The 72,089-nt window shown below is 31.1% G+C and overlaps 3 protein-coding genes across 3 annotated transcripts; 1 reads left to right on the top strand and 2 right to left on the bottom strand.

Moving 5' to 3' along the window:
- Positions 1 to 12,529: 12,529 nt before the first annotated feature.
- Positions 12,530 to 21,383, bottom strand: mgr (prefoldin subunit mgr). The gene is made up of 5 exons (XM_075370963.1): positions 21,233 to 21,383; positions 19,259 to 19,383; positions 17,827 to 17,992; positions 15,939 to 16,051; positions 12,530 to 13,575 (listed from the first exon to the last, which is right to left on the bottom strand). The coding sequence occupies exons 1-5, from the start codon at positions 21,308 to 21,310 to the stop codon at positions 13,488 to 13,490; spliced, it is 570 nt and encodes a 189-aa protein (XP_075227078.1). The 5' UTR covers positions 21,311 to 21,383; the 3' UTR covers positions 12,530 to 13,487.
- Positions 21,384 to 21,716: 333 nt separating this feature from the next.
- Positions 21,717 to 41,717, top strand: CCT8 (chaperonin containing TCP1 subunit 8). Its single transcript, XM_075370459.1, has 10 exons — positions 21,717 to 21,876; positions 23,359 to 23,529; positions 26,166 to 26,297; positions 30,261 to 30,459; positions 32,211 to 32,272; positions 32,743 to 32,880; positions 33,895 to 34,140; positions 35,352 to 35,555; positions 38,170 to 38,406; positions 40,950 to 41,717. Exons 1-10 carry the CDS (start codon positions 21,817 to 21,819, stop codon positions 41,139 to 41,141), a joined length of 1,641 nt encoding a protein of 546 aa, XP_075226574.1. The 5' UTR covers positions 21,717 to 21,816; the 3' UTR covers positions 41,142 to 41,717.
- A 19,079-nt stretch (positions 41,718 to 60,796) lies between these two features.
- Positions 60,797 to 71,289, bottom strand: LOC142328036 (tyrosine--tRNA ligase, cytoplasmic-like). Its single transcript, XM_075371484.1, has 4 exons — positions 71,150 to 71,289; positions 69,305 to 69,545; positions 67,365 to 67,504; positions 60,797 to 61,879 (listed from the first exon to the last, which is right to left on the bottom strand). The coding sequence occupies exons 1-4, from the start codon at positions 71,231 to 71,233 to the stop codon at positions 61,490 to 61,492; spliced, it is 855 nt and encodes a 284-aa protein (XP_075227599.1). The 5' UTR covers positions 71,234 to 71,289; the 3' UTR covers positions 60,797 to 61,489.
- Positions 71,290 to 72,089: the final 800 nt, after the last annotated feature.

The following is a 72,089-nucleotide window of genomic DNA, read 5'->3' as shown; positions in this document are numbered from 1 at the left end:
GGAGTTCCTACAGATGGAATAGAAACGTTTCATGACCCTCTCTGACCGAAAAAAAAAACAACTTTAGAATTAAGAAATTCCAAAGGATATATCTGCGTACAGTAGCGTTGAAATTAATCCGAACACAGATGAATAACATGATGTTATTAAATAAAAAGTAATTTTGTTTAGAAAAAAAAATCATATCTGTACATTCGATTCAATAAGTATGCTATACGTTTTTGTGATTTCTAATGACGTCAATTTTTGACCTCATTAAAGTAATAATATCGATATGGCTTGTATTTTTTAATTTATCTCAGTGATTCTTTCACATGTAATTAGATGTCATTAAAAGGTAGGTTAAATAAAAGAAACTTATCAAAATCATTTATGAAATTAAGTATTTAATTTGAAATACTTTTACACTTAGTACGCCTTACTAATGATGTGTAGGCTTTTAATAATTTATTATGATGTCCTTTTATTTTACATTCATTATTTATTATCTTAAAATTAAAAAACAAGAAAAAGAAAAAACATTTATTATCTTATAATTTGAATATCATTTAACAGATTTGATAATAGAATGAAATAAAAAACCCATTCTCAAACGTCATTTGAATTAAAATTTATGAAGATTTATTAATTTATTTATAACTTAACCACGATGTTTAAAATTTCATACTCTAACACGAATAAAACGAAAACGGTACATAAGAGCTATCTATAAATTGTACTGTGAGCTAAACACACGTTTAACGAATGTAGTACACGCTATCTATTGCCATTATATATAACTAAAATCACAATTTAATTCCTTTTCCAGCTACTGACAAATTTTAACATTACTTTATTTTAAACTTAAAAAGAAATTGAAGATTTGTTTAAATTTGAACAAATTTTAAATAAATAAGAGATCTAAATTTACGTTTTACCTTATAAAGCATGTAATTGTACACATACTTTTTTCTAATTAAAATATCACAGTTTTAAGAGCTGTAACAACAGAATAAGATGTAAGGGCTTGCAGTTTATAAAACTACAAGCCCTTTTACAAACTGCAAAACAGTATTTATTTTAAAAAATAACACTAATAACACGCTGTTTTTCTGAAATTTTATAACAGTTTACTTAAATTACATTACTTAAAAATTTTGAATTTAATTTTGATTCATCTCTTCCACTACAATTTCAGTAAATAGAAAGTTAATTTTTCAAAGATTCTGTGTAATATGACTAATTTTGTAGTCAACCTAAAGGAATGCAAGGAACATAAAGAATGCAATCTGAGCTTTAACATACATTGTTGGTTTACAAGTCAGTCTTAATTTTGTAAAAAAGGATAAAAATTAAAATTGTAGGTAATCAGAAGAATGCAATAATCACAAGAAATTAACATTATAACTTCAAAAATTTTCATATTTCTAGTGAATTTTTAGTTTTCAGGTAATTCAATCTGTTTCTTTCTCTTTTATCTTTTTATCCCAATATAATTAGTTCATCCTTCACTCTTAATTACCTGTTTTACAAATTCTAGTCTTTTTTCCTCTACACATGACCTATGGTACACAATTAATTTAATATATGGGCAACTAACTTTTACTTTTTTAGAGGTAGTTTAAGTATTAATTTTTCAGCCACTTTTTTTTCTTTTTTTTTTTAACTATGAAGAACATTCTTGTGTAGCTCTACATGGTTGATTTTGTCAGTTGCTATACTGGTGACCTGCATCTTAGTTAAAATTTGGTATGTGATTAAACTTAATTTTGTATTTAATATAAAAAATTGTATTCTCTGACAAAACATATATCTTTATTGCTACTGAAGAAAATGTGGAGATAATAGAGATTACCCTTATAAATAGCTAAACATAAATGCTGTAGGTACATTTTAGTTTTTTTTTACATGCTTCAGAGGATGAGATGTGTGAAAATGCCATGCCTGACTGGGATTCAAACCCGAGACCTGGATGAAAGGCCAAGACGCTACCTGCAGCACCATGGAGGCTGGCACTGCAAGCACATTAATAAAACACAAAAACAGTCTCACTGGTACACCAAAGAAAAGATGCATGCTTTAAGTGGAATATATAATATTTTATACTAGCAAAATCCATAAATGCTAATGACCTACTGCTATCACAGGCTAGGATTGGATCACATATACACTGATGCCACCATCTTAGAATTACTGTGGCAGTAAGCAGATTAATTAAAATGTGATGAGTTTATTTTTTTAATTCAACTGCAGAATCCCTATTATGAAATTGTGCAAATTCAGATCTCTGTAAAGCAAGTAACAATTTCAATTTTTTTGTAATGATTTATTTTCTACTTGATAAAAGATTATATTTCTTCTAACAAAATTTCAAACAGACTGTAAAAAAAATTGTACTATTGAAGCTAAAAAAACAAAAAATCTTAAAAAAAAATTATTTTTATTTAAATTTCCCTTAATGCTGAACAACATTTAGATTGGTTAAAAAGGTCATTAAAATTCCTAAAGAAGGCTTTTTTAAATCACGTTTAGAATTCTTGTAACACTTTCTATGGCATCTGTTGATCTATATGTACTGCTCATCTTCATGGGTATCTCAACTTAGGAAATAGGAAAGAGTCCACAAGAGTTATATGACAAGTATTGAAAGTGGTCCAGCACTGTCATGTGATCATATGTACAGTACGAACTGGTAACCCAAATTAATTGGCTGTATGTTTTTCACAAGGCTTCTTCTCTCAACATGTTATAACCTCAACCACATATTGCATCTCTAGTTCCATTTTTATAGCCTTAGTCCTGAAACTTTGTAGATTATGTATTTTCAAAATTCAATTTTTTATAATTAAATTTTTTTTATGTGAATTTTCTGGAAAAATTATGATGATACATTTTGATAAATATTCAGGTTACATCAATTCTATTCTCAAGAGGTCAATGCTTCTGTGTAAAAGAAATTTTATACATATACAAGTATGAAATTTTATTTATGCTAAATGCCAGATTCCATAACCTTAATGAGTATAGGTTACATGACATTTGACAGACACTCAAAAAAATGGATAATATGTTTGTTAGTCATTTGATTGATATGCTGCTTTTCTCCATTCCCCTTGTTTTCCTATACAGTTTTTAACTTCTACTAATAAATTAACTAAACTTGTGTATGTTGGTTATATATGGCAGAATTAATTTTTATTTATTTCTAACTTCAGCAATATTGGTTAGAGTTGGAAAGTCAATGAATTATAAAAATAATTGGTCAAATTAATGATATGTAATAGCAGATATAAAATTTTAATTTTAGTATTTGATTTATTATTTATATACATTTCCTGATTGCTAAAGTTACATCTTTTTAAATTGATGAGATAATACAATATTTGTAGTATGTACAAAAACTATCAGGCAATTTATTTTTAAGCACATGTACTACATGACCCTAAATGACAAACATAAAGCAGTCAGATTTACTAAATGTGACATTCATGCCTAGCATCTATCCAAGAGCATTTCATACAGTAGTTTTATCCAAGCATAAAACTGGGCAAGATTCTCTGAATTTTCATATTGTACCCACTTTTCTTAAAAAATGTTATGCAAGTACATCGATTACTAGAAATAAAAACAATATCTAAAATCACATTGAATAAAGGCAAAATGAATCATTGTTTACTGCAATGTGGTATTTTAAAATTCAATAAATTACCAAATGAACGCAAAACATTTAAAAATAATCTCAAAAACAAATTAAAAAATAATGCAAAAAAACTAAGTATTGAATGCTGAATTTTCTTGTGGAACCTTCTACTTACAAATAACAAATTTAACTATCATTAAATGTTAATAGATTAAAAATCTTTGTTAGGTACTTAAGTCCAGCAAATAAGAACAGATATAAAAGTAACTCAACTCCTTTATATCATATATTATTTGTTTTTACCATCTGGGCTGCATAAAGATGTGACTCAAATCCACAGCAACAATTATAATTATAACAACAACAAAATGTTGTTGTACTTATAACAACATAATAATTGTTGTGATCATAATTTAAAATTACGAAGTATTGTGATCATGAAAAATTTTGGTTTTCAGATTTCAATAGAAATATCCATTTTGACTATCCCTGAATCCATTTTGACATCTGTACGTACATATGTATCTCACATAACTCAAAAACGATTTTGGACTTTTTCTTAACTGCATTAATAAGCCCTCATTGAGAGCTTTTCAACAATATATAATAAATGATACTTACTTTCGTTGGTTCCAGAGTTCCAAATAGAATTTTAATTAATGAAATATTTTGATCTTACAAGGGGAAGAATAAAATAGGAGGAGAAAAGATTATGGAGGTAGAAGAATTTTGTTATTTGGGAAGTAGAATTACTAAAGATGGACAAAGCAGGAGCGATATAAAATGGCGAATAGCACAAGCTAAACGAGCCTTCAGTAAGAAATATAATTTGTTTACATCAAAAATTAATTTAAATGTCAGGAAAAGATTTTTGAAAGTGTATGTTTGGAGTGTCGCTTTATATGGAAGTGAAACTTGGACAATCGGAGTATCTGAGAAGAAAAGATTAGAAGCTTTTGAAATGTGGTGCTATAGGAGAATGTTAAAAATCAGATGGGTGGATAAAGTGACAGATGAAGAGGTATTGCGGCAAATAGATGAAGAAAGAAGCATTTGGAAAAATATAGTTAAAAGAAGAGACAGACTTATAGGCCACATACTAAGGCATCCTGGAATAGTCGCTTTAATATTGGAAGGACAGGTAGAAGGAAAAGATTGTGTAGGCAGGCCACGTTTGGAATATGTAAAACAAATTGTTAGGGATGTAGGATGTAGAGTTATACTGAAATGAAACGACTAGCACTAGATGGGGAATCTTGGAGAGCTGCATCAAACCAGTCAAATGACTGAAGACAAAAAAAAAAAAACAAGGGGAAGGCACATCGGTTCAAATTTGACTTCATTTGTTTTTTTTTTTTACTTTTGTTTGTTTTAATTTAAGTACATTAATTTATTAATAATTATTAACCTGTGATTGTAAAAAAAAATTGCAATAAATAATAATTCAATAAAAAAAAAGATATGAAAAAATCAGAAGTTATTAGTGAAATAAAATTTTATATACTTTTAAAAATTTGTATATGTAATTTAATAGGCATACAAGGAAGTTATGTAGTGTCAACATCAGATTTTTAGTAATTGAACTCGATTAGGTTGAATATATAATCTGTTTTCATTTTTCAGTGATTCTCTTATATTTGGGATATAAATCTCTTTTTAAATGATGAAAATTATATCAATTTCTAAGAAGCATGCTACTATCAAACTCATCTCTTACAAATTTCTTTATTTTCCCCAAGTAAAGAAAAAACCAAATCTCTCTACCGTCCTTCTGTAGTTTGCTTAGATTGTTAGTTACTACTCTTTTATCTGCTCCATATGCTTGTAGACATAAGGAGACTGTTATTTTAAAGTTATATTTTAAAATTCATTAGAAGAAAGTTAAAAAAGAAAATTATAAATCGCTTCTTGATATTTACTTGTAATTAATTTTTCTGATTTTTTGCCAAATGATAGTTCCATTGATAAAAAAAAATTAAAAAACTAAGTCATTAATGTTATCAAAAAATGTAACAGTTATCTATAAATCTGATTCTCACAGAATATGTGTATATGAATAAGAAAAAGTAACCAACAATAAATAATATCAATCCATTCCAAAACCAACAAGAATATACTAGTCCTATACACTAACAATCCAATTATGTTCGACCATACTTAAATATTCCAACAAATGTTTTAGACATTTTTATCAGTGTTTAATGTTATTTAGTAAATGTAGAACATAAGGCAGCCCTTATAATAAAACAATGTATTAAATTAAAATGTAAATTCTTACTCAGAATGGTTACAACTGAATAATTACATTAGCAATCGTATCAAATTAGTGTCGCGTAATTATGAGGTTTGATTATTTTTTATAATTTGATTATTTATAGTAACATAAGTTCTATACATATCAGTATAATTGAATAAGCAGTGCTGAAAAACTGTTATTTATGTATACAGTGTATGGTTAAAAAATGAGCAATACACTCCCCAAGGTCCTGTGCTGTACTGTTGAGATCTAATGTAAGTACCATTCAGTAATGATACTGGGGAACTGTATAAGTGTTATGCTTTCAAAACAATAAACAAACTTAAAATTGCACTAAGTATAAAAAATAATAAAATAAGATATAGTAAATAATTGGAAAAACTACAAAATATGCAATAAATTCAACTCCTGAACATAAATGTGTCACTTCACAGGAGAGTTCAGGTCAAGAAACCCAGCACCACAGAACTACCTGTACCGGTCCCTGTATGGATGACCTGTTATCTGACATAATAATAACTAATAATATAGATAAAATCACATTAAACCATCTGTTGAAGAATAGAATAACAGATAATAGAATTATACATACTATTGTGTAATCTATCTTCTAACAATATTTTCTGATGAATTTAACAATATATTTGTTTGGTAGATTTAATATATTTACCAAGCCTTATTTTGTTCATGATTTTGAAAATGAGATCTTTTAAGACTTTTTTTATTCTTCAGAATTCAAGAATCAATGATTTTCAATTATCATATAGCACAGGACATTTACACAAATTCTTAAAAAGGTAGCGCATTATCATAAATAATTAACATTTTGTTTTTATTTCTCCTAATATATATTCAATTTTGAAAAATACTGTTTGCTAATTAAGCCGTTAGTTAATTGGTAAACATTATTAGTCTTCTCTTTTTTATCAAATTCAATAAAAAATATTCTTTGTTAGTTTATTTTTTATGAAATGGTAAATAAGTCCAAATAAAACAAGCTAAAACCAAAATACAAAATTCTTTCCATATTTAGTAAACATACACTAAAATTGGTAAAAAAATAAAAATTGATATAGGCGGTCTACCTGATTGCGAGTTTTGCAGGTCCATGTCAAAGAACCTCGCTCTTTGCCCCTCATTCATCCAACAACTCTGTTGACCCAATTATTCCAATATCTCTATAAACTCATTTAAAAAACCAAACATAGTAACATGCATACCTTTATACATTCATTGATTTCTCATTAATTTATAATTTCACTTTTTTTTACATATAATTACAATAATTATATAATATTTACAGCCTGCCTATTTCCTTCATTTTATTGCTGAAATAGTAGCTATCTCATAGAGTGGACATGAAACATCTGTTCATTATTTTATTCAATTCTATGAAAATATATTGTTAAATTACTGAATATATTTCTTAAATGTAATATTGGTATTGTTACTGTTGATAATGTATTATTATTATTATTACTGTTTGTTAGTGTACCACATGTATTAGTGTTTACAATTTTTTAAGTTTTCTGTCAAAGATAGATCTTGGGAATTTCTATACTACATAATTTATAAATGCTTGATTATAGTTTTTACTAAACAGTTATTGTTATTGTCCTGCTGTAATTGAAAGTAAATGTCTCAATTAGGCAAAAGTACATCACTTTTTAACTTGTGTACATGATTTATGACAAAGCTGCTACTATACAGATAGTTTTCAATCTTTCACCACTGAAAGTATGTTTTTACACTAGGAACTGGTTTTGAAAATAAGGAGAAAAAGACACCATAAGCAAAGCTTTAAAAACAATGGAATTTAAATGGAAAAAATAAACAAGTTTGTTCTAGTCAAAGAGTTCAGCACACAGATCAATGGATTTTATTTTCTTTGATAAACGGAAAAATTTTGGAAAGGCATCCAGTTCTCTATACCAATTAAACTTGCATTCACAAAAAGCCATAGAACAAACTGTAATAACATTCATTGAATAATTAATGAAATGTATAGCTGTAAAAGGACCATCACCTATTTTTTTTGCTATCATCCAGAATTTAACACAACAGAACTAATTTGGGCTGACCTAAGAACTGTAAAAAGTACCACAATGTGAATTTAATCTTTTTTTTTTTTTGCAAAAAATTGACCAGACCTGCTTTTTACGTTTAACTCAGTCCCCACCCTGCAAAAGGTCACCACCTCTGCAACAAACATGCAAGGGGACGAACAGGGATCAAACAACCTCTACTCACCCTCGTCCGCCACCCTACCATGAACAATGGCCTCTACCATAGCAGCTACGGCTTTCCACGCAGCCTCCGACTCGAGTATCTTGGTAACCACACTTTCAGCCACCAACTCCCTGAACTCCTAGACTACTGGGCGCTGTACATCATACCAGCGTCCACACCAGAACACCACGTGTTCTGGGAAATCAACGACTGCACGATACCTACATAGGGGGGAAGCTCTTTTTCCAATCCAATGCAGGTAAGCGCCAAAGCAACTGTGGCCACTCAGAAACTGAGCAAGTTGGTACGACAGGTTTCTGGACTTCTTCCCTATCCAGGTCTTGATGTCTGGGATGAGGGATCTCGTCCATCCACCTGTCTGTGACGCCTGCCACTGCCTGATAAGCTTATCGCAAGCGACACTTAGCAAAGCATCCCGTCGTCTCATCGCCCTCTCCACCACCATGAGACTCAGGGGCGGCACCCTGGCGATGACAAACACAGCCTTGCTGGAAACCATCTTATAAGCATGTGCGATCCGCAAAGCCAGCACCCACTGTAAGCCGTCCAGGAGCTCCCTGGCCCGCCTAGTACTAAGAGCTCTAGCCCAATCCGGTACCCTATACAGGCAGACCAACCATGCCACCAAAGCAAGAAGTCTCCTTCTTCCGGTGGATGGGCCACCCCAATTCCACATCAGCCGTTCTCCTAGCCTTGCTTACTGCTTCTCGGACATGCTCCTGTAATGACCTTCGGTGGTTAAGCCACACTCCAAGGTACTTTACCTTATGAAAGGTCAGGACTTCGGTCGCACAGTACGTAACATGATGGGGTCAAGTTTACGTTTCCCTGCCATGACCACCACCTCCATCTTTCACTCTGCGAGCTTCAGTTCCCTCGTAGCAAGCCAGTAGCTCACCATACGGATCACCGTAGTGCCCTTCTCTGTGACACCAACAACCAGTACCAGATCATCAGCAAAACAGACTGCAGTGACCCCTTCCAGGTACTTAATCCTCAGCACACCATCATAAGCAATATTCTAGAGCAAAGGACCAAGTACTGACCCCCGTGGGACACCACACACCATCCCATATGTAACTGACAGCCCCTCCGTGCTGGCGACCACAAACCTGTCGCTCAAGTACTGGCTCACCAACTGCCTGAGGTACATGTTCATGCCACGCACCTCAAGTTCATCCATAATAACACGCCAGGGCAAACTATTAAAGGCATTTTCAATGTCTAGGAGGATAACCGGTATCCTCCTAGTGCACTGACTGCCCGCGGCAGCCTCATCGACCAGCTGAATCACTCGGTCGATATCATCCACTGCAGACCTGCCTTTTCAGAACCTAAACTGGTTCGCATTTAATCCTATACCAGCTTCAACTCAGCTGTCAATCTACAAACAAGGAGGCGCTCGAAAAGCTTGTCCAGCATGCTTAACAAACACAGCGGGCGATATCCAGTAGCATTACCAAATTTGTCACAACCCTTCTCAATCAGAGCAAGCCGAGCAACTTTCCATGCTCCTGGCACAAATGATTTTAATCTGAAAGAGGTTATGTATTTGTTTGAGTGTAAAATATCCAAAATTGGAAAAGAGGTGTAGAAGAACAATACAGAATGATTCTGGAACCAAACGAAGACATCACTGCATCCTCTATCATTAATTCAATAAAGATTCAGAAAGTTCATCTGACTGAATAGAAAACAGCGTATAAACAGTTTGTAGAAATGGTAATCATTTTTCCGGAACTGAAGAAAAGGAAGATCAGAACAGCAAGTGATCAATAAAAAAATATAGTTACTTAAACCTTTTACACTTTTTTTAAATTAATGAGTTTTTTACATTTTTCATCTTACTGATGCTGTAGAAATGCGTAAAAAAACTTGTCATTTGATTTTTATATCAACCTATAATTTGTTATTTTTTTAGGTAATTAATTTACAAATTTCTTTGTAAGCATGATGGCTAATTTTAGTTTACATTATAGCAAAAAAGTATTCTTAAGAGTGTTATTACTTAGGCTACCATGTTTCAAATATAAATCATTATTCGGCTTAAAAATTACAACAGAGCTGTCACAGTAATTTTATTATCATTTGTTATAAATTATTTCTGATAATAAAACAGTTAAATAACTATAAAGTAAAAGTAAAATTAATTTCTAACAAACAGAACAAAATTTAACATTCTTTAAATCTGTAAAAAATTGGAAGCATAGCTTAGCTTTGTTACTTTTGCACTAATTTCCAGCGAGTGTTGCTCATGTCCTCTCTATCATAAACTGGTGATTAAATTTGGTTAGGAAGAGTTATTTACAACGTGTTCGATAAGTAAATTATGTAAGTAATTGTGTTGGATATCAAGGTGGTTGTTAATTTTGGTGGATTTATGACTTTTTTCCTATGAGATGGTAGGTAAATGTGATTCCATTTACTTATGAAGTGCATTTAAATGTTCACTGCTTCTTTGAATTTGTACTAATAAACTTGGTTTAGTTAACCATTATAAAGTAAATTATTGTTAAAAATTCAATTTTCTGTTGTCTAATACCTCATAACTTGATGTTTTAAAATTATATCTGATATCAGAGAAAATGAAAGGGTATTTAGATGTATTCAATAATTTTATGCCTGTATTTATGTATGAAATCTAGAATCATATTTTTTTAATTATATAACTTCTTACTTAATTGTTTACTTCATTAGAAGTACTGAATTTTTCAGTAGAGAAATTTTCATATATTTACATATGTAAGGAAATCTTTTTTTACAATCTGACCAAAAAATATTTATCAACTTTTTTAGGTGGACTGGGTCAATGAAAGATCCCACATCTACTGGAATACCCCACATCTACTGGTCTGCCCAAAACTTATATTTTTTGAAAACTGAAATACTGGAAGTTGCAGTAAATCGGGCAATTCTGCAACATCAGATAGAGTCTCAATCACTGATGAATGAGGAGTGAAAGTATCGCTATCTTATAGCTGCTGTTTTATCGTTTATTCATAGTGGAGTCTTGGAAAAGTATGCATCGTGCATTTGCTGTTAAATTATATTATAAAAACTATGACAGTGTCTGAATTACTTTAATATTCCTACTAACAATCAGCTGCCTTCTGCCCATGCAATAGGAAAATTACTTAAAAACTTTGAGGAAATGGGTAAAAATAAGTCTAGAAAAATTTAAAAGTGGGCATATGACAGAAAATTTTGTGAAAGTGGAGTTAGCAAAAGGCATGCAGTGTCACTAAGCATTTCTGATCACAGTGTAAGGAGGATTTTACACCAAGACCTCCAGTATCCTGGGCATAAGTTTACAGATCGTGGATGCAATAAATGATTTTGATCACGCAAACCAACTTGCTTTCTGTTGTGATAAATGTTAATCCAATCTTTTGATGTATGATAAGGCTCATTTCCCAATTTTCAGGCTCTTGTCAATAAGCAAAACGTCTGTTACTGTTTAAGTGTAAATCCTCAAAGATTACACAAAAAGTTGCTTCATGTCAATGTCACATTCTGGTTGTTTCTTCATCATTTAGAATTAAAGAGCAATGTTTTTTTTGAGGATGGCGATAGGTAAGTAGTAATGGTAAATTCATAATATTATGTTAATTTATAGTAGTATGTTAAACTTCCTTCTCTTGAATTAACTGGTCATTCTGTTAATCAAAACATTACATTACTTCAAGATCACCAAATCTGTAAGCAAGCTATTTTCTTTTGGGAGTACTTACATTTTCAAAACAAACATTACATTTTCAATCATACATTTTCCAAACATTACCACGACAGCCTTCAGGACTTTAAAAAACAGATTCAAGAAGAGGTGGCTTGAATTAATATGGATATAATCTGAAATGTGAATGGTAACCTACGCACAAAATTTCTGGAATTTATGAAACAAACCAGTAACAATCTTCAAGAATCTTTTTATCTTTAAGAAGTTATAAATAATGTATTTTCATTTCATACATAATAGTGATAAAGAAATATCCTTTTAGTTACTTACTGTATATTCTTCACCACCTAATTCACACTAGCACCCTTACTAATTGAATGAGAATACTTAGTTGAAATACAAAATGGTGTGGATTCAAATAAAAACATAATGTAATAAAAATTAATATATTTTATATTTTTTATGCAATAAATTAATTTTTTAATCAACTTTAAATTAACTTCTTTCAAATACAAGATGTACCAATCAATATTCAGTTATTGAAAACTTATGAATGATATGAAATTATAATTAAAGAGAAAAAGAAAAAAATCATTACTCAGGCATATAGAAATAGGTTTGTATAATATGTAACTTTTATTTTTATTTTTTAAAGGAACTTCTGAGAAAGGACAATGTATATGTGGTGTACATGGTTAATGCACATTAACTTAAACATGAACGTATGAACAGTGTATATGCAAGGTGCAGGCATGTATTTTTTCAATTTCATTTTACATAAAAAAAATTAACAAATGGATACAAAGTAAGGTTATGAACTAGAAAATGGAAAAGACATTTAAACATTAGAAATACATTATCTAAAATCTACATAGTAACAAACATGTTAAGAAAATATCCAACACAACTATTAACGATTAATCAAAATCATTACTAACAGGATCAATCCATCAATACCACTATCATTAAACAACTTAGGTTGCACAGCGATCATTTTTATTGTCACTGTACAGCATAAGCAAATGTAATTATGGTACAATTACCACAGTCATTGGTAAAAATTTGTCTGTCAGTAACGGACAAATTTTTTTTGACATTCAACAGATATATGTTTTCATGGTAATCAATGACAGAAAAGTAGTAACAGTTGTTAAAATTGTATTTGAAAAAAAAAGTAAATTAAAAGTGGACAATAATTTTATTAATATTAATTTTATAAATATATATAACTTATCTTTAAGAACAAGCATATTTTTCACAAGAAAAAATATATACCTGTGACGTACTAAAAATAGAAAAAATATGGTTATAAAAATTGCAAATAATTATAACAAAATGCAGTTTAGTAAGTGTTATTGTACAATCATAATACTTAATTAAAATATTACTATCTTAAACTGTGTAATTATTAATATTATAATTATATTATTATTGTTATGATTGATATCATTAATAAATTAAGCAAACAAAAAATTATTACAAAGCATTTTAACAGCAGACACATTACAATATTACAACACAATAAAAAAAAAAAATCAATTAATATTAAATAAATGGTATTCATCCTTTATTTCATTTGTATTTACTTCAATTTTAAGACAGTCTGCCAAGTATAAACAGTCCAATTAAAAGAAAAAAAAACAAACAAACAATGAAGAATCAATTTAACAATAAATTTAATAATTTCACGAAGCTTCTTTGGCAGCATGACGTCGTTTCACATCCCAATTGTAAACACGAGCCATATTAACCTCAGTAGTTGTAATCTGATCCCTAAAGAAAAAAATTCAATATGTTTAATAGTAACAAAATAAAACATACTTTTCTATCTAATAATAAAACTAGTTAAATCTTTTTTTTTTAAATTCAGATACAATGAACAGCTGATAAATAATAGTCACATAAACAGAAAAACAAAACATTATACAGCATCGTATGCTGCCATCTTGTAGTTACAATCATCCATTACAAACATGCTAATGTCACTGAATTCTTTGTTAATAGGTATGAAGTCTAGTGTGCCTCTTACATCAACACGTTTAAAAAAAAATTACAGACTGAATTTCAACAGCCAAAAACATCAATCCTACTGACAACCATAAAAAAAATTTATACACACAATTTGTTTTGTTATAATCTAAGAGATTCACAACACAGCCTTCTGTAAATCTGGTTTTTCATAATCAAAGAAATTCACAACAGCCTTCTGTAAAAAAAAAACTTTTCTCGACAGTATTCTGGGGCATTAAGGGTATTCTAAGTGTTGCTGACATAGGTATGCAACAGAATATCTGGAAGCTGGACAACCATAAATTGTGCATAAACATTTAGATGTTAAAAAATTTGAGAAAATATATGTATTGTATTGAAAAATCTCTGGACTAATAATCCGACAACATGATAATGCTCAGCCACATGCAAAAAGCACTACTATCCCTAAGGTTTTAAGGAGTAGAAATTCAAACCCATTCTACACTCTCCATACTTACCAGATTTGGCACCCGGAGATTTTTACTTCCTCTTGAATTTATAGGCAATCATTTCAACTGAAAGATGCAGTAAGGTCATGAAACAAGGATAGATCACTAGAATGTTTCACTGAATGGGAAGAGAAAACTGACTGTGCAAAATGTATAGCTTTAAATAGTGATTATATTGAAAAATCAAACTAAATCTTGTAACTGATAAAATGTAATTTCAAGTCATTTTTTTCACTTTAAACATTTCTTTCTGTTAGATAATTATCAATGAATAAGTGTTGCCTTTCAGCAGCCATTATAAGTACTATCATGGTAAAACTGGAAAACTGTTTTTCTGACAACTGCATGCAAAAAGAAAATTTGTTAATTTTAGTTTTTGTCAATTTGATCTTATTAGGAAAAAACCAGAGGAAATTAAGAAAAGGTTTTCAGACTATATTAAAAAATATAAGATTGTTAACAGAAACTTTCAAAAATTACACTTTATTAGTGTGACGAGCACAATTTTTATTTTTCAAATAATGAGAATTAGAAATGCTGGTTTCATCATTTATCAGTTCCTTTGATATAGATTGAATATCAAGCTGTTCAAAATTTAAGGTATGTTGGATTTTTTTTTTTAGTAAACTGTTTAATGTTTATGTGAAAAATTATAGACAATGGCCCATATTTCACTACTTATGTATGAGCACATATATTTATTGTTAGGGATTAGGAAACCCAAATTTACCCCAAAAAGGGCTTAAACCACACATGGACATTTTTTTTAATCAACTGTGTATGAAACAGAAATCATATGATTTTGATTCCTATCCTAAGACCTATCTGGATAGAGGACAAAACGATGGAAAGGACTGAATAGAAGGAAATTGATGGACAGCCCAGAGATAGTGAAACTATCTCAGCCTAATAACTGCTTCACAGCTCCCTTCAGGCAGTGTGTATCCATTCCGTTCACAATTCTTCGGATAATCAGAATATTTTTACAGATGAGAGCAAGATTACTTACAAATTTAAGATAAAAATTTAGAAAAGAAAGTTTAAGATATATTCTTAAATATATTCAAACAAATGCTTTACTCTGGATACTGCAGCTGTAACAGTCTCACGCCATAAGGAAATTTTAGCCTTATCCATCCCAAGAATTGTGTGCCATGTGTTGTATGAAACTAAACTATATGTTGTATAATATTTCCAAATGTTAATCTAATAATGAACAGAAATATATGTCACATTAAGTTAATGTTTATTATTACTTTATTATCTTGCATTTCTTTAGATAAAAAAAAAATTAATTAAAAAATACTTCTTTTTCCTGTTTAGCCTCCGGTAACTACCGTTTAGATATAACTTCAGAGGATGAATGAGGATGATATGTATGAGTGTGAATGAAGTGTAGTCTTGTACATTCTCAGTTCGACCATATCTGAGATGTGTGGTTAATTGAAACCCAACCACCAAAGAACACCGGTATCCACGATAGTATTCAAGTCCATGTAAAAATAGCTGGCTTTACTAGGACTTGAATGCTGGAACTCTCGGCTTCCAAATCAGCTGATTTGGGAAGACACATCACCACTAAACCAACCCAGTGGGTGAATTAAAAAATACTGACTTACACAATCTTTTCTGAAATAAGAATAACTAAAAACTTACCGAAGAAAATCTAAATCATTTTCAACACAACCTAAATTCTTTTTAGCAGTTTCAATGTTCTTTTGTAATAAATCCATTGCATCATCTAACGTATATTCGAGCATAACATTAGCCTGAAAACACAATTTTTAAATGTTTATTGATGTAATGGACATATCAAAATGCATTTAAAGTATTTAAGCCAAGAAAACACACAAAAGCTGTACTATAAAAAGTTGTATAAATACTTCTATATAAACAATATAAATAAAAAACTGATATAAATACACATATATATCTTGTTTTGCTATTTCAATGGAAAACATTGTCACATAAAATGTTAGTTAATGTATACGTACAACCACTCAACTGTTTAATCTTATTAGTGAAGTGATTAGGTTTGTTATAATTTCCTGTTACTTCTTATTCTACTTCACACACATTTCTGGAATGAATTTAGAAATCGCATGTTTGGATATTCTAAATGTTTACAACAAGGTTGTGCAATAGGAATTTATAGCCACTAAAGAATTTATCCTTACAGTTAATTTGAATGACAAGGAAATTGCTTCCCTAAATTTTACATTTCTACATAAGTTCTCCAATAATATTTAATATATCCTCAAAATCTGTCAGTCATGCATGTGACGTATATAAAAATTGTCATAAAACTTATAAGATCTGTTCATCTTCTAATCTTAGTCATTTAAAAAAAGTTACTGAATAAACATCTACATTTTAAAATTATTTACCTTTATCACAGATTTTTTCCTCGGTGAATATTCTTAGCAATAAAAATCTACTAAATCAAATGTTACATCTTTATTTGTATAACACTAACAACTAAATGCAGTGCAATTACAGTTATGTTTTAAGACAACAAATGAGTTGAGACACTCAACACAATATAACAGTGCTGTACATATATTAGTTTGATACAAGTATCTCAACTGTATACAAATGAATATAATGTACAGATACAATGTACTTCAATTAATAATAAAAAATTTAATAACCTTGGTTTTAATATTCTTCAGCAAAAAAATGCACTTATAATACTTGGATATTGAAATGTCAAAAAAAAAACAAACAAAAGGTTTATTATGAATAAAAAATTTAATTGTATGGTTTTATCAACTAATAAGTATACTGTCTGAAACACCTAACACTTTAAAGCTAAGTTGCTTGGAGAATATATGTTCTAAAAACACGGGGTATGCATTTTCTTCTCAAACTAATTAAAATTTTCTGGGATAAGTATAAAATAAGGCCTACCATAACAAGCATTATAAAAATTAATTTCATGTTTATTATCTTTTTTTCAATTTGCTAAAAGCGAACCACCCAGCCACTGATAGCCACTGATACAAGATGAATTTTTGTAGTACATGAAAAATTCTAAGCATAATTAGGATTCAAACCTTAACTCAATTCTCTAGTTAAAGTATTGAAGACATACTTAATACATTAGAAAAAATTTATATTTCAACATTTTAGGGTTCTGAGCACTATGTGCACTTTTGCAAAGCTAAAGACTAACTTTCTTTAATATCATTAACTTCAATCATTTTTTGGGTAATTAAGAAATGGACTAATTTAATTAATAAATGGGAATAAGAAATTGACTTTAGTAGCACATGAAAAAATGTTAAACTTGGTCAAGATTATAAAAAAGATCTTCTACATGAAATGCTAAAACTTTTGCTAAGGAGATGACAATAAAAAAACTTAAGAGAAAAACAAAATGGAGTATTAAAGATTTTTCAAAAGAAAATAAAATGCCAAGTAGACTTAAAATAGACGATTAAATGTTGTATCTCCAATAACACAACAGCTTAGGTTTCAAAATGTTTAACTAAATATAAAATATAATAAATAATTTATAAAATGCAGTTAAAATAATACTTACACCAAGCCACAGGCAAACTTTATCAGTAGGTGGTACGAATGCTTTCATAAATACTTGTTCAGATAAAAGAAATTGTGTTTCAAAACCAGTATCATTCTTCTTTTGTTTTTTTAATACTTTAATCATATCTATTGATCTTTCCAAATCTGGAATCTGAACTTTCAACCTAAAAAAATAAAAAATATGAATATAATTACAAAATTTTAACTGTTTTTTAACTTGTTCACAAGTACAGGATACAAGTTTGTATATACAACATTAATCGATGGTAAAATAATCACTAAGTCAATAATATTAAAAATAAAAAGTAGAGTTCACTAATAACAACTGAGTTTATCAGCAACTCAGATTTATAAGGCTGATTAGTAAATTCAAGATGGATATGACCTTAATGTAAGTAAATATATAACATAATAATAAAGAAGTTTATATAATGATTATTTACAATTAAAGAAAATGGTGAACAAGATGCAAAATATATATATTTATGTAAAAAATGTCCTCAACTGAATACAAAAATCTAAGGAATGGTCGAACTGAGACTGTCTTTATAAATGTCATCTTCATATTTCCAAGTTGATAAAGTTGAATTTCGTTTTATATTTACATATATAAAATTTCTCCAAACTGTCTAAACTTTTATTATTATTTACATTATATTTCTTGATTTCCAATATTTCCAAATTGGTTTGAATATCAAAAATAGAATGTATGTTGTTAATGAGGTGGTCAGCAACATTAGATAAACCCAATTTTCCATTTTTATAGTGTCTAACATTAAATGCGTCAACGTGTTATCAGTCTCTTAGCAGAATTAAGTGATGCATCAACAAGTCAATAGTGCTCAACATATTAAATCTTGCTGTCACAAGTAAAGTATATTTATACCATTACTAAAGAAATAGCTTAAAGCTCCCCAATCACACTTATTAATTAACAGTAAGATATTTTACGGTTTATTTTTTTTTAAGGTGAGAGGTGCCATAACTAAAGCAGTTGTAAACCACACAAATAATTCAGTGTAATACCAGTGCATGTCGGAGAGAGGGTGAAGTACAGCATTATTGCTGTTAACTTTATCAAGTCTAAATATTGCTGCAAATCAGCATGGCATTACGCTGTACAAGCGAGACTGTAGCTCTACATTTTATCACACGGAATGGCAGTATGGTGAATATACTCTTAAAAAAAATCAAAACTTACTGATGCTAATTATATTTTAGGTACTTTGTATGCATAACAATCTACAAAACACTTGAGCACCTCTTTCTATTGACAAACATAATAATTACTGTCTCAGTTCAGTAAAAGAACTTTAGAATATAATATATCTGAAAATAGTAACTAAAAAAACACAACTGAGAAAACGAGAAGGTAGAGTAGAATACACTTGTTAAATCTGATGCATAAACACAACTGATATTTCACTCACCTTCTTCGTTTAGAATTTAAATTGAATTCCATAAACTTATATTTGCTAAGTTGCTCATCTAATCGTTTAAGTACGACATCTACGACACTGTTTTCTGGCAGTAACATGAACTTATCGACATCATCCTAAAATGAAATCAATTTCACTTCTTAAATTGTCTCATTCACATTATTACATAACTTATTAATAACAAAGAACAAAATGCACAATTTTTGGCTTGAAAAGTATTAATCTTACGAAAGAATTATAATAATTATAGTATTATATGAAAAGGAACTATAGTATTTCATATGAGTCCATAGCAATAATTGTCAACAGACCAATTCTCTAAGCAGAAAAAATATCTATTACAGGAATAATTCAAGGAAGTCTTTAAATACTTCTACCCAGCTTAGTTCTGTAAATACATCAAATCAATTTATATCAAAATCTTTCAACAGCATAATTAATTCTCTGAAAAAAGAATCAATTTTATAGTGAACCGCTTCAGAAAGCAAATATAAAATAAAAACTCAATTAATTTTAAAAGGTTCGAAGTTGTTTTTCAACGGTTATCATATGAAGATTTATTAGCCTCATTTGAGAACAACAGTCTAAGAAAAAGGAACAAGACTTAAAAGTGTAGTATTAAAAGTCAGCATATGGCAAACTTTTAAAAAGGAGTAAAATGGCAAAAGAACAGACACAGTCCTATTTGACATTATTTTATAAAAACTTAACTTCAAGCTACTGATCTATATGCAATATTTAAAATTAATTACAAAACATATCTATTCAGCTATGGTCATAAGAACAAAACGTAAATTTCTTATTTTTTGAAATATATAAAATTAAAAGTAAATAGTAAAAGAAAGGGTGAAAAATGACACCTATGTTACACTTAACCCTAACAGAAGTCAGTTTTTTTGGCAATAAAAAAGCAAAATCAGCAATAATATAATACAATAAATTATAGTTTTTAATTTTTTTTTAACTGTAAGCCATAGTGGGAAAAATTTTTTTTTAAATATTTTAAGAAACCTGAAAAAATGTTCATTTTCTAAGCAGAAAAATAATTTCTGTAAGGACAATAATGTTTTCTAATATTAAGCATTTTCTACACATTTCACAACAAACTATTATTAAGTAATATAATTTCTTTACTTAAAAGAGCTGTTAGCTGGATATCTGACCATCATGTTGAGATACATTTCTATTTTATTTATTTACATTTACTATAAACCACAAATACAAAATGAAAACAGCATAAAAAATTGATTTTTTAAATTATTTCAGTGCGAGTTCAATGAAAGAAGTTCCTAATCTTGTGAAAAAATTTCTATAAAAACAATATTTTCTTCAGTAATTTTTACACACCTTTCAAGGCCGATTTTTAGAGAAATTTCAATTTAGACAGTCAACATTACTATTTTTCATTCTTCATAAAAATGAACTATTTAGTATATTTGTGGAAAAAACTAGACATACTTATTCTAACAATATCACTTAAAATTTATTCTAATGTAATCTCATTAGATTTAACATCAATATTTTCTACATCAAACTTAGTTTAATGTAACTCGGAACAAAGTCGGAAATTTTGATCGATTTGGTAATAGGTTTTCACAAGCCTTAACTTCAACAAAGAAAATGTAACAACGAAGAGTGTACTCAGGGTTGAAGGAACTATCAATAACCGAATTATGGGTTAAAAATAGGGTTAGCTTAGGTTAGTAACAGCGTTTTGTAGAAAATAAATTGTACAAGCCTAAATTTCTAAAATTACTTGATGGAATACATCACATCACGCGAGATAATGAGTAAAACCATGAAAACACTAACAAACTCTTCAAAAAAGTTATTAATACGTACAGTACAACACGAGACACCTGAGGAGTAAATGACTTAAAGAACATGGAAACGAAAAACTAGACACAATAATTTAAAAATATTTATATAAATTCATTTTAACATCATTTGAAATCAAATAAATACCACAAATGCTGCTTCAGGAATACCGGCGAAGGATTTCTTTTTCTCATTACCATTAATGATTTCCTTGTCGCCTTCCATTTTTAAACTGAATTACCATCTGTAGCGACGGTGAGAAAGAGAATAATAGAAATGTGCATAAGATTCATTTGATTTCATTCTGAAATCTTACTCTAAAAAAAAGATATAACATTGAAGTGGTAATAATATTTAAAACAAATTTGAAATAATAATAATAATAGAAATTAAATAATATTCAATTTGTTTTGGAATTTCCACAAATACTCTACTAATCTTCTGAAAACTTAAAATGTGAATATTAAAAATATATAATGCTACTATTAATTTTGATATTTTATTATTAATTCTGAATATAACAAATAACATTATTTACTGGGACATAAATCCATGAATAATAATTAATCATTCTAGAATAGCACAGTACTTAAAGCAATTACAGAGTGCGCTTTGAAAGTGATCTATTTATGTGTTACTTCTTGTAGTCGCCATAGTTGTATTAGTGGTCATTGATTGAAAAGTTGAATTCTTAAAGAGTAATTTAAATTTTCTATAATTAATTATAAAAAATGGCTCTACACGTTCCTAAAGCGCCAGGATTTGCTCAGATGCTTAAAGAAGGAGCACGGGTAAGAGAAAAATTTATTTTACTATTATACGGTTAGTGTGGGTGTGAAACTTCATTGTGCACACATGTTTTTTTTGTGGAATACTTTATCTTAAATACTTCTCATAATAATAATATTGATAACGTTATTTCAGCTGTATTCTGATTTCATTAATTTTTTTAATCATGTTAAAATATCTTTTAATTTTTTTAATCTTTTCAGATTACGAATTCACAGTTTGAGGTTAGTTGCACGTTTTTGTTAGATTATTGGATCATTTTAGTTGACTCCTTTTTGGATCAGTCCCTAGAAGGAGCGGAACCTTAGCCGGATAAGCGAATAGCCTCTTAACTGATTGTTATAACATAAAATTTAAGAAATTTTAAATTTATATATAATGTTAAAATACAGTTTTTCTTGTGTATTTTACAAAAAAAAACTTATATTTCTTGAATGTATAACTTAAGTTAGGCACTGATCTTTCTACTCTTGAACAGGAGTTTGTGTTTAAGAAAGCGGGAAATATTTGAGAATGATACAATGCCACCAGTACACACGGTAGTACGAGATGGATTGGTTTGGCAAACTTACAGTCCTGTCTTTGCTAGATGAAACACATTTACTAACATCAAATAAATGCTCTATTTATATAAGATCTTACATACTGTTGTTGCCAGCCTTTTTATATCACCATCACATCTACCAGCAGCAACTATACCTCCGTTCACTCACGAATTTCATTCATCATTTTGTAATAGATAAATTTCATCTTTGAAATTCTAATGTATGATTGCTAATATCACTGTTTTGCAAAGCTTTGTTGTTGTGTAAACACAGTGCTTTGCATACTCCCTTGGGCTAACAGTCATTTCCTTTTTTGTTTTGGAATGTACAGATTAGATCACAGATTGCACTGAAAATTATTTTTTTTAACTTTTATAAACTTGTTACTCAGTAAAAACATTTCTGGCATGCATATGTGCCTTGGAGCAAGACAGTGATTGTGTCAATTCCTTTCATATACCAAATCAAATAATTGAGAATTAAATAGAATTTTTTTCCAAGCATTGACTTTGTTTTTCAGACATGCCATGAAAACCAAAAGACTTAAGATTCTGAAGGAAAAACTTAGGTAAAACTAGTTAATTATTCTCCAAAAATATTTTGTTCATTGATCAGACAAAAACTAGAGAGTAAACATTTTGCAATCTTGTCTACAGCCACTGCATGTATTGTTATTTTGAAAAACTATTTTTAATATAGGTTTAAACTAAAATTAACAGTAAAAAATCACAGGCAATTTTTACACTTAAATTTTACCAATAATTATACAATAATGTTAATAATAATAATGATAATTTTTTACCAATAATGTTTTCCCTTGTATGTAAATAAATTTTGTTATGGGGGCTTAGTATACAGTTTAGTTTATTAGTTTTAATTATTTGAAATTTCTTTATATTTTTACTAAATGCTTTAATACTGAATTATTATACTTTTCAGCATTTCTCAGGTTTAGAGGAAGCTGTCTATCGTAACATTAGTGCATGTCGACAGTTTGCTGAAACAGTTCGAACTGCATATGGTCCAAATGGGATGAATAAAATTATTATTAACCATATTGAGAAGCTTTTTGTTACAAATGATGCTGCAACCATAATTAAAGAACTAGAGGTAAGTACTGTATTTATCACATCAGATTTTTTTTTTCTTATTTTGGAAGAATTCAACCAGACTAATTTTTAACATAAATTTAATCGATTTTGTGTTAAAGCACAGATTTTTCCTGCAGAATCATCTTGTCATTTGCATTTAATCAAATGCTATTGACATAATCCTTTGTTTCATGGTGTGAGTATCCCATAGAATCTGTTTTGTAATTCCTATATTAGTAAGACTGTTATTCTAAGATTAAAATGTGAATTTAAATGAATAAATTAATTTTCCTCAGTAAATTGGTTTTAACTTTGAAGTAGGAAAAAATTTCACCTGTGCAATGAATAACTAAAGGTTTTGTATAACACATGATAATATATTTTCTACATTCACTTTTGATGGTGATGTGTGGATGGAAATTTATACATGCATAGTTCATACATATGTATATCCTTAGACTTGCTAAGTCTTTATAAGTGCTAGAGCTAGAGCTAATTTGTACAAAATTAGTCACCACTATCAATTATAACATTATTAGGCTAGAGTTGGTTTAGGATTACCAGTTTCTCTGGTCCCCTTCACAAGTGTACTATGCTAAGTAGACCATCATGAAACATTTTACATTTGGTTTGTCAAGCAGGAGCGAATAAGATAGAGCATGCACAGAACATGTAATACCCTCACGTTCCAGGACTAGAGCTAGTGCCATCAAATTCATTTTACTAACAGCTCAGTTATGTTTTATACTTTCTCTGTTCATATTGCTCTTTGTTTAATATTTTTATTAATATTCTGTTTTGTCTTTGTGTTAATTTTTTTCTTTTTGTAGATGATTTATGCATCACATAATCATGAAACTTGTCATATGGACATTTTTTAATTTATAAAAAAAATTGACATGCCTGACCAGGATTTGAATCCAGGACTTTGCCTAATTAAAAGCTGATATGCTACACTCTCCCATGGGTTGCAATAATTAATTTATTTTCCATTACTTTTTAATTTTGTTATTATAATTATGCTATATTCTAATTAACCCAAATTTTTTTCTTTAGATGTTGATATTTAAATTTTTTTTTTTTTTCTTTATAGTAAAAATGATAGAAGTAACCACCACTTGTTTAAACATAGAAGGAGAAACCCTTGGAATGTGAAGGGGAATAATTTTTTATAATTCTGTGTTTGTAAAAAAATACCTCAATTCATATAAAACAGGATAAGAAAATGACTGAAAAGCTTGCAATGTTTCAACAGTTAACTGTTGTCCAATCAGAAATGAGCTGAAGTAGTTAAGAAAATTAACCACACCAGGCAAGAAAATAAAAATGACTGCTGTTTTAAAGGAATGTGAAGAATTTGTTAAAAACATAATTTTGAGATTTTGACTAAAGCTACATCATCTTTTCCCCAATAGTGAACCACCAACTTTGAATAAAGTTTTGGTGGTAATAAATAACTTAAATTAGCTTCTTTTTTTTTTTTTTTTTAAATTAATTTGTACAAGATTATTAAAACATAAGATTTTACATTTTATTTCAGTTAGAGAAATATGGTCATTGATGGCAACATCAGACCATATTAATTGATCAGAACAATTAAAATATTAAAAAAATGGAATGTAAACAACTGCAAAAGCCTGATGTGATATTTTATTATAACTATTATCATAAAAATCAGCCTAGTAAGCATTCTTAAATAGCATCTGCATGGATTAAAATGTAATTCTTGCAAAACCAGATTGCTCATTGTTCACATTGGCATTGATGATAAATATTCACTGAAAATTGTCTTTAGTTTTTGAGGCAAAGAAAACTACTGTTGACTATCATTAAGAGATTAATGTGAAGTTTTCCAAAACTGGTTTCATATAGTAATGTAGCTGTTATCAAAATAAAGTGTAGTAGTGGATAATGCAATATATCGCAGAGTGTAAATGGAGGGTATTCCAAATACTTAAAGCAATATTATTTCTTGGCTTCATACCAAATGTGTATACCATTTAATGCAACCATGTCAAAACTGATACAAGTTGAAAGATAGAAATGCAAACATAAAAGTGATTATTAAAATGGCAAGAGGATATGGATATTGTATTCTTCTTCACTTACTATGTACTCTTAAATTTATTAAGATGATCTGGAGTCAGGTTAAAGGGTAAATGGCCATTTAAACAGTAAAATGTTTTAAAATGAATAAAGTGCAGCGTGTACTTGAAGAAATCTACAAAATAATGGTTGAGAAGAGGAAAAATTATATCAGTCATATTACACAAGAAGAAAATGGAAAATATCACATAAATATTGGTAGACAAAATGGTGATAAGTACTTCAGTAACAACAAATGAGTTTATTAATTCAGTGGATGAATTGGGGGGAGAGTTGAACAGTTAGAGGACAGTAATTAAATCTTTAACTTAAAATGTAATGTTTTAAACTTTCCACAATAAAATTTATACACACTTGTTTATAAGTGTATTGTACAATGCAAAATTATTAGTGTAACTAAATGAAATTAAAGTTTTTAAAAATATTATTCAATTGTAATAGCTTAAAACTTTTGTTATAAGTTTTAGTATTTATGCTGTAATGACTTAACTATAATACTTAAAAAATTGATTTGAATAAGTAAATAGATTTAAACTATTTTTTTCCCAGGTTGAACACCCAGCAGCCAAACTAATGATAATGGCATCTGAAATGCAAGAACAAGAAGTTGGAGATGGTACTAACTCTGTTATTATTTTTGCCGGAGCACTGCTTGAGGCTGCTGAAGAACTTTTACGAATGGTATGTTTGAGAGGGTATAGCTTGTTTGAATGCGATTAAAGCATAGTGGGGCCTGTAATGCCGCACTTGAAGGCATTACAGGGACCCATTATTAATGCATTCTAATAATGCAAACAGTAGTAGCAATATTAGATTGCTATATCAGTTTGTTATAAAACAGATTGAAAATAATTTTTACGTGATTCGAGAGCCTTTTATCTTTTTCCCAATTTTCTAGAATTCTAGCTTTGTTCCAGTTTGCACCATTATTGGCTATGCCTATACAATTACATACATCGACATTACATCCCATTGAATTTTTTTTTTTTAAGATAATTTACTCTAATTATTATTCTTTTGAGGTTTATTATTTCAATATCTATTAGCTTACATGTCTTACCAATTGTTAATTTTTTTTTTATAACATAAGCAAGTTTAGCATGTTTTTATTTTTAATTTACAAAGTGATAAATAGTGATAGATGATTTATAGAAATATGTGGTTGATCGTGATTGATAAAAAATAGTAGGATGCATTTGTAGTTAATGCTAGGTAACATTATGATTGTATATGGCACCATGTGTGTCATTGGGGGTCGGTATCTATGTTGTGAGGATTGTATGTGTGGTGTGAAATTAGACCTAAGTGTGTTTTTAATTCTACTTGAAAGAATAACAGCCTACTCAGTTTGAACCCATAATTGAGAACGTCACACTAAAAATGGCGTATGGTGTTTCACGCTCTTTTTGATGCATTTTATATTCTGAATCTACAGATTTTTATTTTAATGTTTTAACAGATGTTAGCACAAACTTTGAAAGAACATATCATATGCTCTTTTTGTGATATCACTTTTTCATAACCTGTATGGAAAATGAAACCTGTTATAAGCTATAAGATTGTAAGCTTTATTTTGTTGCAATTTTTGTTAGGTGTTTAGCAATATCATCCGTCTTGCTAGAAAGGATTATTAAACAATGGAAAGTAACAGAGTAAGGTAGGAAAAAATCAGTGGATAAATCAAAATGGAAAACAAGAAAGGAAAGTAAATAGAAATAAAGCTGAATCTTGTATAACTGTTAAAGGAGACCATCATGCAAGTAAGACGTTTAAATCAGTTCAAAAGTGTTGTGCAAATGTTTGTTACAAAACTTTCTAATGATGATAACAAATGTCTGTTCAAAGATTTTGGGATATAAGCATCAAAGCCTAACAAAATTTATTTTTGGCAGGTTTTCTGATTAAACATAATGTAAAATCTTGTCTACAGAACCTTTAAAGGAAATAGTAAACATATGGAAATACTTAGTGCCTGCAAGCGACAGGAAAAAAAGTAATGTGTGTAGTAATTTTCTTTTAAGTATATTACATATATCAGTAAAAATTTGTGTACTGTTCAGAATCAACTATTAACGGTAGAATCATTTGATGACAAAAGGGGCAAACATTCAAATCGATCTCACACTATTGACTACAGAATCTGGCAGCTTACTAAAGAACATTTGAAAAGTATACCACATTCTGAGTCTTATTACTCTCGGGCAAAGTCAGAGTTGATATATCTTGATAGTCCAAATGTAACAGTTAAGTCCCTGTACATTCCATTTCAAGATTATTATAAAGCAAAGATTGGGACTAATGTTAAAATTGCATGCAAGAGATGTAAGTTTTTTATAGAGTGCTGCAACTACACTTTTCATAAGCCTTACACTGATGTTTGTGATTACTGTTGTAAATCTGAGTTTATACTTCAGGCTGATAAAAATTATCCTTGTAAAATTGAATACAATCTGTACTAGATGCGTGTTAAAGCTCGTCATAAACTTAAAGGAAAAAGATTAATCAAAGCAGAATAAGAGGATCAGATTTATTATGTATTGAATTCGACTACACACAAAATTTACCAATTCCAAAGCTTAACTGCACAGCTCAGTTTTACAAACGATTACTGTGGTTTTGTTTGTAATAAGCACATTCACAGTGAAAATTCAGAAAGATGTATGTACACTTTTCTTGAAACTGAAGATAAGAAAAATCCTGATAGCATCATTTCTTTTGTGCATAAAATACTGATTGAATTGATGAAATCTAAATCATTTAAAAATATTGTATTTTTCTCTGACTTAGCTGGGAGTCTGAACAAAAACTTCAAATTTCTCTTGTTTTGCTCTTGCTTTTCAAAGATTTATAATCTATCAATATTAAACAGATTTATTATATATCAATATTACATTATTTCCCATATGAGGCAGTAGTTATTCCCAGTGTAATTGCAATTTTGCCCTTTATTCAGTTGAATAAAGTTGAAGTTGAAGCTGAAGTGCATTCAAACAGCAATGGAGTACCTTGAAGTAATAGCTATGTGTTGTGTAAATCCTGAGCCCTTCAGAGTGTTATGAGACAGATCTATTTTAAAAGAATGTTCCCAGACTTTGCTCCCTTACTTTCTTTAGAAATCTGTTGCTAAAGGTTGTAATTTTTAAATACAAAAGTATAGACTCATATATTTGAACCTTCTGGTACTATCAGTGCTTAAAAATCATACTATTCCAGTTTTATTCTATTTACTTTTTGGAAGAAACGTCTGTTGTCTTGTGAAGTAAAAAATGTAGAATCTGTACAAATGAAAAGTTGCACTAAATTTAGCTGAAGTTAAAGATATACAAGATTTATATGATCTTATGAGTGAAGAAGTTAAGGACTGGTTTGAAACTGTTATTAATAGTGGTAAAATAGACTAGTGCGATTGTTAATAATCTAATTTCTAATGTAATCAGTTTTCTGTGTTACTAACATTACATTTTATATTTCTAAGATTTTTCTGAATAAATTCTTATTATTTCACCTTAAAAATGTAAAACATGCTGTTCACCTTAAAAAGGCATATGAAGGATATTGTTGTTATTATTTTGTTGATATTTTTCTGATACTTTTTATTGTTTTATTTACATAATTATATTGTTTATTTTGTATCGTACAACTGTATTAAATACATAATTTACTTGATCAAGATGAAATTTGTTATAAGCTTTTAAAAACTTAAAATTCGTTTTTCTTGAGAGGCCGTTTTAATTTATTTATACGCCCTTTTTAGTGTGACATCCTCAATTGTTGGCATGTCTCAATCTGCATTATAGCAGTAGGGTTTCTCACTTATCATTTGTACTTATCTTCCCTCTTTAAGTACCTCCAGTGTAATATGTTTTTAAGTAATTATATTACCATTATCTAATTACTTAAAAACAAAATCGATTGATTCATTCTTTATGAAAGTAATGGACATTTTTATTAATAATAGCTGTTAAATAAATAATTTAATAATTACTAATGACAGAATTATTTATTTAAGAACAGAAATTTTGTGGGTAGTATATTCTGCCTGTCAGAACAATGATAATTAGAACAGTAGAAACAGCAAATTATGCAAAAACAATTGAGTAAGTAAAATAATTTGACCAAAATTTTGACTGCTTATGTTTACTTAAAAATCATTTTTAATCATTTTAAATATGTTGAATATTGTGCGTTGCAGATTTGCATTATTTTCTATAACTGCTTGAGGCAGACCATAAACTGTGTTTACTCTCTTTGTTTTCTACTTTTGACATTAATTAATCTCTTTTTATGTAAAAATATAACTTGAATTAGCAAAAATCAGAACTTAAAAAACTAAATCTGCTTCTTGATCAACTTTTATGTTGTTAAGCCCACAGACATTGAGGCCAACTCTTATGATTTGCATACTTGTTTATGTAAAAATTCTTTAAGATGAGTAGATATTTACATAAATAGATGCAATGTGAAAAAGGTCATTCAATGAACAAGCTCGTTTAGTTCATTCACTAATTGGATTATTAAACCATGTGAAATCATATATAATGTGTGATTAAATTTTCCTATAAATTATAATTAATGTTCTTTGATTTCATTTACAGATAATTTTATGTGTGTTTGTATCCTTTTTCATATTTGTTACTTTTTCAGGGTTTAACTCCTTCAGAGATTGTTGAAGGATATGAATTAGCTCTTGATAAAGCTTTAGAAATTCTTCCAACTTTGACATGTAATGAAATTAAAGATTTTAGAAATACTGAAGAAATTGAAAAAGCTATAAGGTCATCAATAATGAGTAAACAGTACGGCAATGAAGACTTTCTTACGAATCTTATTTCAAAGGCTTGTGGTTAGTGAAAATTTATTTGTTCTTAATGTAAATGATTTTCATGTTTTAGTAATTCTATCAGTTCTTATCTTCTGTTGTTTTTATGAGATACCATAATATTTGTTTAAAAAATAAAAATAGTAAATTTACTGTTTTCAGTTCTCATTTTTTTACATTTTAGTAATGTTAAAGTATATGTATAAAAAAAGTTGCCAGTTGCAGGACTGTATTATTCTATAAGTGAATTTGCCTGTTTAATTTTTACTTTGAATACAACCTTTATTATTGAGATTCAGTTATGCTGATCAAAATGTTGAAATGTGGTAAAAATTGAGTGTTTTTTGAGTGGAAATAAGAGTGAATATATAGTTATAAATGTCTTTCTTTACTTTTATTCTTACTATTTAAAAAATATGATAACTATTGTTAATATTTTTGGCATTTCCCAGATCAAAAAATTTATGTAAATAATACTGCTGGGGGCTGTCTGTTTTTATCTTAGACTTTCTCTTTTAAACTTAAGAATTATTTTCATTTAGATTACATAGTACAAGAGGGACAGTCTCTCAGTGCTTCATTGGTTTATAGATGTCAAACCAGAATGAAATAAAACTTTCAAATACAAGATTATTTTCTTAAACAGTTAACGTTGAATCTTTATTAAGCTGTTGTAGTAACAATTTTCCTGAAATTTATGTGGAAATTTAAAGTAAAAAAGTATTTAAACAATTTTTTTTTCATTATGATGTTAATCTTTACTTCGCCAAAAAGTTCACATAATATCCATAAAAGTAAAGAAATCTTTACAGGCTGTGTTTTTATAAGTATTTTTAAGTTATTTTATTTTTAAACAACGCCGTTTTAACAATTCCTTTGTAAAGGATTGTTTGTAAACAGGTTTTTTTTAAATTACATATTTTTATATATAAACTTTATTGAAGTTGTGTTTGCTTTATTCATAGTAAAATTATTAAGTTGTTCATTGTATGTATAATTACCATAAATTTTGCCAAAAGTAAAGAACCAAAATTATTTAAAAACATAACAGGATCAACTTAAATGATGAACTTAAATTAAAATTTGGTTTTTCTCAAAGTTAGTTTATTATATTATAAATCCAATACAATATAAATTAGTGTTTTATTTTAAAATAATGGAAGGGAAAAAATGAGAAATTTAAATTTAATTTATTTACGTTTGTAAAGATTTCTCTTGAGGATTACTTCTTGTAACATTAATAATATTACCAGTTTTTAATAATTTTTATTTTCTAATTCGGTCCAACAAGTTTTATCTACCATATAGTCTATTTTAGATGAGTCATATTTTCAATATTTCATCAAATATCTGCAATCTTTTTTTCTATTATTAATTCTTTAATTCAGTCATCCTACATTTTATTACGTACATTTTTTTTCAAAATGTGGAAACTATTTAAAATTAATCATATTCATATATTTTATGATTCTCATTGCTGAAAATATTACAAACAGTTGTTATTCATATATATATAATCCATGCTATTAAGATTAAACAATAACATCAGTTTGCGAAGTGATATGCACACTCCAAAAATGTTTACTTGAATACCTGTAATAACGAGTTGAATATCACAATAAAATCAAATTATAAACCGTTTAATTATATTAAACACTCTTCAAAGTGAAATTTGATTTAAACTTCAGAAATAATATTGTAATTTAATTAAATTTTGTTAGTATCCATTTTATGAATTAAATTAATTTGTGTTTGTCTTTTTTCTATATTTGCAGTATCTATCCTACCAGAGAGTAATACATTTAATGTTGATAACGTCCGGGTGTGTAAGATTTTGGTAAGCTATCCATGTTTATTCTTATTTTACTTGGTAGTAATATTTAATCATAGATGAATGAATGTTGTTATTGTTTGTGTACAAATAAACATGTCATGTGTGTTTTTTTACAAGCAATTTTTTATGTTTAATTTTTTTTTTGACAGCATTGTATCATCTTACTAGATGAATAATTACTATCACCTTATTTTTTTTTTTTTTTTTTGTAAATCATGAATCTACTTTTTCTTTTTATTTATAAGAGATAATAATTTTTTTTATTAGTCTTTGAATATAATATTAATGATGGCAACAAGAAAGAGTTCATTGTTTTATAAATTTAAGAAGAAAATTACTAACTCAACTGTAGTTAAAGTAAAATTAATTAATAATACCTTTATTATTGTTTTTTCTTTATTGTTTGTTATAACACTTATTAGATGTTGATGTTTTATAATTCATTAATTTAGTTCTATTAATGTCTATTATAGGGAAATGGTCTTTATAAATCAGAAGTTATTCATGGAATGGTTTTTAAACGCAATGTTGAAGGAGATATAACAAAGAAAACAGAAGCTAAAATTGCTGTTTACACTTGCGCAGTTGATGTAATGCAAACTGAAACTAAGGTAAGTAATTGTACATTTAAGCCATATGTACTTTACTTCCATCACTCTTCACTCTGCATAAAAAAAGATTTATGAGTGATCAATTTTTTTATTAGAAGTTCAGCAAAGGTTATTCCAGGCCCATAAGCACCTCTTTTAAAATGTTTTCCATAACCATTTATCTTATTCATATATGATTTGAATGCAGGGAGATGCAGATTGACTGGAAAGTTCAGTGGATAGAGAATGTAATGTTTATTTTTTTTATAATTCATTAGATGTTTGGATCTTCACATTTGGATATTTTTTAATGTTTATTATTATAATGTTCCATGTTGCACTTGCAACTAAGCGTTGCTGTAATCATATAAATAATATGCATCTGTTCATTCTTTATAATAACCCAAACAAAATAAAATAAAAAAATGAAAATTTATATAATTTTTCATTACATTGAAAACAATATATTAATCAGTAACATAAAATTACTTTTAGCTTTTCTCTATTTTCATAAAATTAAATGACTTTTAATCAAATTAAGGCTTAACATTTAACAGAAAAAATTATTATTTTTTTTTTGTTATATTTAACAATCCATGTTCTTGTACCTTATATAAACTGTTAATAATTATTTTACTTGATAAAATTTGTCACTCTTATGAACTTCTAGCTCATAGTTCTGTATTATATTGGGCATATTCAATAAATGTATTAACAAAATTTATATATATATGATTTTAATGAATTTGAAATTAAGCTTTATAGCAGTATATAATAATTATGGGTGGTGGTGGTGGTGATGGAAATTTTGTGGTTGAAGCACAAACTTTAATGAATTGAATTAATGAACTGTGAGCTCTATCTCTGTGTTGAGTTAACACAGTGCTGAGTTTGAACTGAATGATTCAGATCAATTGAATGAATAATATTACAAAAATAATAGAATTAATTTACGTTAAATAAATTAAAAAAATCTCTGTTTAATAATAATGGACTTCCTGTGGACATTGATTTTTTTTAAATGATATTTTCCAGGGTACAGTATTAATTAAAACAGCTGATGAATTGATGAACTTCAGTCGTGGAGAAGAAACATTATTAGAACAACAGATAAAAGCAATTGCTGATGCAGGTGCTGATGTTATTGTTGCTGGTGCTAAGTTTGGTGATATGGCTCTACATTATGTTAACAAATATGGTTTAATGGCTGTCAGGTTAAATTCTAAATTTGATATTCGACGATTATGTAAAGCTGTTAATGCAACTGCTCTACCAAGATTGGTAAGATTCTTTTAATAATAAAATTTAATTTATCTCTTTTTGATTATGCAAGCAGGAATTTATAGCGTCTTCTTTATATCTGATTTAACACTTTCTCACTTATTTACTTTTCTGTTAATAATAGAGGTCTGGTTAACACATTCTGTATTAATACTGCATTGGTCCTGGGGAGGATGGTAAATTACCCTAATTAAACAGATGATAAGTAGTCTCTGTATTGTTTAATCACTCCTTCTTCTCTTAATTTTCTTTCCCTTTATTCCTTCTTCTTTAGTATAAATGCCTTGGGTATTTGGTCACTATATCCCAGTTCCATCTGCAAGGTCATTCCTTCACCTTCTGGTGAAAAACAACAAGACAAGTGAATCTTCATTGGAGATTATTAGTGGCCCTATGAAACTGCTCAAGGATCTTTATTTTCTGTTTTGGGTTTGCACAAAAAGCCTAATTAGTGGCTGAGGTACCTTCTGAATAAAGTCGCCTTATTTTTTCATATTTCTTATTATTATTGACTTTATAACTACAGATTTATTGATTCTGCCCATTTGCATAAATTTGATTATAATACTAGAGAAATTGCTTCCTGACTAACATTCTAATTAAGTTTGAAAGTAATTTGCATTTTACTTTAATTTTTTTATGAAGATTTATTTAAGTTATAAATATTACATATTTTCTTGCTATTATGTTTGATCTCTATTTAATGCAAAAGGTTTTGTTAAGTCATCTCGGCAACATATATATTCTATATAAAGTTATATAGATTAGTTAGATAAGATTTTAGATTAAGTAATCTGGGTAACATATTTTACATGTTGCAAAGTATCAGAATTAGCTGAACTAGAAATGTTGGCCATGTAAACATAGTTAGGAACTTTTTAGTTTAGATAGTTGTCTGTGATACTTGGATGCGATTAGCATTGAGTAGTGGAGATTTTTTTATAATAAGTTTGCTCTTATATAACAAATTCAATTACTGTCATTCATTAACTTTATTAATTATTCAAATGTTAAATTATTTAGTCACACAAATCTTAAAGTAATCGTTTTCTACATAATTATTTTCATAATGAAAATTTTATGAAATTAAAAATCAAAATACAAAATTAAAAAAATTTAAGCAGTAACAGTATACAAGGAGAAGCATATTTTTATTTGAAATACTTGGAATAATTCCACTATTATTGCATCATAGAGTTCTCTTTTTTCAGATTCCACCAAATCGTGAGGAACTTGGTTATGCTGATTCAGTATTTGTAGATGAAGTTGGTGATACTTCAGTCGTAGTATTCAACATAGAAGGTATGGATAGTAGAATTTCAACCGTAGTGATTCGTGGTTCAACTGATAATTATATGGATGATATTGAACGAGCTATTGATGATGGTGTAAACACATTCAAAGGAATTACAAAGGTTAGATTCATTCTTATAATTTTATTGTGTTGTTCATAAATTGAATACAACACAGTTTCATTAAGCTAAATTGTTGGAATTAAAACTTGTTCTACTAAAAAATAGCCTGTACAGGGAATTGGAGATACTGAATGAATGCATTTTGTATAGTTAATGACATAATCATGATACATTTGTAAAAAATTAACAGAATATGACCTTAAGAAAATTAATTTTCTGTTTGAAATTATAATCATGATTTTGAAATAGTTTCATAAATAGTAGCTTTCATGAAGTTGTCAAAGCGAGCAGTTGTCAATTCTTGTTTACTCTTCAATGTCATCAACAGCCTTAAGTTTTTGTAAAAATTTGTGTGATATCACAAAAGATGCTTATCATTGAACAGCAAAGAAATGTCAAATTCTATATTTTGCTTCAAAAATCACTGTCATAAATATCAATGTTGATAAAAATTCACACAGTGAAACTGCTGTGAGAAATCTTGCACAAACATTTCCTTGAGGTATGTGTTAATTTATTTTTACATTTTCCCATATGACCTAGAAACAGAAATAACACCTGACCAAGCAGCAGGGCTATTATAATTTCAAAAAAGACACTCTTTTTATGGTGTACCCTCTAAATTGAGAAAAGGTAAGGTTTCAAAAAACATTGAGTAGCTGCAATAATTTAAATGAATCCTAAAAATGTAATTAAAATTAATATAAGATTGTAAATATGTTTAAAGTGATAGAAGGAATGAGCATCAGAGGTTGGAATATCAGCAGGAAGATGCCACAGTATACTCCACAATGATCAGAAAGTGTGTTGTTTAGTATATTGATTCCAAAAATATTATCTGCTTAATTATCCCTGCTGGTCATGAAATATAGTTTTATATTAATGTATAATTTTATAATAATGATAATACTTCTTAATATATACTGAAAACTCAAGTATTGTTAGGTGATCTAAACGCATTAATTAAAATTTGATAATGGTTAACCCATAAATTTATTCTCATATCTTCATTATCGGGTAAGAATAAAATTTAACTGAGAATTTATATTTTATAACAACACTTTTCATTTGGTAATATTTTGAGTTTCTGAGTTAATCACATTCATTAATATTACCATTAATGAATATGATTAATGTTAACCATTATCTATTTGGTTCCTATGAATAAAATATAGAAAGAAAGTGAAGAACTTTTTTGTTAATATTTCACGTATGAAAATTAGGATAACCGTTATTAAGATATCGTTTGAGTTAAATAAAGAATTTAAGAGTGTAAAAGAGAATATAATTTTTCTTTAGTTAGTGATATAAGTTTTTTTAGATTCATATAAATAGCCGGCCTCCGTGGTGCAAGTGGTAGCGTCTCGGCCTTCTGGAGGTCCTGAGTTCGAATCCTGGACAGGCATGGCATTTTTCACCCATGCTACAAAGCATTCATCTCATCCTCTGTGGAAAAAAATTGCTTAACTGCGGACCCGGAGGTTAAAGAAAAGCATATAAATAAATATGTGTATTTCATATCAGTTCAACAAAAAAAAAGAAGTTTTAGCACTACTTTTTCAGTTTTTGATAAAACTCAACTTATCCTTTCATATGTAAAACACACATTTGTGTATCACAATGCATATCACATTTTTTCTCAAACTAATCGTTTTAAGTTTAGATAAAAAAGGCATTTTTTATTTCCATTTACCTGTGTTAGCATCTTAAAAACAAAAAATTATATTTTTCATTAATTCATCATCTAACAATAAGCTACATATCAACAATAAAGTTGTGCAGATTTCAGAAAAGAAATCCTGAACACTAAGGGTTATAATGTTTATAAAATATGTTTTAATTTTTAGTTTTTATAGAGAGAAAAAAAAAGGTTTATACTAAATTAATTTTTTTTTCGTATAAAATTAACTAGAAACCAAAACCTATGTAAATGTTTATAATAGATTCATAATTGTAATATATTTTTTATATTCTTTAAACTTAATTGTTAAACAACATTAAACATCTTCTTCATTAAGATATTAAATCATATGCTAATAATTGAAGAAAAATTATGAGCATTTTACAAACTTACTGTTATGTAATAAATCAAAGAGAGCGTAGACATTGGATCCAGTGTCACTCAAAAAATTGTGAAATTTAAAAATGTGATTTCATTTATAAACATAAAGTAATTGTAAAAATTTACTTTGAAAAGCTTGAATTTGTCGATAGTTTGGTAACAAAGCTAATATATTAGGAAAGTTTGAAAAATGATTATATTTAGAAATTTAAATGGAATTTAATTTTAAATAGTTTATGAATAGAATAATTTATTTTAATTCCTACAATATTAAGAGGAATTTTAAACTACTTTAAACATTAAACTACATTTTGGCTATACTGTGAGAGCCTAGGACTTAAAAATTGATAATTCAATGTCTAATTCGATGGAGGTTTTTTTTTATTTGAGATAATTTAACTATTTTTTAATGTAAGTTATAATTGGGAATCAAGACTGTCTTCGGTCTAAGTACCAAAGGCATTTCCCAATTTGTGATTTCTGTTTAATTAATCCATTAAGTAATTAATTTATTAATTGACATTAATTACAGTATTCTTATTTTGTTTATAGGATGGCAGACTAGTCCCTGGAGCAGGTGCGACAGAAATTGAATTAGCAAGACAAGTAGTATCATATGGTGAAACATTACCTGGTTTAGAACAATATACAGTTAAAAAGTTTGGTACGGCTCTTGAAACATTTGTTAAAATACTTGCTGATAATACTGGGATTAAATCTAATGAACTAATATCAAATCTGTATGCTGCTCATCAAGAAGGAAAGAAAAATGCTGGTTTTGATATTGAGGTAAACCTTAAAATTAAATCTCTACCCTTTGAGTGAGAAGGAAGTTATTTATGATTTATAATCACTATAGATATATTTACTATAGCATGTACGCTTATGTAGTCAACGTATACAATTGCATCCCGTGAATTAGAATAGGTTTTCAATCCAATGAGATTAAAACATCAAAATTTATAAGATTAACAGCCTTAGGTATTTAATATTATAGTCTAAAAAAAGTTCAATCAAACACCACTGCACTGTGGATTACACAATGAAGTGTATTGAGATATAATGATAGCATTCAGCAAACTGTTAGCCTGTTAGAATGATTCACCCAATGCTACTTCATCAGTTGTTTGTAATTTATGGTTGAAATCCTTTCATTTATTGTGATTAGTATTTTGTGTGCTGTCATCTTTTCCTCATCTATTTAGGTTATCCATGTCTCTTTAAAATAAGACAGTTTATATTAAAGAACTTATTATATGTATTATTATTAAATTTCGCTATATAATTTCTTGTGATGTTGAAGTCTTAGTCTAAATTATAGATTTATTTAAAGAAGACAATATTGCCTTGTTATATAGCCTTATGACCATTCAACTTGACCACCTGAAACCTTTTTCTTTTGTTCTGTTGTTTTTTTCCTACTTATTACCTGTCTAATACCCTTCTTCTTTTTATCAGGTTTGTCTTGATGTCCTCCTGAATATGCATAGAAGTCAAAGTATAGATGCTTCTATTTTATGGGATCCATATACTCTGTGACAGCCATTGTTAATCATAGGAAAATCATTTATTTAAAAACACAATTTGTAAATTGTACTAATGAAACAAAATTGTTTAAAGTGTGAAGCTTTATATATGAGACATATTCATAAAGTAAGGGATATTTGGTCATTAAAAAAAATTATCTTCTGAGGAAAGGTTTTTACTTTCAATTTTAGTATACTACACATCTACTTCACTTTTCCACATTGTCGCCATTCAGATCTAAGCACTTTTCATAACGCTGCACCAGTTTCTTTAACCCCTCTGTATAGAAGTTCACCGCCTGGGCATTGAACCAGTTGACAATGGAAGTCTTGAGTTCCTCGTCATTTTGTAACCATTCTCTAACATGCCACTTATTCAAATGCAAGAAGAAGAAGTAGTCGCTAGGTTCAAGGTCGGGACTATATGGGGAGTGTGGTTTGTTGAAAAAAGTTCCAACAAAATCTTGAATCTTCTTAGTTATGGCAGCAGTGTGAGGACACGCATTTCCGTGAAGGAGGATTATGCTGGATGACAGTTTCTCATGTTGATTTTTTATCACATGTCTCAGTTTGGTGAGCATTTTGCAGTACATGACAGCTGTAATTCTTGATCCAGGTTCCATGAAATCAACCAAATTATACCCTTTTTGTCCCAAAAAAACTGTAGCCAACATTTTTCGACTCTCATACATAATTGTTTTAACTTTTTTGGTTTTGAGGAACTTGAACGGCAGCACTGTGTTGACTGTTGTTTCGATTCTGTGTTGGTGTAGTATGTCCACATTGCATTGCCCATAATAGTGTAGAACAAGTCATCTTCATGTTGTCAACAGCAGTCCAAAAACGCTCATCCACTGCACATTCTTTGCTCTTTGTATTGGTCGGTGAGCATTTTCAATACCCACCTTGCACACAGTTTGTGATATCCAAGCTTTGTGACAATCATGTAGATAGAGGTGCATCCAACATGTGGACATTCATTAGCCAGAGCACTAATCAATTGCCGCCGATCACATTGCAGTTTTCAGTTTATTTGTTCAGCAATTTCATCGGTCTGAATACTGGGCCTGCCAGTATTCAGGTATGTGTGCCTCTTATTAAATGGTCGTACAATGTGCGACCATTTTTAAAGTCTCGATACCATTGTCTAACCTTTCCTTCACTCATTACTGTTTGTCCATACACTAGGCACAACTCCTAATGAATTTCAGCGGTTGAAGATCCTTCTGCACTCAAAAATCGAATCTGCATGCACTTCACAACTGGCGGGAGAAACAATTGTCACAGAAATTGGTATGCACACTCACTGGCAGACAAACAACTACTGCTTCAAAACAATAACTGTAGTGGCTTCGCAAGTAGACGATAGATGGCCCTGCATGTGTTAAACTATATTCAGACCTGCTAATATTTAAATATAAGCTGACATCCCTTACTTATGAATATGCCTTGTATATATTTATATACAAATATAAAATAAATATTAATATATATAAGTATTAATATATAAATATATATTAATACTATTTAAAGATATTTTTTATTATACTTAAAACTACCCTGTCAAAATTGTTCATTTAACCCAATTTAAATTGTTTCTGTTGGATTAGAAGTTTGCATTTTAGTATTTCCCATTGGTTGTTTAATTGTATGTGAAATAGTTCTCTAAATGTTATAACAGCATTTAAAATCAATGTTTACTGTTTATAAATAGTGAACATATAGTGACCTCATTTATGTAATTACAAAGGGTAAAAAAGTGAAAATGGAACTGCTGGGTTTAATTAAATTTCTTCTTTTTTTTAGGGAGATGGAGCTGCTGTAAAGGATGCTGTAGAAGCTGGAGTATTTGATTTATACCTAACAAAATATTGGGCTTTGAAATATGCAACAAATGCAGCATGCACAATTCTTAAAGTAGATCAAATAATTATGGCTAAAAGAGCTGGTGGACCAAAAGGAAAGCCACCTGGTGGTGCTGGAAGTGATGAAGAATAAAATCATTATAATTGCAATGATCCCTGAAATTACAGTTTTTTTTGTTTTTTTTTTATACATATTTATTGTTGAAGAATCATAATTTCTCATATTTTAAAATAATAAATTTTAAATATATATTTTTTATTGTTACTAATGTTTGTAGAAGCTGCTAACATTTCTGTGGAAAAAACAAGAAACAGAGTTTCTATGATTATAAGTTCATGCATTAGTTAATAATTTTTATTTTGCATTTAATTGAGCACTTTAGGTTACTGATTTATAAAATACAATTTGATAAAAAATAAACCCTTTAACTTAACCATTGTTACTTAAATATTTTTACCCTACAACTTGCAATAATAATGATGCATTTTGCAAGCCTTTACCTTAACATCACCATTCATAAACATTCTGAGTATAGATAGCAGTGGCTATTAACACTTTTACGCTATATTAACACTTTTACGCTATATTAACACTTTTACTGCATGAAATTTTTTGAGATACTTTCATTCAGATCAGATCATTTTTTTTTTATAGAATTAACCCAATATACTTTAAAATAATTATCAATAAAAAATTTTCTGTTAGTTATCTTTTTTTTGTCTTTTATAGAAAAACCTTGTGATTGCATGTAATGCACTTGGCCTATTTTAAAGAAATTTTGAAATTTTTTTAAACCGGGCCACGTTTAACAAATTCAGTGCATGGCAATTTTTTGTTCATTGGTAATTTTTATTTCAATTATGTAAGAAAAGAAAGTCAACATTTATCATTAAGCTATTTAACATGAAAATATTTAACTCTAGTTTATAAAATTAAAATTTAATGTAGGTTATATACAAGGGATATTCAGTTATTAACAAAACAAATTTATGTAAAGAAAAAACAATTTATTCAATGACAATGAAACTTACACTACTTTTCAACGTAGTCTCCAGCAACATTTAGACATTTGTCCCACGATTCTGTAAGCTTTTTGATTCCCGCAGTGTAGAAGTCTTTACCTTAACTCTGAATCATTCGTATACTGCTTTGTTGTCATCAAACTTCTTGCTGCATAAAAAGTCTTTGAGTGGGGTGAAGTCTGGACCGTAAGGGGGATGTAGCAACACCTCCCAACCCAACTTCTCAAGCATTTCTCCCTTCTCTGAGCGATGGGGGGGGTGCGAGTTGTCATGCAAGAGAATCACATCTTTTGAGAGAGGATACATCCTCTGCGTCTAAGTGCCACCTGTTTGCTCTTTTTAATTGCATGTTACCAACCAAACATATTTTACACTTTATTGCAGCAAATACTACAACGAGCTCTTTACTCGATAATCCCCATTTTTTTTCCAGTTACTTTCAGGTAAAAAAATATGCATTATCAATGCTTGTATTGCAGAGCAGCTCCTTTGTATTGGACAGGAAAACAGTTTTCCTTACAGGTGATGCACGAGTATTTATTTCATCAGACATCAATAAATACTTTTGCTACATCTTTTCTAATTTGGACAGCAGTGTAAGTTATGGAACGTCTTGGCAGTTAAGAAACACCATTCTTATACCATTTGCCAACAACTACATTACTATTACTTTGCAAAGTGTGCATTTCACCTCTTTTCAATTTATTCTTTGACGTGTGTAGAGTTGAATCTTCTTTGGGATCATAATGTATTTCCAATCAAGATTATTATTTTTCCAATAATTTGTGAGCCAAGTCCACACTTGTATAGAAATTATCAGTATGTAATGTTCAATTAGTGGATCAGTTCCATTATTGTATTCTTTTCCAAAGAACATATGCTGAAATCGCAGTCTTCATTGGAAAGGAACCTTGGGTACATATATACACAGGTTTGCTTCTGGGGTAAAAGCTTTTGAAAATTATTTTTTAAGTTATCAACTAAGCATCTAATTTTGTACAATTGGTAATTTTCATTCCATTCCTTTATTATCACAAAAATGTATTAAACATAACAATAGTTCAAATTTGTTTCTTGACATTAGCTTACAAATACTGTTATTGTACAAAGGGTTTTTAGACTAGTAATCCTGAATTTTAGATGTTTAGTCCTGCCCCATACAAATAATAAAACCAGTAAATGCCACCAGTTCACTGATATTTATATATTTCCACATTATTAGCCTAGCAGATAGCTCTAATGATTCTGATAGAATTCCTTTTAAATTTTTTGTTTCCCATTTGAGTTTGTTTCCTATACTATATAATTTATAAGTTCATCAATCATTTGAAGAAAAAAATTAATAGGTTGAATGTTATTTAAATTGTTAATAAACTCTCAGAATAGATAAGGTACCTTTCACTGTACCTTTCACAAATAGTGACAACCCCAAGGGGCCCCTAACAATCTCTTAGTACAGGCTGTCCCCTTCCCACTTTTACCCGAGCGACTATATCCATTCTAAAGTAAGTTATTTTACACTATTCTTCTTGTGCTTTCATTTTTATTAATCTTTTGAACCAGTTTGCACACTGATCTCATTTTGCCTCACCTTTTAGCATGATACTTATTATTCCTTCTGGGCTTGCAAACTCATTTCCACCTGGTCTGTCTACCTCCCTCCATGGACACTAAAGAAGATGTGCCTAACTGCGTCATCTCTCCCGCAATATTTGCACTCTGTTGTGGTTCTACTTTTCCTATTGAAGAGGTAATTGTTGAATGAATGACCCCATGACCAGTGAACTGTTGATCATCCAGTAGTCCACCTCCCCATGCTTTCTCTTAACCCAGCTCTTGATAACTGGCACTAAAACATGTGTCCACCTCCTACAGTGGCTTGGTCCTACCTGTCTTGCCACCACTTCCTCATCAAGGTTTTTTATTTTTTCCTTCACTTCTTTTACATTTCTCTTGTATAAGATAACTCATTGGTGGCATACTGACTATCACCAGCACATCCTCCAATGATATGATGCCATATGCACAGACCATTGCAATTCCACTCTTCTTTGCGATCCTAATTTTTGACGGCAGCGTTAGAATTCGATTGCTCTTTGCAATACTGGTGCAGCATAAAGGACCACTGAATTGACAATTAAGGCATTAACCTTCTCCTCGAGATTGTAGGTCCTCCCACATTAGCCATCAACCTAGTTATTGCAGAAGCCAGCCTTCTGCAATTGTTTAACTTAACTGCAATTTGCTTTCTTAACAGTTACATTTAGATGAATCATGAACCTTCTATTCTTGTCCAGTCGTACTCCAAAGTATTACCTTTGAGAGAAGGCTGGATCTCCGAATCCCCCAACTAATTCTAAATGGTTTGACCCTTCTCCTTCCAGTTTTCCTGATTACCTTGACTTTCTCTACTGCCAATAATAGTCTGTTACTTACTCTAACTATTTCCACAGCTACAGTTGCCTTCTCACCACATCCCTCAGACCTCTTTCACAACCAGTGCAAGGTTGTCTGCAAAAGCAATGGACACCCACACCCTCTGGCCAATCCAGTCTCATTATGTTGTTAAACACCTGGTTCCAAAGTATGGGCTCCAATACAGAACCCTGTGGGACTCCACAGGGTTCTGTCCCTTTCTTTTCAAGCTTCTCCTTAATTGTGAGCCTTGACACACTGTTAAACACATATTTTACATTTAATAGTATCACTATGGGAAAACATTTGTGTATGCCTAGTTCTTCTGGCAGCCTTATCAACAATGTTCATTAGTTTTCTGACAGTGCCTACGGTAGACCTACCTCTGAAACCAAAGTGACAGCCCTCCTTTAAGATACAGCTCCATTTTCAACCTCCCCTACACCATTACCTCGAGTAATTTCCTGAGAGCATTAATAACGCATATCAGCCCATAAGTAGAAGGATCATTTGCTCTTCTTCCTTCTTGGACAGCACCGATCGAGCAGACTCCATTCTTCTGACTGTACTCTGTTCATGGTCTCCAGGACCATCAGTGGCACCACCTCAAATACTGTCTACCACCTCAGCCAGTATACCATCCAGTACTGGGGTTTTACAGTGTCTCAGTCTTGCAGCAAGTAATTCTTCATTGATGGTAAATCTGGGCATATCATTCACGAATGTCTCCTGCTACATAACTGCTACCTGCCACAGAAACAATATCTGCCACGCTTATCAACTGCCTTTGGGTGAGTACAGATAGTGATCTGAATCTTCCCATCACTATCCTGTATCCATTCCCCAGCAGATCCTCGTCCAGGCCCTTGCAAACTTCTTTCCATCTTGCTTTCTTAGAGAGGATCGCCGCCTTAAGTTTCTTGCAGCACATCCTTAATTGCAATAACACCTCCTTTACCATGGCATTATTACCCTGTTGATGTCTTTGCTGGAATATCCGTCGAAATCTCATACAATCATACCTCAAGTTCTCTATCCCACTGGACCACCAATATACCGGTCTCCTTCTGTAACTACTTTTCTGTTTCAGTACTTCTCCACATATTTCTGTGATTAAATATGAAAGCATATCAGGATCTGCATACTCCCTATCTTCAATTTTCATAGTAAAAGCCTTCCTCAATTCCCAAAGCCCAGATCCTAGAGACCTTCTATTGCTGGGCACCTCTGGTTGCCCATCACACCTGTGACAACCACCTAAATACATCTATGATTGCTGAGTGTCTTGTTTTCCATTACTGTTCAGCCAGAGATCCTCCCAATCAAATCTTCAGAGACAAAGGTTATGTCTAAAACTGACTCAAACCCACTCTGCTGAAATGTGACTTAATCACCAATATTAGGCAGCACAACCCTAAAGATGCCACAGCTTCTCCTAGAATTCTTCCCCCCTCTCATCATCGATATGGCCTCCCAACTCAGTGCATTTGCCATTAAAATCCCCAGGACTCCTGTTCTCTCCTTCCTAACTACTTGTCAGTTCATCCATCATAAGGACATACTCTTCTATATTAGGGGAAATATAGCAACTAAATATTGTTAGGGTTCCTGTTTCCTGCCCCCAAACATAACCACTGCCATTTCCGTACTTATTCATGGCAAACCAATTGGAAAGCATCCCAACTGCTTATTCACTGATGCTATCAGACACCCATCTGTCTCTCTCAGTCAATTTCCAATTTGGTTCATGATCATACTTATTACATTAGAAATATCTAAGGATTTTGTTTTTATTTACAGGAATATTATCATCTGATAATGTTATATCAGTATCAGTCTCAGAATTAGACAATTTAGTACTTGATCCAGTTGTTGAATATAAATTATTGAAGAAACACAATCATTACTATTATTGTTAGATGTTGAAAGAACGTATTCATTGTTACTATGAGTATTAGATGTTGAAGAAATAGGCTGATTGGTACCATTATTATTAGTTAGGCTCACATTGGGTGCATTTACCAGATTATTACCCTGCTCAGTTTTTACATTATATGTTGAGGTTAAAGGTATATTATTATGACTTGATATATCAGCTGAACTTACTAATTTTCTATAAATTCATAGTATCAAAATAACAAAAACAGCCATAGTATCATTAACATGGATGTATTTGATGAGTTTACCAGATTTTCTTAGATATTCCTTTAGCTGTACTACTGCAGAATTTTCTTTTTTGGTCAATTATATTACAAACACTAGAATCACTGTCAGAAGAATATTTATAATTTTTGTCATCTTCAGTCATCAAAATTTTCAATAGTTTCAAAATTGCTTGACAAAAATCATTCATTAAGGTAATTCAATACTTCGCTGTCATTTAATTTCTTTTCCATCTAACAAAACTTTAATTATAAATCATTGCAATAGACCTAATGAAAATAGACTGAAATTCACAAGAAAACGTAAACCATATAAAATATTGCTTAGAAACATACAGTGGAGAGGTTATAATTTATAGGTTATATTGATCAGATGATTTCAAAAAGACAGTGGTGCCAACCTAAAACCAAGGAAAGAAATACTTTTTTACAAGCAGCAATAAACTAAATTCCCATTTTAAAACCATTCTACTCTCTCTTTTTCCTGTTTAGCCTCCGGTAACTACCGTTTAGATAATTCTTCAGAGGATGATATGTATGAGTGTAAATGAAGTGTAGTTTTATATATTCTCAGTTCAACCATTCCTGAAATGTGTGGTTAATTGAAACCCAACCACCAAAGAACACTGGTATCCACGATCTATTATTCAAGTCCGTGTAAAAATAAAACCATTCTACTATACTGCTGTATTATACAAATAAACAGCTGTTGTGTGTATTCAATTGTGATGCACACTGCTTACAGAGAAATATTTTTATACTTTGTATACAATGCACATGGCAGTTAAAGTATTAACAGTGTAATGTTTGTATTAATAATAATGTAACACATTAATTTGATGTAAAAAAAAAAACTGTGAACATAACATTTCTTATGTCACTCATAGAACTGCTCTGTGACAAAGTATTCTCCTCTGATGGTAATGCCACATTGAGAAGGGATATTGTAGTGAATCTCCTTCAAAATTTTACTTGTTAGGCAAAGTTTACAACTTCTAACCTTTAATATGACATGAGATAGTCACGCCAAGAAAATCCAACACCATGTGTTGATTATACCCACTGTCTCAACTCGCTAGGAAAAATTAATGTATGTGAAAATATAATATAATATTTATTATTAAAATACAATATTTATTGAAAATTCAAATAAGTTATTAACATACTTACCACTATATTAATAAAATATAATATTACATAAAAGATAAACCAAAGCACAGTGAAAACATAGTGAAACTTAGCATATTAATTTCCAAAAATTGATTTTCAAGGTATCCTGCGTCATCAGTTGGTATTGAAGATGCAGAATATCACAAAAATTGATTATTAGAAATTAATATGGTAAGTTTAATTTCTGTATTTTGCCAGTTTATATTTTATATAATATTAAATATATATAAATAAAACTACAGGTCTGTATGATACTGGTTTTTTCTTCAAGTTTAAACACATGCACCTAAGTTTTAAATCTAAATTTTTTATTTTAAAATTAAGATTTACAATAAAAATGTGACCATTGTGCAAAAAATACGTTAGCTCCACAATTAGATATTTTTTACTTTAAAAGTGTAAAATACAGTTTTATTTATTTTCTGTAAAACTTGCTTTTGTTTAAATACAGACTACTTTTTATTACTGCTTAAAATTAATCTGTAAAAAAAATGAAATGATTTCTTTTTCATAGAAGTCGTAAAAATTACATCTGATATCTCAAAAGAGTGGGTGAAAATAACATAAGAACTCAAGCATAGCAAAGTCTAACAAAAGTAAGATTTCTGGTCAGATGGGCCAGAAAGTGTATTATTATTATTGTTCGTAATAATTTATAAAACAACAATATTGTCTCAACACAGTTGGAAAATATTTCTAATGAAAAACTTGTTAATTTTAATTAAAGAAGAATGAGTACATTCTTTATATAAAATAAATATACCCAGCTGTTAAATATTATAAAACAAGTATAAATGTTATTAATATGTCCCAAAGAACATCTAACATAAGCTATCTGCATCACAACTTCAATAAAATGGTTAACTGCATCTCTTGCAACTTTGCTTTCTTGCCAGATTTCAAAATACCTGAAATTTCTCTGAAGTAGATCCTGGAAATTGAAAAATATAAGTAAGTTTAAATGCTGAAATCACATTCAATCGATCCAATTCCCATAGATCACAAAGTTTAAACTGACACAGGTGTAGCATAAACTATTTTTGGCATTTATTAATGAACTATGCTGTCATTAACTGAAATTGGTTAAATAAATATATGTCTATTAATTTACTGAAATCTTATTCAAATTAAAAATGTTGAAATTCTTAGACTTAATCTTAAAATAAGAAATTCTTAAATATATGAAAGTAGTATAAAATACAGTGGAAATTGCATCCAACAAGAGTAAATCCATACATTAGTCTACTTTGCTTATAATTTATTATATTCAAAAAAAAAATTTTAATGGTTCATGAGTGGCAAAATGTTTGGAATGCTACTATGAACAGCAAACTTCACACAATTAAGAACACTGTGGAGGTCCTCATGCAGAAATAACCGATGAGAGGAGGTTATCTGCCATTAACGAATAGGGCACACTAGGATTTCGTATGGAAAGCTGATGACTCAAAAAATGCACCAGTTGTGCCAACTGACAGTGCACCACATCCTTTGGATTGTATCTATTATGCGGCATTGTATCACAAGTTTAAACTGGAGGCAACGTGAAAACTATTCTAGGGGATAATGTAATTTTTTTAACTTAGTTTTTGCCGTTTCTTAGGGTTGTCCGTTTATACCCAGATATTTAAATTACTGATGTGTGTATCAACTATTCATGGCAATTGCTGTTTAGCAGTTAAAAATGTTATTCTAATTGAGACATAGAATATAATATCAGTTTATTACAACAAATATGCTCTGTTCAGGCGATGATAATGCTGTAACATTTTTGCTCAGAATAAACAAAAAAAATAATTTTTAGTAATTTTAAATATATGTATGAGATATGTTTATTTAAAACACAATGTATCACATCTGCACACACATTTTTAAAATGTTTTATTTAGCTCTCTTAAGTAATAATCAAATCTTGCAACTGCTATATCTTTTGATCTATAGTATGAAAATCAGTGAAATTTGGTACATGTATGTAACTTCAATGACAATGGCACTATGGTGTCTGAATTTGATATGACCCACCCCCACGCTACCCCTACGCTAAATTCATGCATTTAGTCGAACATTTTCATTTCTCATGAACTATCGTATGAAAATGATTGAAATTTGGCACACGTATGTAACTTCGATGTGTAAAAATAAAAATTTTTACTTTTTTTTTAGTCTTAAAAAAAAAATATATTTGATTCCATATAAAAAATTATTTTTTAAAAAAGCTTTTATTTAACTAATATTAACATTAATCAAAAAAGGAAACAAATTATAAAAACCCTCTAAAAAGTAAAAAATAAATCAAATTGAGAATTTTAAATAAATATAATTCATTAACAAATATAAAAATGCACTGAAAAGTAAAAAATAATGATATACATATCTAATAAATAAAAAATAAATAAATATAATAATTATTAAATTTTAAAATAAAAGTAATGAAAATATTTAGTTAAATAAAGCGTGGCACAGTTTTTATAACAATGTTTTCGAATAAGTATTATTGTTGTAAAAATAAATGTGTTGTTTTAAATAAATTATAAAAACTGCGCCACGCTTTTATTTAACTAAATATTTTCATTACTTTTAATTTTAAAATTTAATAATTATTACATTTATTTATTGGTTATTTATTAGATGTTTATATAATTTATTTTTTACTTTTCAGTGCATTTTTATTTTTGTTTAAAATTCTCAATTTGATTTAATTCTTATTTTTTACTTTTTAGAGGGTTTTTCTAATTTGTTTCCTTTTTTTATTAATGTTAATATTAATATTAGTTAAATAAAAGCTTTTTTAAAAAATAATTTTTTATATGTAATCAAATATATTTTTGTAATTTTTTTTTGTTTTTTTTTGCTGCTGTTTTCAAAAAAGAAAAAAGAAAATACATGGTAAGACCTTCATATTATTATTCCCAGCAGATTTCCAGAAAGCAATCTGGCAGTGGGAAAAATACTGGTAGCATTATGTTAATAATAAATAGTGTTTTAATGTAGATGGGCTAAAATAACTTTGTAAATCATTTTTTTTATTCTCTCCATACTGTTAGGAAATGCTTTCCCACTGTCTTTGCAAGCACATTATTTAAAATGATATATGTGAGCTATGTTTGACTGCTCAGTTAGTAAGATATAAATTTACATAAAAGTCACAAAAATGTTTTTAATTAACAGTTAAAAATATTACATGGCAAGTTGAATAAAAAACAACAAATTATATTAAAAAATCATTACTATATATTAATAAAAAAAAATTTTACATCGATTACAGGAAATATAAATGTGGCATATAAAAATAGTTTGATATAATATTGTATTGAAAAGTGACAATGAAAGTAAAATATTAATATAAACAAAAAACTTTATTAAAAAAATACATTTACTTTAATATGTATATATTTACACAAACTTTATAAAATTTACATATTTAAAAAAAAGATTTTAATAAAATCCCTGGAATATTTATTTAATAATAAAAAAATAGTTTAATATAAAACAAATTGTCCATAGATACTAAACAACAGCTATAATGATAATGTTGCTAAACCTGAGTTACGTGGAATGTTCAAAATTGTGTGTTTATTAGTATGGTGATAAATCATTCATGAGGTTTTAAAATTCTGTATTTAAAAAAGTAGCACACAAAATTATGAATGATACATTAAAATAAACAAACCATCAAAGTTTCAGTCATCCCTTCATAAATGTTCAGTATGGCTTCCATATGACACACACCTATTTGGTAGTCCACTTCAGCCCACACACACATTAACATCCCTATTGATGGTCATAAATGCAGCTGTAATGCTTTCCTGTAGTTCAACCAAAGTTATTGGGTGTGTTGGCATATAAATAGTCTTTAACATATCCCCAAAGGAAAAATAAACAAACCGTGAGATCAGGATATCTAAGAGGCCATTTTAAGAGCGCTAAGTCATTTGCACATCGCTTGATCCAGCAGAGCGAGAGTTCATTCAGGAAGCCTCGTACTTCAGCATGGCCACTACCATGCTGAAGCATGTGAGGCTTCATCTTGTTCGAGTACAATGTTATTGGAGTCGTCTTTCAATTGAGGAAACTGCATCATATCAAGGGATGAAGTACTCGTCACTGCATTCTCCAAGTATGAAAATGGCCCATACACCTTTGTTTTAGAAATTGCATCAAAAACAAGTTTTGGGGAATTACAGCCACGTTCTACAGAATTAGGTTATTCAGTACAGTATATCCTGTTGTTATGGCGATTCACCTTTCCATTCAAGTGAAATGTTGCCTCGTCACTAAACACCAGACGGTTAGCAAAATCATCATCCTCCATGACTTTCTGCATGTCATTACAAAATTTGTATCATTTGTTGAGGTCATTTAATTGTAACGTTTGTAATAACTTTATACAGTACGGTTTCAGTCATAATCGAGTTTGCAAAATCTTCCAGGCAGTTGGCTGCAGAATATTGAATTCACTACTAGCAAATCAAGTTGACTTCTTTGGGCTATGAACAAAACTCACCCTGACTCCACTGTTTCAAACAAAATGCTTGGGCATCTGGTGCTTTTACCTTTGTACAAACAACCAATGTCTTTAAACTGTCGATAAAATCTTAGAATTCTTTGTTGGCCTGGTGGTTCCATTTCAAACCATCTCTGGCATAAATCTTGCATGGTAACGATGGATAAACTTTTCTGATATTTAGGATATAAACTTTTTTGAAGACAGAATGCTTTCTGTTGCATAGATGCCATTTTAGAAACTGAGTTTTTGCTGCTACTTGCCAGTGACTACTTTAAACCTAACCTGAAACCTGGACAGTTTCTGTTTATTTTTATATATCATTCATAATTTTATGTTCACTATCTTTTTAAATAGAGATTTTTAAAATTCAATGAATCATTTGTAACAGACAGAAAATTTCACACTAGTTTTAACTCAGATGCAGTAGATCTTTTTTTACTAATGATTTTCACATGTTACAAGTTCCCAGTACTCAAGTTTCCAATGGAGCAGTACAGGACAAGTAATGTTATTTTGTCAGTCATTACTATTTGTGAATTTTATATTCTGATGATATAGTAACAGTCACTCAGGTCCAGTACAAATTTAAATCTTCTAACAATAGAATTTAGCCTTTAGATATACCTAGTTCTACATAAAAAATTAGTGAGAAAGATAGAAAAAAATTCACCTTTTCCACAGAAGGGAAGATAGGATGCCCAACCATTTAATGTTCATGCAAAAAAGAAAAGTGCTTTAATAAGTTACCTAAATGTCTAGATTGTTTCTTCATATTGTTATCTATCGTACCATAATACCATTTCATCATAAAGCTTTCCTAGTTCAGTTATTAGTTATTCATGAGCTCTTTAATGGTTTCAGAGTACTAGGTAGCCAGTTTGACTTTCATCTTGGAATGGAATGCAAAGTTGGCAGGAGTCTATTACTCCCTACTTTATCGCAGAACCTGGACAGAGTCCCTTGCTGCTGGATCATTCTAATCGGGCTTGTTTTTAAAAGGGTTATTTTTTTTTTTTTTTTTTTATCTCGGATCTAATTTTTCAAGTTTTGTCTATTATTATTTTAGTGAATTTAAGACGGATTTAATTGCATTCCAATCCGTTGTTAAACCAGCGTTATCGAACCCATTTCATGGGCCGACCGCGGAAGGCTAGGCTTATAAAGCCTGTCCTCCCGACGTAATTCCCCTTCAGACCGTCCACTGAAGTCCTTTCGGTGCTAACTCTTTAATAGGCTAGCAGGAATACGCCACAACGGGGCACTAGCTATAAGGAGAGAGCAATGCGTCCCCTTTTCCGGAGGAGTCGCAATTGCTGGGATATTTTGTCTTACTGTAAGTTTTTTTTTAAATTTAGACCGCGTTTTTGTTTTATGCGCGACTTACCGTGTTTGACGTCTTCAAACTATATAACTCGCGAAAACTTTTCACTCGCGACCCCGGAAACGCGTCTGACGCACTATTCCGTTTATGGCTCATGCGATATGGAGGCCCCTAAGCCTGGTTTGTCGATTTTCGGCTACCGCACCGCACCATCACGGTGGTTCGTCCAGTACGGCGTGAGGCCGCTTCCTTACAACTGTCGGAGTTGGGTCCTCTCGGCAGATGTCCCGAAGATGACTGTGTTCGGACACAGCCGCTCTCCCGAACAGTCTGCGCGCCTGCGCCACCCCCACCTCGGACACGGATTGAAATCTCGCATCAGATCGGAGAGTGGCGTTCCTGACGAACCACGGAGCTCCAAAGATCGTCCGCAACGCGATGTTTTGGACGGCCTCGATCTTCTTTTGAAGCGAGGAGCTCAACACTGCCCCCCATGCCGGGTAAGCATATGTTAGAATCGGCAGTACGTACAGCCGAAAAATGAGGAGCTTAGTTGCCAGTGGGTACGGGCTGGCACTGTTCAGCACTGGGTATAGCGAGGCTCTGGCGGCCTTAGCCCTCCGGGTCGCATAATTTACATGTTCGCCGAAGGTAAGCCGCCTGTCCAACACCACCCCCAGGTACTTAACTGTTTTCTCAAAAGGGATTTTCTCCCCTGAGATTTCCAGCTCTCTGGTCGGTTTTCGTGTCTTGCATGTGAACATCACGGCCACCGATTTTTCACCGTTGACCCTGATTCTCCACATGTCGAGCCACGGTTCCACTAAGTCCAGCTGCCTTTGGAGCCTCCGGACCGCGTAATCCACATTTGCGGATTCGTAGAAATATGCCGTGTCGTCTGCGTAAAGGGCCGTTTTGACCCCTTCCGACAGCGGCATATCGTTCACGTACAAAGTGTACAAGAACGGGGAAAGTACTGCTCCTTGGGGAACCCCAGCGGCTATTTCTCTGGTAGAGGAAATCGTTTCCCCTACGCGCACGACAAAATGTCGGTCTAGCAGATATGACCGCATCAGTCTGACATAGCGGTACGGGATCGCCGATCGCGCTAGCTTATAAAGCAGCCCGCTATGCCAAACTTTGTCAAAGGCCTTGGCCACATCCAGAAAAACGGCTGCAGTCACCCGTTTCCTGTTCAGGCCTCCGACAAGGTCGTCTATTATTTTTACCAGTTGGAGGGTGGTTGAGTGACCCTCCCTGAACCCAAATTGCTCGGGCCGCACTTCTCCCTCCATGTATCGCCTCAGTTTTTCGAGAAAAATCCTCTCGAACAACTTAGACAATACCGGTAACAGGGAGATTGGCCTATAATTCCGTGGGAAAAGTAAACTTTTCCCCGGTTTGGGTAAACATACGACTTTGGCCGTTTTCCAACAATTCGGGAAATATCCAACGTACAAAATGGACGTGAATATCACCGAAATTGCTGTAATCACGGAGGCCGGTATGTTCCGGAATGCACGGGCGCTGATCCCGTCGACACCCGGGGCCTTGTCGGGGCTTGTGGCCTTAATGGCTGTGGAAACTTCCGCTTCAGTGACTTGGTCAATCTCTAGAGGGGCGTCCTCCACCTGTGAGAAATAATCTACAAGAAAGGATTCCACCTCGGTTGTGTGCTCGTCGTTCGGGGAGGGAGGGGGGTTTGGAGTGAACTGCTCCTCCAAGGTATCGGCGAATACCTCGGCCCTCTCCGCCTCCGAGTATGCAAGAAAACCTCGCTGCCCCACAACCGGATGGCGAGGCTTCTTCCCTTCTCGCAGTCTCCTGTTCAACCTGAACACCGAGGAGATGTCGTCAGAGACCGAGGCGAGGTATTCGTTCCACGAATCCTCTCGATGGCTTGTCAGCAGTTGTTTTACCCTGTCCGTTTGATTATAAAAGGCCCGCTTATCAGCGGGGGACAGGGTGATTCGATATCTCCTCCTCAGTCGTCGTTTCTCCGTTATGGCTTCGGAGATATGAGGAGGGAGGTCGTTTCGAACAACTGCTCGAGTTTTGGCCGATGAGCTGCCTGCCAGGGCCTCGGTCATTGACGACGTGACGCGCCCGACAGTGTCGTCGATTTCCTCCGGGGTGTTCAGGAGCTCAGGATTTACCGGCCTGTACTCCCGCTGGAGGGTCTCGTAGAACCTTTTCCAGTTGACTGACCTTCGGGGTATAGGCGGGGGATCTCGGCCACCCCCTGCCTGACCTAGTTCCAACAGGACAGGGGAATGGTCCGAGCTGAGGTCTTCTATCGTTTCAATCATGAATGGGAGAGTACCCCCCTTCATAACTGCGATATCCAGCACGTCAGGCCTAGATCTGCCTGAGCGATGCACGAACGTGGGCACCTCAGGGCCTACGACGACCAAGCGGCGGGCTCTCGCCCTTTCGTACAGCAATCTGCCATTCGGATTTGTCAGAATGCTGTTCCATGACACGTGTTTGGCATTGAGGTCGCCCATGAGTATCACGGGGCCATCCCAATTTTCCAGCACGGCATCCAGATCTGCGCCGGTTACCGCGTCGTTCGGCTTGCTATAAGCCGAAACCAGCCGATACACCGTGCCCAGATGCTCCACATGCACACACGTTTGCTCCATCACGTTTGTATGAAGAACAACGCGCGTATGCATGTGGCGTCTGTGGACTAAAACCGCAGTTCCACCAGAGGTGCGAGATCCGGGTCGAACTGGCCTATCCGTCCTATATGTAAAATAGTTCCGAAGGGTCAGTTGCTTGTTTGGGTTCAAGCACGTCTCAGACAACAGTATCACGTCTATCAGTAGATCCTCGGCCAGACGGCATAGTTCCTCCGTCCGGCCTACTACTGAGTTGGCGTTCCACTGCAAGAGTCTGAGGGTGGGCCTAACCATACCTGGACAGTACAGCCATGAGGCACTCTATTAAGGACTGAATACAGTCCTTGAGAGATTTTGCCTGGAGCAGGCGTGGCAAAACCATCATGATATCTGGCAGGATATCCTTCACTGTCATCTGTGACAGGAAGTCCATGCCAGTGGTCTCCAACGGGGTAGCCGGTTTCGGATTGCCGCTGGGGGTGCCTTTTGGCGCGGCCGCCCTTTTGGTGGGGCGCGGGGCCACAGGGGCCGCGGTGTTTTTAACAGCCTGCTTGGCCTTCCCAGCCGGAGCAGGCTTTGCCTTTCCCGTCGAGGAAGGCTTGGCCTTCTTCGCCGGGGCCGGCTTTGCCTTTCCCGTCGAGGAAGGCTTGGCCTTCTTCGCTGGGGCCGGCTTTGTCGCCGCCTTTTGTTTTACCACCTTCTTGGTGGTTGCCGCCGGTTTTGGCTTGGCGGGTGTTGGGGAGGTTACCTCCCCTTTTTTCACGACCGCTTTGGCCACGGGTGCCGGCACCTCCGGTTTGGGGACTGTTTTTCCCCCACCGGCAACACGGGCCCAGCTGCGGCCGTCCAAAGTCGCGGGCTTTTTAAGTCCCTTGACTTTGTTTGTCTGCTCCTTATAATAGGGGCAGCCCCTGTAATTGGCCGGATGTGGCCCCTTACAGTTGACGCATGAGGCTGGTTCCTCACGCGGCTTGACGCAGGCAGAAGTGTCGTGGTTTCCACCACACTTTACGCATTGCTGGGCCCTCTGGCAGTAATTGGACGAGTGTCCAAATTTCTGGCATCTGTGGCACTGGGGTGGCCCCCCTCGTGACACAAATGCAGTCACTGCGACCTTGCAGTAAAAAATACTGCCAAGGTCATAAATGGCCCGGGCCAAAGGGGTCCTCTTAAGGGCCACTAGGCAGGTCGGGGTTTCCCGACCGTCCCTTGTGAGGAGCTTCTTTACCGAAACCACCTCATAGCCAAGGGAGGTCAGTTCCTCCCTTACTTCCTCCGGGGCAGCCCCATAGGGGATCCCCCGTATAACCACCTTCAGCTCCCTGTCCTTCGGGAGCTGAAAGGAGTGAAAGGCGATTCCCTTCGAGTGCAGAAAACTCTGCACCGCCCGGTAATCCGCCTCGCTGCCCAGCTGCAGCCTTATCGAGAGCCCGGTGCTTTTAGCCACCAGGCGCCCCCCAATCCTCGACTTTATGTCCCTCGCCAATGCTGGCCACTCTTTCGGGCAGTCCAGCATTATCGGCGGGATTTTCTCCCGCCTGATGGTAGCAGGCTGTGATGGGGCCCCATCATCAGCCTGCGAGTTGGCGGCTGCTGCAGCCTTGCTACAGCCCGCTACGGGCTCCGCCTCCATAGGAGGCGCGGAGTCCCGGCGTTTCTGGCGCTTCCTAGCGCCAGACCCGCTTTCCTCTCCACCGTCGGACAGTTCCGTGGTGGGAGAACGGGGTGGAGGAGGCCTTATTTTTCCTTCCATTGAGGAAAATAAGGAAGAAAAATTTAAAAATTAAAATTAAACTTAATTTACACTTCTTAATCTACACTTGCTGTAAAATAAAATCACTGACAAGAAAATCAATTAAAAAATAAAATTATTTTAAAAGTAGCACAATAGTCCTATAATAATAGGCTATTTACTTAACGTATTCACAATGACTACAAGAGTTCACTTTACATTATTAGAAATATTGAATAGTATAAAAGTAAAATTAAGAAAAGGATTATCCTTTTCTTAATGTGACTGGCCTGTAGTCCAGGTAGCTGGCGGCCCGGCTGATGTCCTAGCAGACCCTTCTCACATTGTCTGGCGACGCAGGTAGAAGAACTGTTGAACACCTGGCTGGACTGGTTACAACTGACAATTCACAGAGCACAACAAAACACAACCTTTCACTACAAGAGCCAAGGATGGAATCCACTTTCATCTTAAAAGATAAAAGTAAAAAGAAAAGATACTGCTCAATTGTCAAATGCTGTGTATATGGGCTTAGTCAATCAGGCTGCTCAAGTAAAGCCAGTAGACATGGTACATTCAAAAGAACCACATCATTTCTTTGGATTAATTTCCAAAGCTTCTTCGCCATTTTTAAGTAGACACCTGACATTGTAATCCCAGTTCCTTGAATTGTCTGCAAAATTCTTAAATACAAGCCATCATTATCAGTTTGATAGTACCTGCTTGTATTTTTTACTTTTTGATTAATGATTGTTTACCAAATTAAACATATATTACATGCCAAAATAGAATTATCATAAATGTTATTCAGTTGGATGTTAATTGGTCTAGCCTTCCACTAGCAAAATATAATTGTGCCTTTCTCCACTCAGTTGATAGGAGCAATAATGGCATTTCCATGTTTCATAAAATTGTTTTAAAACCAACAAAATAATTAAGTTACAAGTTAGATTGTCATAAAATTACCATGCAGAAGGTTTATTTTCCATGTTGCTAAAGAAAAACGTTTTTTTTTTCTAACCAATCCGAAGTCACTCTTGGAGCCCTATTAATAAATTTTATTTTGATGTAGTTTCAACTATTTTTGAGAATCTCTTACGTCCATCTGAGAAATAATATGATCTGTGAACCTGATCATGGATGAAATTGAATATTAGTTTGATCAATGTTTTATTTTTTTTTTGAAGTAAATTTATGCTTGTGAATTTCTTACTATTTGTGAGTTTGTGGTTTTTATATACAGGTGATTCAAAGAAACGGGAAATTTTGAAAGTTGTGTTGGTAGCCGTGGGCGATTGGTACCACTTGATAAGTGGCGCCAGCCTCTCTAACCTAACCTGCCATTTAGTTGTCATGGATCCTTGGAGTGGTGCGCAACGTGCATTTGCTATCAAAGCGTTTTACAAAAACAATGACAGTGTGGAGGGAGCGCGTAGAGAATTTCGCCGTCATTTTAATCTGGGACGGCACGAACGTGTTCCATCAGCACATGCAATTAAAACATGGATATCTACTTTTGAGGAAACTGGTTCGGCAATGTAAAAGAAACCTCCAGGCCGTGAGCGAACCGTCCGTACACCACAGAATGTTCAAGTTTTACAAGATGCTGTCACAAAAAGTCCACATCGGTCGTATCTCAGCATCTTTATAATTGCATAGTTCAAGTGTTCGAAGAATGTTAGTGAAGGACTTGCAATACCATCCATACAAGTTGCAGATCGTCCAGGAACTGAAACCGAACGATGCAGTTTTGCGAGCACAATTCTGTAATGTAATGCTTCAGAAGATAAATGATAATGAATAGTTTGTTCACAAACTGTGGATGTCAGACGAAGCGCATTTCCACCTCAGTGGATTTGTTAACAAGCAAAATTTCAGATACTGGGCACAAGAAAATCCTACGTAGCTACACCAGCATCCGTTGCACAGACAGAAAGTGACCGTGTGGTGTGCTATGTCATCTTACGGTGTTATAGGCCCTTATTGTTTTGAGGATGACAACGGTCTTGCGATTACAGCGACGTCGGCTCGTTACGTAGCCATGCTTGAAACCTTTGTTGTGGAACAACAAAAGAGATTTCCACCAATTCTTAACACAGCCTGGTTTCAACAAGACGGAGCAACGTCACATACTGCACGAATATCGATGGCAGCTGTACGCCGATTGTTTGGACAACGTGTCATTTCACGAAATGGTGATATTAGATGGCCTCCCAGATCGCCTGATCTCTCAGCTTGCGATTACTTTTTGTGGGATCACCTTAAAAGCAAAGTGTTCCAAAATAGACCTGCTACAACGGAAGAGCTGAAGGCAAAGATCCAAGAAGCAATTGCGGAAATTACAGTTGAGATGTTACGTCAAACCATGAACAATTTAACGAAGAGATTTCATGAGTGTTTACGTAGAGGAGGTCACCTGGAAGATGTCATCTTTAAAAAATAAACTAAAATGTATGTATCCTAAAATGGCAACATTTGTACAATTACATGAAATAAAATTCATTTTCTAAAAATAATTTTTCATTAACGTTATTTAATTTTTAAAATTTCCCGTTTCTTTGAATCAGCCTGTATTATCAGTTTGTGTCTAAATTTTATAAGATGGTTTACAAAACTTTATTCTGTTGTATGATGGTTTTATACTTTTTTTAAGTTTTTTAATAAATATCCATTTCCAAACTGCTCAGACAAACATTTAGTTTTTAATTTTTTTAATTGTTAAAATGCATTTCATTACAGTAATTAATCGGTTTTATTTTATCCGTTGCTGGTTGTATTTTTTTTAAATGACAGTATTGAGAGGATGACTAATAAAACTTTAAAAATTGATTTTTTATTAATAAAAGTTTTATTTGATATATATAAATAAAATAATTATAAACATAATGGTGTACATTATTATTCTAAGAGGTTTGCTTGTATTTCTTATATTATTCACTGCCATCAGAATAGAAATGAAAGGATGTACTCTATTTTAAACATTTTGCTAAGTTCTAAATATCTCAAAGGAACACTCTTTGGCCTGATATGATCAAACCCAGAATTTACAAACATTGGATGCTAATTTCAGTGTTGCATGTATAAATAAATATATATCAGAAATACTTGGTTTAGGATATCAATACATTTTTTGTAAAAACAATTTGTCAGTCTTCTAATTTTTTAAGTTGTTTTTGTTGCTTTTTTTTATATCTATTGTATCAAAATTAAAAAAAAATCTGCATAAAGTTAAAATATGACTGTGAAGTTTCTCAACATAGATTACTGAACTTTTATCCTGTTATATATAGATTTTTAATGTAATGTTTCTGTACATATGGAATAAGTTATTTTATAAAACTTTTTTAAGATTTTATTTTCAATGGTTATTTTATGAAATCTACATTTATGTAAAAGTGATTTGAATTTAACAGCTTTTGATTGAAGATTATGTTTATTTTTGCAATTTTTTTCTAAAAATAGACATACTTAATCGTTTAATCAGTATAATTTAGTAAAAACTTTTTAAAATATTTTATATACAAAAATTAATTAAAAACAGGTTCTAATATTTCACCATATGATAAATTTTTACAAGAAACATAATTGAGTTTTCTACCCATTACTAACCAGGGCACTGAATTATAATAAGCAATAAAATGCTCTACATGTAAACTTTTAAATATTTTTATCATATCATATTTATATGGGTACAGTAATTTAGCTGGTCTTGGTATATGACGTGTTGTATATACCAAATCACCAATTGAAGAATGAATAGGTGGTTGAAGAATTTCTACTAAATCACTTTGTAAACCATATAATACAATTGCATTTGAACTTACACCATGAATTTTTCGTGATTTTATGTTTATAAGACATATAACTTGTCTTGACATTAACTCGATTCTTCTATAGTATGGCCTTGCTCCTGACACCTGTAAATATTTATACACCAGTTTAGACTTTAATTCAAAAGTATTTAATCTTTATTTAAAAACAGCCAATATTTTTTTAATTTTTAGATGAATGTATAAAGTTCCAATATATTCTATCTTTGCTGAAATCATTTGTGTTACTTCATGATTAAAAGCCTAATGAAGCCATTGTTTGTTTAAATATGTATCTCACTAGAACCAAATAAACATCTCATTAACATATAAAAATTATTTGTGTTCATCTATGTCTGAAATACTGCAAGTGTATGGAAATTCAGGAGTATGAATGATATTACATCCAAATATTAAAGAATTATTTTATTTAGAATAGATTCCCAAGCATACAAAATAGTGCAGATTTATATACCAGTTTCTTTAGCAGCAAGGTAGGAAATAATGTGTAGGTAATTTAATCAAATACATTAAACAAGATGACATTTTTTTAGTAATATGTAATTGAAATTATATAGTAAAAAGGAAAGCAGATGGAGATAAAAAATTGAAGAAGGTAGATTTGTAGCAGATGAAAAAGAATTTTTTCTTTGCATATTAATTACAATTGTGAACAGCCTCATAAATCATGAAAGAAGATTCACTTGGGTGAGCTCATGAGATTAGAAAGATGCTATTTAATGGTTAGGCAGAGACTCTTAAAGCAAATTATAAACTCTAAAACCCACCCAGGAGCTGACATGGGTAACGACTACTAGTTGATTTGTTAAGACTTGTAGGTTGAGATATAAAACTGTGAATACAGTTAAAAGTTTGGAGAAACCGTTGGTAAATGCCTAAAAATAATTCCAAAAAGCAAATATTGTAGATAATGAACAGACGTCTTGATCAAGGAAATATTGAAAACACCAAGAGAAATATTAGGTGGAAGGGCAAATTTTGATAGAAAACCATAGATAATGAATGAGAGGTATATTACTATTGATAAATGAATGAATTTTAATTGTGAATGATGAAGAAGGTAGGAAACTATTTAGAAAAAATAAATTAACATTATAAATTCATAAATTATTAATTTAATAATTTCACTTAAAGTTAGAAAAGTTTTTTAATACTTAAATTGCAATAAACTTAGAATTTGAGTATTTAATTACAGTGACTTGAAGTGTGCAAGTTAATTTTCAGACCATGATAAAAAGTATATGTTGTATTGGTAATTAAAAAATATATTTTTAAGTTTTTAATAGATCTTAGCAAATTTTCTAACGAACCTTGCATTAAGTTGCTGGAAAAGTTGGCTTATCATAAGTTTGAAGCCAAAGCAGATTGTACAGCCTTCTGTCATACAATCCACTTTTGAGACTTAGTTTTCTCCAAAATTCCTTTTCCAACCAGAGAAGCAGCATCTGATTTTCGAAGTCAGTATAGAAAATTACATGAAATGCTGACAAAGAATACTGCAATTACACTATCTACACTCTCCACACATTTTTAATAAATTCAAAAAAATTTTTTAAATGTAGAGGAACCTAGAAATGATTTATAGTGCTTCATTGACGAAGCACTTACGTTACTTGCAGGTGAGATCATATTTGCTGTAATACACACAGAATGTCTAAAATCATGTTAATAGGGGATTTCAATCAAATACCATTCACGAACAGATCAAATAAATTTGATCAAGTAAAGTATCACAACGCCAATAATATTGTTCCAGTATCTGAGACATTGAATTTATCTTACAGATTCACTAAAACCACAGCTCTTCTTTCAAACTATTATAAAGATGGCATGAAGACATGCAGCTATATCCAGAATGAGTTTAATCTAAAGAGCTTTAATACTCTGCAAAGTATTAGAATTGATAAAGAAAAATTCAAAGTGTTAATATCTAAACAATCTGAAAAGCGTGACCTATGGGCATTGGGGTATGATGAATCAATTATTCACAAGTACCACAGAAGGCAGAATATGCACATAGCTGTAACATAAACCATAATTAAAGAAAAAGATATATAAAATTCAACTTTGCAGTGCATAGTATAAATAACTAAACATGAATTTTTTTGCCTATATCACACCAAGCTCATGGGTACAATGAAGAAAGTCCTTACCACAAGAGCTTTCCCAGAACATTAAGGAAGACAACCAAAGTAAGAATAAAAACATTGCAAATAAATCACCTTGACAGAATAGGGAAACTTAAATTAGCTGAAATTGCATTTGCCGATGATGATATAATTTCACAGAGAAAATCAACATTTAAAAAGATCAACATATCAAAAACGACAGCATTCAAAACAGATCCCAACATACAGAAATTCTTATCTGCAGGAAATAATTTTGCAAAGCAAGATAAAATTTCTCAAGGAAAATTAACACTAAACAATAACATAATGGAATATAATAACAAACCTCTAAACAATGTCATTGCAACAAATACACATGGCAGCCATAACATGAAAAAGCAGAATTCATGCTCATACCATGAAAACAACCACCAAGATTTTTTATCAAAATGTTGATGAACTGTCAGATAAAGTTGGTTAACTAAAAACCTATTCAAGGACATTAACCCAAATGTCATTTTTACTGAGCATGGACTTCCTGAAAACTATTTAAATGGGTTGTTGTCACCGAATATCACTGTCACCAGAACAATATGAAAGGAGGCATTGTCAAATTTGTAATTAAAGAGCTATTGAATATGACAGTACGTGTTACAACTCAAAAACCTTTAGTATTGAGCTTACCTATGAGGATGCTGCCTTAAAACTAGTCTTTAAGAAGAGTTTTCATAGTTGGAATATACAGATCACAAGGAAACTCTGAAAAAGCCCAAGGTGTGATCACAGAAGTTCTTGAAAGCTTGCCTGTGTGGAAGAAAATGTTATCAACCTGGGGGACATCAAAATGGACTGCCTTGATCCAGCCTACAACCTTGAACAAGGTCCAAGTCACTGTCTTCAGACTAACCATTCGAGACTACAAGAACTGTTAGCTTTGTACGATACCACCAGGCCTGACCTTTTACCCACACAAATCATTCTACATGGCAGAACTTTCATAGATGTGATTTGTACCAATCATTCTGTAGCTGAATACATAACTGAAGTAATTTTTACTTGCATCTCAGACTAATCAGGACAAAACCACTCCATAGATATTGGATGGAATATTACCATCAGGACTACAATTGAGTAAAGAAAATACAATGATGAGAACATATGATTGCTTAAATATCTCCTCAAGAAACAATCCTGGGATAATGTCTTCAGCTCTATCATCTGTGGAAAATGAAAATTACAATACCTTCCTGAAAAGCTTCACATATAATCTAGATATTGCATGCCCTTTTAAAAAAACTGTTCCTAGAAAAAGGAAAATCCCTCTTCATTTTGATAATGTAATAAAAGTGAAGAAGGAAAATTGCATACAACTTCAAGACAAGTACCTTACAGTGGATCACAAGAGGACAAAGCAGAAGAATCCGTCAAGAAAAAAAATATGATCTCCACTTAAAGAGTACAAAGAAGAAAACAGCAACCAAAATCATAAATAATACCCAAAATAAGATCAAAGCAAAGTGGATAATTATAAACCCATAAATAAAACCCAAAATAAGATCAAAGCAATGTGGAAAATTATAAACCAAGAAAAAAACTACAAGATTGCCAAAAAGCATTCTGTTCAGCTGGAGTCGAATGGAACAATCACAAAAAACCCTGTTTAATTGCCGAACAATTTAACGACTGCTTTGTAAACGTATTAAAATTTTTGAACTATGTGATAAAAATAACAAATCAACCACTGGCCTCCCTCATTATATTTTACAAAACGATTTAGTACTATGGCCAGCTGCCTCAGAGGATGTATCAAATATCAATAAAAATTTTAAACCTAAAAACTAAAGTTGTTTAGATGTTTCATGAAGTCTATTTAAGCAATGTATGGGAGAAATTTACACCTTCTAACTTACATCATAAACCTTTCACTCTCACAAGGAAAGTGCCTTCCAAATTGAAATATACCAAAGGGTACCCTAAATACAAACAAGGAGACAGAACAAAACAAGAAAATTACCGACCAATATCTCTCCTGTCCACCTTTCCTAAAGTTATTGAATAAGTTGTTTTGAACAGACTCCTGGACTACTTAAAAAGGAACAATCTTCTTCCTCAAGAACAACACAGTTTTATGACAGGATGTTCAACAGAACTGCTGTTATAAGTTTAGAAGAACAACTTATTCAAGTCTGTAAAGCTGAAGAAACATCAACCGCAATATTTTTAGACTGTAAGGCCTTTGACAGCAATTGCCATGACAAGTCCTTTACCAAATTAAAAAACGTAGGAATTAAAGACAAAGTTGCAGATTGGTTTAGGAACTATCTTAAGAAATTAACACAAGAAATAGAGATCAAAACTATTAAAAAAGGACCGAACACAGTACAAACACTAATAACTCTAAGAGGTATTCCTCAGATCAGTTTTAGGGCCTGTTCTATACCTTATACCGTTTACCAACTACTTAAATAACCATTCTGTATCTCTTATGTTCACTGACAACACTACTGGTACAGAAAAATAAAACCACTGAAGAACTGAAAATCAAGTCCTTCATGGCCATGAATATGGCCCAGCAATAATGTGAAGCAAATGACTTGGCAGTAAATAAACTTAAAGCCAACAACTAATCTTGGGAAGGAAGAAGGATGAGGTGACACATCAACCTGACATACAAGAAGAAGAGGAAGCAAAATTTCTTGGCGTGATAATTATGAGTTCTCAGGGCCTGCTTGTATTAACCAAATGTTTGGGAAACGGCTTATTTCTCAATGTATCAGTATGGCAAGAACTGCCTAAAAAAGATTGTCTTTCACTTTTTGAATCACACCTTAGGCATGGAGTAGCAGTATGGGGCAGTCCCTCTAAAACCAACTTGCAAAGTACCTTAGTGCTACAAAAAAGAGCAGTCCGCATTCTAACAGGAATAGCCCTTCACGAATCATGTCGTGCAATATTTAAACAACAAAGGATCTTAACTGTATCATCACTTAATGTATTCTATGTACTTAATGTACTTAAGTGTACACAACTGACTGTACACTATATGCAAAATAACAAGGTTTTCATAGAGGAACTGACATTCATAATTACAACAAAAAATCAGCTAACAACTTTGCACTCTCAGTACACAGACTAACACTCTTTGAGAAACAACCGACATACACTGGAATGAAGTACCTAAATATCCTACCACCTGAGGCAAAGATAGCAGACTCCATTAAGACAGTCAGAAGAAAAATAAGAAACTGGCTTCTACAATGACCTTTTTATACACTTAAAGAATTCAAAAACTAGAGTAGGGAACTATTTTTTATGTAACTAGAACTAACCATATTGTCACATATGAAGCTTATGTATAAGTTTTTAATTTATTTCATTAATATAAGACAACAACTGTTCTCAAAGAATATGTTGATAGAAACAGAAATAAAATAAATAAATAAGTTGATTTATAAACTACTTACAGACTGACGAAAGTTTCTTTGCCCAACATCTAGAGTAAATATATAATATTTCTTATGATTTGGATGAAAGTCTACATCAATTATTTTACATATTCGTAAATCAAGTGTTGAGAAATTCACTCTTCTTATTATTTTGGCGACTGAAAATTTTTTTAATTAAAAAAAAAGAAGTTAATCAGCAGAAGTTTGTGAAATGATAATAAATATGATGTTTCCAGTAAAGAAAAATTTAAAGATTATCAATACTTATTTTCCTGCTAATTACTGACTTCTCAACATAATTGATACCATTGTCTTAAGCATTTAACCTAACATTAGTTGCTACATCTTTTGCTCCAGTATTTGGCTAGTGTGAATGCTCTGTTAACCCGTAGATTTAGTTTAGTTTATGTTTTTATTATTACTGGTGAACTGAACTAAATAATAATTTAAAAACTTTATAAATAATTATAAAAACATAAGTTTCTGAAAAAAAATTAGCTATGACAAATTTTGTCTTCAAAATATCTATATATTTACATATTCTTTTTCTGCTGTTGATAGTGGTAAAATTTTCAATGCATATCAGTTTTTTCTCCAAAAATAAAGCAGAGCATGTGTAATTCTTGTTTGCCCCAATGGTGATTAATAAGACCAGAAATTAGCTTATGCATCATATACAGAAAGTTCATCATATCATTCTGCAGTCAGTTTTGCCTTAGAAATGTATTACAAAATCTCCTTTAGTTTGTTAAAATTTAACTTTTAATATCTCTGAGTATTAAAGTGAAAAAACAAGTAATAGTCATGGAGTGCAAATCCAGGCTATGCAATTAAAAAATTTATAAAATTTACCTAATTACTTGGATCGGTCCAAGCATCTTCACTGCTAGGTAGATTCATAAATACTAAGAATTCAACCTGCTGAGAGTATTATCAAGTTGTCAGGTTATGTGAATTTTTTTTTGGACCTTAGTGGTGCTGAGTATTGTCATATGGAGCAAGCAAATGATGCCACAATCAACATTTTCCCTTTTGCTTTGAATAACTCTTCAAAATCACTTATAAATTCACATTAAACATTAAATTGCACATTAACTGTTGCCTCTTTGGACAAAATATCAACCAAGAAAATTAATTAAACTTTATACAAAAGACTAAAGCTATAATTAATTTTTTTTATGGAACAACAAATGTTGGTTCATTTCATATATTGAGATTAATCCATGCTTCATTATCAGCATCAGATAAAAATGTAAAAACTAACCTTATATGTAATAGTTTATTAAAATTTTCAGAATCTAGTAAGAAAATGTTTTATAACCCAATTTTTACATCAAAATTTCTTAAATTGTAGTTTTCAACACTTCAGGCTATATTATGAATTTTGTAAAAAATTATCATAAGTTATTTAATTTCACTTGTTTCATTACGTACTCTTTAATGCAGAACTGTTATGAATTACAAGTAATTCAACAGATAAAAACAACATTGTTTTATTTTATAAATCATTTAAGAAAATTTTTATTAGGTTCATTAAACACTAAAATATTATTTATACATTTTTATCTAACTGATGTAAAATGCCATGTATCATTTGCATTTTTTACAAATTTTATTTTATGTTATTAAAAAAAAGGTCATTTTACACATAACAAACATTATTACCAAATGAAGTTGTAAAACTGTTCTTTCCAGTTTGTCAGATTTCCAACTGATGTAGTTTCCATTAACATAAAATTTGCTGATATTATTCTATGACATTTTACAACCAGCTTCCATAAGAAATTTACAATCACTATTTCCACCAAGCATAGTTATATTGTATCACCAATAATTAAAACTGTATCAGTTAGATTGTGAAGAAATTTTACCCTGAGATATGAAGATTTAATTTCAATAAATAAGTATGTATATAAAATATCCTAAGATAGTAGATCTTATTAACATCTGTCAAATACCTTCATTAATATTTTGTTTCCTTATGTTCGAAAATTCTTTATCGTCATCTCTACTGCTGTCAGATAAATTATATTTCACATCCTTATATACTGGTGGTTTATATGCAACGTATTCAAATGATATATTACTGGATTTTTCATCATAATAGTCACAGCTCTCTTTAGCTACATATCTTGTTTGTGTATTGCTACCTAAATCATCAAAATATTCTTCAGAATAATAAACTCTACAAAAACATACCTGTAAAACATTAAACAAAATAATTTATGAAAATTATTCAACAGAATAATAAATTTAACCAGGTTAGATTTGATTTGATTAAAAGAACTGCTGAGAATTCAGGTTCGGGAGAGGCTCAGAGGAAAGGAAATTAAAATTTATTTCATATTACAAATTGTTCAAATATTTATTTGGTACTTTATTCATAAAAAGCCACTTTAAAAAAAAATATTTTTCTTTTAGAATTCATATTCTTTCAGATTTTTAAAACTGATAATTGTTAATACTTTCCACATTTAAATGAAAACCCTCATTAAAAAAAATAAAAATAATAAATATATATATATATTTTAGTTTCTAAATATATATATATATTTAGAAACTTTCAAAATTTGAGTGTAAAAATTCAAATTACCTTTGAAATTGAGTTCATTGAATGTTCATAATTTTAATGAAGTCTTATTTTTACCTAGATATTACAAAAGGAGAGTACTCTGGGTGACATGTTTTTTTACGAAATTCTAAATTTATATTAAGTATTATTTCATCACATAAATGAATTACTGAATATGAGACAATTTGAAGAATGTAAAATATTCAAACAGGCAGTTGTTAGATACCATTTTAACAAAAAAACCAAAATTTTTTGAACTCATCAAATGTGATATCAAATGAAAGAGTTTGAAAACTAGATCCCAAAACAAATAATGTAAATATTAACATAAAAGTTCAGGCAATCTCACATGACACAATTCACTCTCCAAAATGACAGCCATCTTTAAGAATAACAAGCAACAAATACTACTAGCCTTACTAGAAAAAATGAGGAATAAGTGTTTCCTATTGCCTTCTCCAATGAGTTAAATATAAATACAGTTTAATATTTGTATCCCTTTATAGTCATACCTTGATTGAAACAAAAGGCTTGAAAAATCATAAAAGATCCGTGATGCAAATTTTTTTATGATAGGCTTTTTATTAATTTTGAACATTATACAAGTTAAATCTTACACTGAACTAGGAATTGTGGTTAAAAGAAACTTGATACCACCAGGATATTGATTCAATATAAAGTTATAAAGTTGTTTATTTATTGGTAAATAAAACTTTTTATTACTTTTCAGAATTGTGGGATTGATTTAAAGAATTACATTTTTTTTGAGTTTCTAATATTCAAAAGTATGTTGTAATGATTTCAAGGAAAAATTTATTTTCTGTTCCAAAACATATTTATGGATTATAAAGCCTGAGGGGCAAAGCAGTTGTCTGTTAAAGCAGATATCATGTAATAGTTCGCACATCAATTGAAAGATGGATTTTCTTATTATTCACATTGACTTAGAAATCTGGGAAGATAATGAAAATTTTATTATTCTTCAGAACTTACAAGTTTTCTCCAGCCAACTGTTGTGTTATAATTTGCTTTACTTTTCAACAACAGCTAGCTTTCTGTTCATAATTAAAGATGTTTCTTATAAAAAAAATATATTTTTTGTTTCATTCTTTAATTTACCACATTTGTGAATGAATTATTTTGAAGAATAATAACTAATAAATAGATTTACTTAAACTATTTTATTGTGAATGAAAGTTTAAACATAACATTTACTTAATTATTCTCATACCTGTTCAAATAATACTATTGATAAATAACTACTATACACTATCAGTTGTCTAATATTAATTTTTGAGATAAAAATAAAAAACATTTTATGATATTTATATAATACTGAAATTACCTTAATTTCAGTATTTTTATTTTACACAGTTCATTTTCATTAATTGTATTAATTTGTTATCAATTTGATTGTGAAATAATTTAAGATAAGATAGGTTTTCATGTTTAAACAGTTTATTTTGTTGAAAAGAAAAAAGATTAATCATATTTTAAACTAGACTTTCATTCACTTAATGAATGAACTAAAGTAAATAAAACTCACACATATTTTTGACCTGGTTAATTAAATTATTACTTTTTTCTGTATAGAGTTACGCTGTTCAATGCAGAGAATTTTATAGCTGATGCATTTATCTAATAATAATAATATATTGCTTCAACCACAATCTTTGGATTGTGTCTTTTTTTGAGTTTATTGTCTGCATTAGTAGATTTATATCAATAATTAAAACACTGTTGCTGTTTTGTTCTGAACCAATTGGTTATCCAATAAATTGTATTAGCATTATTATTATTATAAATAAATTAGAATATGCAATTGTTCTGTTCAGTCAATTCCATTGTTTGTTATACATTCCATTGAATGACATTACTTTTATTGCAAAAAAAAACAATAATAACGCAACAGATTTCCTTAGGTTGTTTGCATGTGATTATAGCTTTTTACCATATAAACAATTGTTGACTGTTTGATAAAATTTTTTACTACCAGTTCATTATTATAGCACTACGACTTCAGTACATGTAGATTACATTTTTTAAAAATTGCACTTGTTTGTTCTCTAATTTTTGCATTAGTTTTAAGAAAAATTCTGTATATAGCCCAGATGTTCACAATCAGTATAAAAAAAGGAAAATGTAAGTAGGCATCAGCCTGAAATGACCAG

Source organism: Lycorma delicatula, chromosome 7 (assembly GCF_047948215.1).
Source record: "Lycorma delicatula isolate Av1 chromosome 7, ASM4794821v1, whole genome shotgun sequence".
In the NCBI taxonomy this organism is placed as follows: Eukaryota; Metazoa; Arthropoda; class Insecta; order Hemiptera; family Fulgoridae; genus Lycorma; species Lycorma delicatula.
The sequence above is the reverse complement of the archived record's forward strand: the minus strand, read 5'-3'. Positions and strand labels throughout refer to the sequence as shown.

What these genes read in the sequence shown, in the direction of transcription:
- mgr (XM_075370963.1), bottom strand. Translation starts at nt 21,310, where the DNA reads ATGGAAGGCGACAAGGAAATCATTAATGGTAATGAGAAAAAGAAATCC. An exon ending in TTCCTGAAGCAGCATTTGTG is followed by an intron (nt 19,384 to 21,232) that starts GTATTTATTTGA and finishes ATTTCATTTTAG; the next exon opens with GATGATGTCGATAAGTTCAT. An exon ending in AAGTTTGCCTGTGGCTTGGT is followed by an intron (nt 16,052 to 17,826) that starts GTAAGTATTATT and finishes TTGTGTTTTCAG; the next exon opens with GCTAATGTTATGCTCGAATA.
- CCT8 (XM_075370459.1), top strand. Translation starts at nt 21,817, where the DNA reads ATGGCTCTACACGTTCCTAAAGCGCCAGGATTTGCTCAGATGCTTAAA. An exon ending in CATTCAAAGGAATTACAAAG is followed by an intron (nt 35,556 to 38,169) that starts GTTAGATTCATT and finishes TTTTGTTTATAG; the next exon opens with GATGGCAGACTAGTCCCTGG. An exon ending in ATGCTGGTTTTGATATTGAG is followed by an intron (nt 38,407 to 40,949) that starts GTAAACCTTAAA and finishes TCTTTTTTTTAG; the next exon opens with GGAGATGGAGCTGCTGTAAA.
- LOC142328036 (XM_075371484.1), bottom strand. Translation starts at nt 71,233, where the DNA reads ATGTTTTTTATTTTTATCTCAAAAATTAATATTAGACAACTGATAGTG. An exon ending in GAAACAAAATATTAATGAAG is followed by an intron (nt 67,505 to 69,304) that starts GTATTTGACAGA and finishes AAAAATTTTCAG; the next exon opens with TCGCCAAAATAATAAGAAGA. An exon ending in AAAGAAACTTTCGTCAGTCT is followed by an intron (nt 61,880 to 67,364) that starts GTAAGTAGTTTA and finishes AAATATTTACAG; the next exon opens with GTGTCAGGAGCAAGGCCATA.